Genomic DNA, 72089 nt, shown 5'->3' on the forward strand with positions numbered 1-72089 from the left:
AACGTGATACCTTCAGTCGTTTGGAAATTGCTCCCAAGGATGAACCAGACTCGTGGAGGTCTACAATTTTTTTTCTGAGGTCTTGGCTGATTTCTTTTCATTTTCCCATGATGTCAAACAAAGAGGCACTGAGTTTGAAGGTAGGCCTTGAAATACATCCACAGGTACACCTCAAATTATGTCAATTGGCCTATCAGAAGCTTCTACAGCCATGACATAATTTTCTGGAATTTTCCAAGCTGTTTAAAAGGCACAGTCAACTTAGTGTATGCAAACTTCTGACCCACTGGAATTGTGATACAGTGAATTATAAGTGAAATAATCTGTCTGTAAACAATTGTTGGAAAAATGATTTGTGTTATGCACAAAGTAGATGTCCTAACCGACTTTGAACTACTTTTTGGTACTTTGTTAACATTACAACATGAAATCCATGTCTTAAACATTGCTATGTTTAGGAAATGGCAAAGAACCTGTAATCTGCTTACAGATCACAAAGTCAGCTAATTTCCACTCCATTCATATGCATATCAGTTTGATTCATACACAGGCTTGTCTGGCTGTCATGTTTTTATTTTAACCTACCCTTCCCTACACTGAAATAATATCATTTCAGTAGTCCTCCATGATTTTTTCTCGTATAGCTCATTAGTATAAACCTTGTGGTTGAATATATATGTATCTATTGTAGGTCCTAGGCTACAACAATGAATAATGTGGAACAAGTAAATACCGTCAAAGGATACCATACAACTTACAATAATGAACACCTTGTGAAACAGCTGTGAAATCCAACCTGGCAAAATGTAAGATTTTAATTCAATCTTTGATAGTTTTTGGCACAGTTGTGTCAGATAATGTTTTTTCACAAATTGCTTGTGCACTCACATGGCAATCATAGACTAAAATACAGAATTCTGCTGTGTGGAATATATGGGAGGTGGTTGCTGTGTGGGTGGGAGGTTCTGCTTGTCACTTGTTCTCAACAGGCAGCCAGTCTCAGAAGGGGGACTTGAAGAGGGAGACTGCAATATCCAGGCACTGCTGCTCTCTTTGTTCTGATTATTTGCAGTGCTAGTGTTTTTAGTTAACCTGTGTTCTCACATATTATGTGACCAGTATGATAAAGAAAGAAAACCTTCTTAGCAGATAATGACAACAACAGTAGCTGTAGATTATGTAATGAAAAGTTGGAAGGTGGTTGGTAAATAGAGGACATCAGGTGGATCCACGTCTGGGTGTTGGGCAGAACCCCTAAGTCCTGGAGAACAGGAGCAGAGTTAAAGGGAACAGGGTAGGAGACAGAGATGTAAACAAGGAAACACACAGGTTACAGTAAAGCACATTTGATAGATTAGTGCTGTGTTAAAAATGAGAGACGTACTTTTCAACAGTTTTGGTATAGCCTACCTCAAGCTGGCAGCCCTCTGACTCAGAGCACAGAGCATCAGAGTGATTCGAACTCACTGGTTCTGTTGGATGGGATACGTCCTGGGGGGCTCGGACAGTCGGTGGTCCTAAAGTTATTAGGAGAGGTAAATTGAAGAGGTACATTTTTATAAACTTAGCATAACTACCATTTCTTGCATTCTCAAATGTCAACCAAAGCTTAACATGCTTTGTCCATTGGGCTTCACCGAAGTGTAGGGCATCAGTGCTTCCAGTGGTCGACCGTACAACTGCTCAAGCTGGAGTAGATTGTTGGCTTCCACCGAGGTAACCCTAGGAAGACAAAGAGAAAAATATCAGTGTTAAGGAAACTAAAAGCTTTGGGTTATTTTGTGTGCTAATGCAAATAGTTATTATCGAGATTTTTTATATTCACTTTAACAGATTGTGACCTCAGCTAGGAGCGAAAGAGCTGCGAGATTTCCCAGGTCTTACCTTCCTTTCATCCTTCTTCCAAACCAAGTAATTCGCCCGGATGTCATAGCACTTGGTCCCCTTCTTGATTCTGCTCCGGTAACTCTCCTTCTGTTTCTCCTGCGCCTTGTCCATGTTCAGTCTCAACTTGATTGATGACAGGAATACATGGAATTATATTTCATATTACAAATACATTTCTTACATATCTCTCGGAGCTCAAGAAAATACATTTACAGCGGGCAATCATTTTTACCTGCTCAAAAACCTCCACATCCTTCTCAGTCCGTGCCGGGAGGTGGTCCTCGGAGGGGTTCTGATCCGGTTCGACAACCTCCACCACCAACACTAAGTCAATCACAAATGTATAAGACTACAGTATATGCAATAATTGTATATAAAATTGTATTGTTTGCCTCAGTCAACAGCTGTGGTTCCCGTCCGTACTCGGCCTAGATGCTGCTGTTGTGTGCAAAGAGAATTACCTTCAGGTAGTTCTCCCACCCCTCCTGGTACCAATCAAGGGATTTTCCCACAGCAGTTGTGAGTGTCTGGTTGGTCCATTCACCAAACCTGGAGGAGGGGGCAGGAAAGTGTCATCTATTGACAATGTAAGATATTGAAATATGTCTGATTACGTACCATGGAAAAACAAAAACGATTGTAAAAAATAAATAAAACAAATCATTGGTGACAGAATATAACATCTGTACCTTGTTCCAGCGTTAGAGAGAAGATAACTTTATTCTTACCTGTGTCATACGGTATGTAGATATTCATATTTGTAAGGATACTGACACACACACACACACACATTGTATAATATTGAACTCTGATGTGGTCAAATAAATAAACCATTACAACATTTTAATTAGGACACTTACCTATCATGTGCCATGGTGAAACAACTGATGGACCTAAACTCTGGCAGCACAGTCTTCACCCTCTCAATCTTCTGGCAGGCTAGACAGGGTACTGACCTTTAATCAAACAGTGACAAATTGAAACATTTTGTGCTCTCTGATAAGACATTCATTGAAATATTAATAATTTCAGATACAATAGAATGTGATTGATAAACAAAAGGTTATTTCACTTGCCCAGCTGTCCACCTCCTTGACAATTCCCCATCAGAAGAAGTGTAGGTTGATTTTGGCAATCATGTGCTTCACTCCGAAATGGTCAGCATGCATCTCGGTCAGCATGGCCTCCTTCTCCTCCTTAGTAAAAATCACCCTCCTGTGTGGCTAGCCATCCTTTCCCCTCATTAAGTGCATTTGGAATGACCATAATTGCTTACACCTATCCATTTGATTTATACGGTTTAACTTATAGCAAGCTACCTCAATATAATGGATTGAGTTAGTCTCAGGATTACATTTTTTTTAAATCCTGGCAGTCATTCTGAAATGCAGGTTGTGAGTGATTAACAATTCCACTTGTTGGATATCTTAACTCTGGCTGGATTCCAATAGAAATTACCCATTACTTTGCAAGCCAGCAAAGTTGCAGACCTGATGTGGCCTGCAAACCAGTAGATTCCTAACACCCCTGGGTTAGGGTATAACTAGGCCCTCAAAGAAAAGCTTTGTATATGTAATGTATTGCCATATTGGATTACATTTTTATGGCTAATAAGGCTGGTGGAACTGTTCATAGAGGGTTATAGGATGAACCCTACAAAGATAAAATTGTTCTTGGTAGAACCATATTCAGGGGGTTCTTTGAAGAACCCTACATAAGGGTTCTACCCAGCACCAAAAAGGGTTCCCCTATGGGGACAAACCGAAAAATCCCTGTATGGTTCTACTTAACACCTTTTTTTCTGAGAGTGTACTGTGCCCCAGGTCCATAGAGATGGACTTTCTCTGCTGGTTCTCTCAAGGATGACTAGGCTGCCCAATATTGGCCTTCCCAGCACAGCATCAAAACAGACTGACTATCACGACTCAGGCACAGGCACAGGGAAAAACCCTCTCTCTTCTCTCTGTCTTTGTCTCTCTCACACTCATACTCCCACACACTGAGCCAATATGTGAGAAAGTTGCTTGTTAAAAAGGAACTGTTTTAACTTCTGGTGCCATCAACCTGCCAGAGAGAGTGTTTCCCGGACAATGCTGTCACAGCATGAGATGGCTCCCAACTCTACCTTTCTCTCTCAAACACACACACGTACGCATCCTTGATTAAAGATGAGACTGTAAAAAAATAAATAATACAAATACTGAGCTATATTTTATGCAAAAAATATAAACATACTTTGTTAAGCAAGTAATACTTAACTTTTTCACTTTTTTTGGAACAGCCTTTTTCTCAAAATGTTTTATGGAGTTTGGAGAACACATTGGGAGGGATCTTAGACCATGCTTCCATACAGAATCTTTCCTGGACCTAGATATCCCTCGTTTGCACTTATGGACTGCCTTCTACAATTCAAACGACAGGTTTTCTATTGGGGTCTGGAGACTGAGATGGCCGTTGCAAAATATTGATTTTGTAAGCATTTCTTTGTGGATTTTGATGTGTGCTTGGAAGATCCCATTTCGGCCAGGTTTAAGCCTCCTATTGGGTAAACAATGTGATGTCAGGAAAATACTATTCTTGTAAGTGTTGTCTTGCGTAGTTTATTAGGTACACCACCCCGTTCTAGAAAATTGTTCTCTCCTACAGACATTGAGTCACGTGGCCGTGGTTTGCTATATAAAGCAGGCAGACAGGCATCGGGGAATTCAGTTACTATTCGATTGAGCCTTAGAATATGCAAAGAGTGACCCAAGCAACTTTGAGAGTGGTATGATCGCCGGTGCTAGGTGCGCCGGTTCCAGTATCTCAAACGTCCGGCCTCCTGGGCTGTTCACGTGTCTAGCTAGTTGATGAGCGGTCAAAGGATAATGGCAAGAAATGTTCAAGCCAACAGGTGGGCCACAAACAGGCAGTACAACAGTGGTGTCCCGAACGACATCTCGGAATGCACAACTCGTCAGCCCTTGTCACGGATGGGCCATTGCAGCAGATGACCACCACTCCTATCAGATAAAAACAAGAAGAAGCTGCTCCAGTGGGCATGCTATCACCAACACTGGACAATTGAGGAGCGGAAAATCCTTGCCTGGTCCGAATCCCGGTTACTGTTATGTCATGCTGATGGCAGAATCAGGATTTGTCATAAGCAGCATGAGTCCATGGCCCTATCCTGCCTGGTGTCAACGGTGCAGGCGGGTGGCGGTGGTGTAATGGTGTGGGGAATGTTTTCCTGGCAGAAATTAGGTCCCTTGACACCAATTGCGCAACGTTTCCAAGCCCTGAAGAATTTAGGCTGTTCTGGAGGCAAAGGGGGGTCCGACCCAGTACTAGATGGGTATACCTAATAAACTAGCCACTGAGTGTATGTATATCAACTCAGTGCCTTCCTGAAGACTAACAATGTATACAAAACGCTTCAGTCTGGTTTTAGACCCCATCATTGCACTGAGACTGCACTCGTGAAGATGGTAAATGACCTTTTATTGGTGTCAGACCAATGCTCTGCATTTGTCCTCGTGCTCCGAGACCTTCGTGCTGCTTTTGATACCATCGATGACCATATTCTTTTGGAAAGATTGGAAACCCAAATTAGTCTACATGGACAAGTTCTGACCTGGATCAGATCTTATCTGTCTGAACGATATCAGTTTGTCTCTGTGGATGGTTTGTCCTCTGACAAATCAACTGCAAATTTCGGTGTTCCTCAAGGTTCCGTTTCAGGACCTCTATTGTTTTCACTGTATATTTTACCTCTTGGTGATGTCATTCGGAAACATAATGTTAACTTTCACTGCTATGCGGACAATACACAGCTGTACATTTCGATGCAACATGGTGAAGCCCCAAAATTGCCCTCCCTGGAAGGCTGTGTTTCAGACATAAGGAAGTGGATGGCGGCAATTTTTTTACTTTTAAACTCAGGCCAAAACAGAGATGCTAGTTCTAGGCCCCAAGAAACAAAGAGATCTTCTGTTGGATCTGACAATTAATCTTGGTTGTACAGTCATATCAAATAAAACTGTAAAGGACATCGGCGTTACTCTGGAACCTTATCTCTCTTTTGACAAACATATCAAGACTGTTTCAAGGACAGCTTTTTTCCATCTACGCAACATTGCAAAAATCTAGATACTTTCTGTCCAAAAGTGTGGCAGCAAAATATATCCATGCTTTTGTCAATTCAGATTAGACAACTGCAATGATCAACTTTCCGGCTACCCGTATACTTCAGTAAGTGCTAAACACTGCTGACTTGAACCCAAAAATGTGATCATAATACTCCAGTGCTAGCCTCCTGGCTTACTGTTAAGGCTAGGGCTGATGTCAAGGTTTTACTGCTAACTTACAAAAGCATTACATGGGCTTGCTGCTATCTATCTTTCCTATTTGGTCCTGCCATACATACCTGCACGTACTGTATGCTATGGTCACAAGACACAGGCCTCCTTATTGTCCCTAAAATTTCTAAGCAAACAGCTGGAGGCAGGGCTTTCTCCTATAGAGCTCCATTTTTATGGAATGGTCTGCCTCTCCATGTGAGAGACGCAGACTCTATTACGGGGGCTGCGTCACTGACTTACTGGTGCTCTTCCATGTCATCCATAGGAGGGATGCGTCACTTAAGTGGGTTGAGTCTGTGACGTGATCTTCCTGTCCGGGTTGATGCCACCCTCGGATTCGTGCAGTGGGGGGGTTCTTCGTGGGCTATACTCGGCCTTATCTCAGGGTAGTAAGTTGGAGGTTGAAGATATCCCTCTAGTGGCGTGGGGGCTGTACTTTGGAAAAGTGGGTGGGGTTATATCCTGCCTGGTTGGCCCTGTCTGGAAGTATAGTCGGATGGTGCCACAGTGTCTCCCGACCCCTCCTGTCCAGGCCTCCAATAATTATGCTGCAATAGTTTGTGTCAGGGGGCTAGGGTCAGTCTGTTTTATCTGAAGTATTTCTCCAGTCTTATCCGGTGTCCTGTATGATTTTAAGTATGCACCCTCTAATTCTCTCTCTTTCTCTTCTCTCGGGGGACCTGAGCCCTAGGACCATGCCTCAGGACTACCTGGCCTGTTGACTCCTTGCTGTCCCCAGTCCACCTGTTTGTGCTGATGCTTCAGTTTCAACTGTTCTGCCTGCAGCTATGGAACCCTGACCTGTTCACTGGACGTGCAACCTTGTCCCGGACCTGCTATTTTCAACCCTCTCTCTCTACCGCACCTATATGCTATGTAACATGAGAACATATGAAAGCTGGTGGTTCCTTTTAACATGAGTCTTCAATATTCAGGTAAGAAGTTTTAGATTGTAGTTATTACAGGAATTATAGGACTATTTCCCTCTATACCATTTGTATTTCATTAACCTTTGACTATTAGATGTTCTTATAGGCACTTTAGTATTGCCAGTGTAACAGTATAGCTTCCGCCTCTCTCCTCGCTCCTCTCTGGGTTCGAACCAGCAACACAACGACAACAGCCACCATCGAAGCAGCGTTACCCATGCAGAGCAAGGGGAACAACTAATAGAAGGCTCAGAGCAAGTGACGTTTGAAACGCTATTAGCGCACGCTAACTAGCTAGTCATTTTACTTCGGTTACACCAGCCTCATCTCGGGAGTTGATAGGCTTGAAGTCATAAACAGCGCAATGCTTGAATCACAACAAAGAGCTGCTGGCAAAACTCACGAAAGTGCTTCTGCCTACCACCGCTCAGTCAGATACTTAGATACTTGTATGCTTGTATGCTCAGTCAGATTATATGCAATGCAGGACACGCTAGATAATATCTAGTAATATCATCAACCATGTGTTTATGATTGATTGTTTTTTATAAAGATAAGTTTAATGCTAGCTAACAACTTACCTTGGCTTACTGCATTCGCGTAACAGGCAGTCTCCTTGTGGAGTGCAACGAGAGAGAGGCAGGTCGTTATTGCGTTGGACTAGTTAACTGTAATGTTGCAAGGATGGATCCCCCGAGCTGACAAGGTGAACATCTGTCATTCTTCCCCTGAACGAGGCAGTTAACCCACCGTTCCTAGCCGTCATTGAAAATAAGAATGTGTTCTTAACTGACCTGCCTAGTTAAATAAAGGTATAAAAACATATATTTTTTTTTATTTCATTTTAAAAATCGGCAAATCGGAGCCCAAAAATACCGATTTCCGATTGTTATGAAAACTTTAAATCGTCCATTCCGATTAATCGGTCGACCTCTAGTTTCTGTATAGCACTTTGTGACATCGATTGATGTAAAAAAGGGCTATATAAATTTATTTGATTGATTTAAATAAATTAGATTGAATGTTAGAGAACAGTTTGTGGTGATCTAATGAGGCTTTATCTGATCCATAACTATGTATTCTCTGTGTACACACCCACAGTCATGCATACACGCACATGCACAGACACAAATACAATTGCAGATACAGGTCCCTGGACATTGTCATAACAGCATTATCATCTCTCTGCTCTGGGCAGCTGCGAACACCTAATTAATGCTAGTAGAACTATTCTGGACAAGGTGCACTGTCGGCGTGTGAGTGGCAGTGGTTTAAAGTACTTAAGTAGTTCTTTGGGGTATCTGTACTTTACATATTTTTTACAAGTTTTACTTTTACTTCACTAAATTCCTAAAGAACATGTTGTACTTTTTACTCCATACATTTCCATGACAACCAAACGTACTTGTTACTTAAGTATCAAAGGTTAATGTAATGGCTAAAATATACTTAAGTATATTTAAAACCATGCACTTTTAGCCTTTTACTCAAGTAGTATTTTACTGTTTGACTTGCATATTTAGTTGAGTAACTTTCTATGAAGGTATCTATGCTTTTACTCAAGTATGACAATTGGGTACTTTTCCACCACTGGTGAGTGAGTGAGTGAGTGAGTGAGTGAGTGAGTGAGTGAGTGTGCATGTGGTGTGCGTGTGCGTGTGTGTGTGTGTGTGTGTGTGATGAATTACTCAGAGCACTGCGGGCAGGGGCAATGGCAGTGCGGGTCTGAATGAATGAAGACATAATGCTTATGTTATGTTCTGGCTTGTAGCACTGTACTTAAATGGGCTCATTCTTTATAGATAATCCAGCTACACCGCATACCCATCATCCCTTAGGGACAACACTATTGCACACTGAGCAAAAGCGATAACATTAACCACACCACCTGACAACACACACACACAGTCAGTACCCTCAGGAAATGCCACTGTGCAGGCCAATGCTGTAACACCCTCTAAGGCACATATGTCAGAGTCAAGGCCCGCGGGCCACATCCGGCCCGCAAGAAGGTTTTTTACGGCCCCTGGGATGATCTTGATTTATTATTAGAACCGGCCCGCAGCAAGCCGGCAGCCCGCAGATCTTTTACACGCACCAATACTACATTTCCCACAATGCAAAGGTGACGCACCGAGCAGTAGGCTGCTTCATTTCAATATTTATTGGCACAGCAGTCGTCAGCATCACAGTAAAATTAACTTTCAGATACCCATCAAAAATGGCAAAACGGAAGGTGGATACTGAGAACCGGGGGTTTCAAACAAGGTGGGAGTCGGAGTATATGTTCACGAAGGTAGCTGGAAAACCTGTGTGTCTTCTGTGTGGAGAAAGTGTGGCGGTACTGAAAGAGTATAATCTGAGACGACATTATGAAACGAAACACGCGGACAAAAACAAGAATATGGACATGGAACAAAGGCTACAAAAGGCAGAGGAATTAAAACGAGGCCTCAAATCTCGACAGGCTCTGTTCAAAAAAGCCAAATCACAAGGCCAGGCTGCTGTCAAGGCCAGTTTTATTTTGGCAGAAGAGATCGCTAAATCAGCCCGGCCATTTACGGAGGGGGATTTCATCAAAAACTGCATGATTAAAGTTTGTGACGAAGTTTGCCCAGAAAAAAGGCAACTCTTTTTAAATGTGAGTCTGAGCAGAAACACCATTGCCGAGAGAGTAGACCAGTTGTCCATCAATCTAAAAGAGCAGCTTGTGAAAAAGGGAAAAGATTTTATTGCATATTCCTTGGCTGTGGATGAGAGCACCGACATTTCTGACATTGCCCAGTTGTCAATTTTCATCCGCGGAGTGGACTCCAACCTAAGCGTGACAGAGGAGTTTTTGGCTTTACGTCCTATGCATGGCACAACTACGGGGCATGATTTGTATGAAGAGGTGTCAAGATGTGTAAATGAGATGGAGCTGCCTTGGGAAAAACTCGTGGGTTTGACAACCGACGGAGCACCTGCGATGTGTGGACACAGGAGCGGACTGGTGGCGAAGATACGGGAAAAGATGCAAGAGGAAAACGCGACAGGTGAGCTGACAGCTTATCATTGTATCATACACCAGGAAGCGTTGTGCGGTAAAGCCTTGAAAATGGAGCATGTAATGAGCATCATCACGCGCACAGTTAACTTTATCAGAGCCAAAGGTTTGAATCACCGCCAGTTCAAGGCATTTCTGACGGAGTTAGAAACGGAGCATGGTGATTTGCCTTATCACACAGAGGTGCGATGGCTAAGCCAGGGAAAGGTGCTTCAAAGATGTTTCGAGCTTCGTGAGGAGATTTGTCTGTTCTTGGACAGCAAAGGGAAAGACACAACACAACTCCGAGACGAAATGTTTCTGTGTGAAATGGCTTTTCTGTGTGACATTACGAGTCATCTGAATGCAATAAACTTGCAGCTGCAGGGTCGGGATCGTGTCATCTCTGATATGTACAGTACAGTGAAGGCATTTAAAACCAAACTGACTCTGTGGGAGACGCAGATGCGGAAAGAAAATTTGAGCCACTTTCCCAGCTGCCAGACCATGAAAGAGAAGCTCTCTACCAGTGCGTTCCCGAGCACACAGTTGGCTGATAAAATAGGTATGCTTGCCGCTGACTTTCGACGCCGATTTGCTGACTTTGAAGCACAAAAAAGCAGGTTGGAACTGCTCGGTAACCCATTTGCTGTTGACGTGGAAAGCTCACCACCAAACCTCCAAATGGAGTTGATTGACCTCCAATGCAATGATGCACTGAGGGCAAAATATGCGGCAGTGGGTGCTGCGGAGTTTGCCCGTTTCCTCCCCGGCACAATGTCCCAGCTGCGCATCCAGGCTGCTCAAACGTTGTCTATGTTTGGCAGCACATACCTGTGTGAACAACTGTTTTCTTTGATGAACCTGAACAAAACATCACACAGAAGTCGACTTACTGCTGAACACCTCCACTCAATTCTGAGGATTTCTTCAGCTCAGAGCCTTACCCCGAACATTGATGAACTTGTGGAAAAGATGGGACACCACCAAGTATCACCCTCAACCTCAAACAAGTGAACATTACTGTGCAATCACATATTTAGAGTTTTTACTCAGTTCAAGTTTAAAAGTTAAAATTTAATATTTGTTTTCACTGCATGTTACTTCTCCTTAAACAAAGTGTTGTTTTTGATTAATAGATTTTTGCACTTTATTTTTTTGTATTTCAATCCAATTATATTTTAAAAATATTTCAGTTGAGTGGATGATAGAAAATTGCTATTATTGTTTTTTCTTTGAAGTAAATTTAGCCCACTTTTGCTAAAATAGAAAATATAGTCTACTGATGGTGCCTTGAATACCGGTTTCTTTCATTTAATGTTCATGTTATGGGGATATTTATATAAAGGAAATTTGTCTTTTGTGTCTGTTGAAAATTAAAGATTACTGACAGAGCCATAAGAAAATATTGCTTTATTTATCTGATCATATTGTAATATATTTGTTAGGTTTTCAGTAGGTTCAATTAGGTTCACTAGACTATATGCGTCATTTAAAAAATTTTCAATGAACATTCGAACAGTCCGGCCCTCGTCTTGTAGCTGATTTTTTTATTTGGCCCTCCGTCCATTTGACTTTGACACCCCTGCTCTAAGGTATTCAGTATGAGAAACAACGTTGTTTATCTCAAAGTGAATTTAAACACAGAAACACCATTGACAGCATTTAAGTTGCAAACACTGAACATAAATCCAATCCCTGTTTCCCCAAGTTGAAGCTTAAACTCCTAAACTCCTCTTTTTACCCACTACTAATACTTTCTTTGCAACAGCACTATTTCATCTTCAAGCTACTGCTCATAAATTTTTGGGATTAAATGTAATATTACTGGTAGATTGTTAGATCTGCCTTACCATCCTGTAAATGACCCATGGTGTGAGCTCAGGCTAGATTATGTTTAAAGTATCCACATGAAAAAAATACTACAGTATAATTTACTATAGAATACTACAGTACGTACTATAGAATTCTGTAGTATACTGTTGAATACTACATTACACTGTAGGATCCCTCGATCATGTGTAGTACTTACTATAGAATGTTTTAGTAAATGGTATAGTATTATTAGAAAAAAAACACTGTAGTAAATACTACAGTAATGTTAGCAAAAACACTACAGTCCGCAAAAACACAAAACTTTTTTACTGTAGTAAATACTCCAGTATTTAATTTGCACATACCCTGCCCATTCCCCTCCCCCATATCACAGTTTGTGCCACCCATACGTGAGAAACCTGCATGCCAAGTACATATAATATTGTGTATTCCCTACAGATCATACTAAAGTGAAAAAGTGTTGAAGTATTCATTCAATCCCCAGTTCTACTTTCAAACAACGTATGGAAAATGTGCGGTTTTAGTATTTTTTCTGTAGGTTTTCTGAAGGAGAGAGCCTCCGCTTGTCAAAGATAACAAAAGAAAAACACCACAGGAAATACTACAGTTTGCAAAAACTGCAGTGAGTACTACAGTCTGCAAAAAACACTACAGTAAACACTACAGTATAATAGTCTGCAAAATCACTAATGTAAATACTACAGGCAGCAAAAACACTACATTAATTATTATAGTATATACTGGTTTTCTTTAACTACAGTGTTTATACTATATGTAATTGTAAATACTACAGTATACTACAATGAACACTACAGAAAAAATGACAGTGAATACTACAGTAAAGTCCACAAAAACACAAAACCTCATATAGTATTTATACCATAGTATACTATAGTATTTTTGCATGTGGGTACTTTGATTTCAAAGCTGGCAAAGTGTGAATCTAATAACACACTTTTACACTCCTCTGATCTTCCACACTCATGTAAATACTCTGGATTACAGCCTTCCTGAGCAACACATGCACGCATACACACGCACACACACATATTCCAAGTGGGTGCTTTGACTACATAGCGATTTGTTCAGGTATCTGGGTTCTCTCATGAGTGAGGTAGAGTGGTAAAGTAGGGGAACAGAAGGAGGTCTGGAAGCGGCTGCAAAAGGATGGAGGAGAGAATCAGAGAAGCAGAGATAAGCTAAATAGGAAAGTTAATACATGCAGTAGGCCTTCCCCATGCAATGGAAGAGAGCTTGAGCTGCGTATCATGGGCTTTTACTTGGGCTGAGAGCTTTGGGCCTAGACCATAAGCCATAGACCATACAAACACACACCATAGTGTGGGTAAAAGCTACCTAAGCATGGTTCCCAATCAGTATGGTTCCCAATCAGAGACAACGATAGACAGCTGTCCCTGATTGAGAACCATACCCAGCCAAAACAAAGAAATAGAAAAAATAACATAGAATGCCCACCCAAATCACACCCTGACCAAACCAAAATAGAGACCTAAAAAGCTCTAAGGTCAGGGTGTGACTTATACTGTAAATCAGGTCTACCATTGTTAGGAGACACGAAACAAATCTGTTGACATGAAATATTTGTTAAAACCTCTTAAGTCTACCCCTTCCTTTTTCGAACATTCTGTTAAAAATCGCGCAACTTTTCAGCGTCCTGCTACTCATGCCAGGAATATAGTATATGCATATGATTAGTATGTGTGGATAGAAAACACACTGAAGTTTCTAAAACTGGTTAAATCACGGCTGTGACTATAACAGATCGTGTGTTTCATTGAAAAACGCAAGAAAAACTGCTCTCTGAAAGCTAAAAATAATTTCCATAAGTCACTTTCATGGGTTGTTAACAGGGGACAAAATGTAATATCGACCTGCATGCAATTCATACAAATTCCACACGATGTCGCCATTGTCGTCATTTTCAATTGAATTTTTTGTTGGAAAATCCAACTATCTGGATTCCGTTTCTTCCGGTCTCCACCAGGTTCTTTTCATTGTGGACATTGGCAGCCATTGATTTGCAGACGAGGAGCTATTGAATATACATCGCCCTGTAATCATTTTGATAGATTATAAACGTTTACTAATACCTAAAGTTGGATTACAAAAGGATTTCGAAGTGTTTTGTGAAAGTTTATCGTTGACTTTTTTAATTTTAAAAAATGACGCAGCGTTTAAAAACAATGTTTTTTTCTGAATGACACAGCTTCCATAGAAAGCTATTTTGGGTATATATGGACCGATTTAAACGAAAAAAAGACCCAATAGTGATGTTTATGGGGCATATAGGAGTGCCAAGAAAGAAGCTCGTCAAAGGTAATGAATGTTTTATATTTTATTTCTGCGTTTTGTGTAGCGCCGGCTAAGCTATATCTTTGTTTACATCGCATTCAGGCATTTTGGGGTGTTGCATGCTATCAGATAATAGCTTCTCATGCTTTCGCCGAAAAGCATTTTAAAAATCTGACTTGTTGGCTAGGTTCACAACGAGTGTAGCTTTAATTCAATACCCTGCTTGTGAATTTTGATCAAGGTTTGAGTTTTAACGAGTACATTTAGCATTTAGCGTAGCGCATTTGCATTTCCAGGTGCCTAGTTGAGACATATGCGTCTCAAGTAGAATCAAGAAGTTATTAAGTTATTACACTAAGTTTATGGATCTATACATGGCTTATTCCCCCTGAAATAACAAAATATGACATTTTACAGTCAAGATCACTGATTTAAACACATGTAAAGGCTAATGGATAATGATAAAATCATCTGTAAGAGCATTATGGATATACTTGATCAAATATATCCATAACCCAACTGAACTTCCATTTAAAGAAAAATAAAATCAGCTGTGATTAAATAACAGATTTCTATAATAAGTTAGAGCCATTGTATTTTTACATTGGTCACAAATGTGACAATAAGATATTTCATATACCACGAGCATCATGGATTCAATGTATTGAAAATGAAGGGACATATGTTAACTAGACCCTTTAATTTGTTTTATTTTTATTTCACATTTATTTAACTAGGCTAGTCAGTTAAAAACAAATTCAAATTATTTACAATGACGGCCTACCAAAACGCAAAAGGCCTCCTGCAGGGACGGGGGCCTGGGATTAAATAAATCAATACAATATAAATATAGAAAAAAAACACACATCACAACAAGAGAGACACACAACACTACATAAAGAGAGACCTAAGACAACAACATAACAAGGCAGCAACACATAACACAGCATGGTAGCAACACAACATTGTAGCAGCACAAAAACATGGTAGAAACATTATTGGGCAAAGTCAGCAGCACAAAGGTCAAGAAGGTAGAGACAGCAATAACTCATACAAAGCAGCCATAACTGTCAGAAAGAGTGTCCATGATTGAGTCTTTGAATGAAGAGATTGAGATAAAACTGTCCAGTTTGAGTCTTTGTTGCAGCTCGTTCCAGTCGCTAGCTGCAGTAAACTGAAAAGAGAAGCAACCCAGGGATGTGTGTGCTTTGGGGACCTTTAACAGAATGTGACTGGCAGAACGGGTGTTGTATGTGGAGGATGAGGGCTGCAGTATAAATCTCAGATAGGGGAGAATGAGGCCTAAGAGGATTTTATAAATAAGCATCAACCAGTGGCTCTTGCGATGGGTATACAGAGATTACCAGTTTACAGGGGTGTATAGAGTGCAGTGATGTGTACTATAAGGAGCATTGGTGAAGAATCTGATGGATGAATGGTAAAGAACATCTAGCCGCTCGAGAGTACCCTTACATGCCAAACTATAATTTTTGTCTCTGTAATCTAGCATGGTTAGGATGGTCATCTGAATCAGGGTTAGTTTGGCAGCTGGGGTGAAAGAGGTGCAATTACAATAGCAGAAACCAAATCTAGATTTAACTTTAGCCTGCAGCTTTGATATGTGCTGAGAGAAGGACAGTGCACCGTCTAGCCATACTCCCAAGTACGTGTATGAGGTGATTACCTCAAGCTCTAAACCCTCAGAGGTAGTAATAACACCTGTGGGAAGAGGGGCATTCTTCTTACCAAACCACATGACCTTTGTTTTGGAGGTGTTCAGAACAAGGTTAAGGGTAGAGAAAGCTTGGACACTAAGAAAGCTTTGTTGTAGAGCATTTAACACAAAATCCAGGGAGGGGCCAGCTGAGTAATAGACTGTGTCATCTGCATATAAATGGATGAGAGAGCTTCCTACTGCCTGAGCTATGTTGTTGATGTAAATTGAGAAGAGTGTGTTGCCTAGGATTGAGCCTGGGGTAATCCCTTGGTGACAGTCAGTGGCTGAGACAGCAGATTCTGACTTTATACACTGCACTCTTTGAGAAAGGTAGTTAGCAAACCAGGCCAAAGACCCCTCAGAGACACCAATACTTCTTAGCTGGCCCACGAGAATGGTATGGTCTACCGTATCAAAAGCTTTGGCCAAGTCAATCAAAATAGCAGCACAATATTGCTTAGAATCAAGAGCAATAGTGACATCATTGAGGGCCTTTCAGGTTGCCATCCATAACCTGAGCAGAAACCAGATTGCATACCCAAGAGAATACTATAGACCTCAAGACAGCCAGTGAGTTGATTATTGACAAGTTTTTCAAACACTTTTGATAAACAGGGCAAAATAGAAATAGGCCTATAACAGTTAGGATCAGCTTGATCGACCCCTTTAAATAAAGGACCAACTGTGGCTGCCTTCCAAGCAATGGGAACCTCCCCAGAAAGGAGAGAGGTTAAAAAGGTTGGCAATAGGCTTTTTAATTTCAGCAATGTATTTGTTGCTGTTGAATACAGACTTCTGTTGTCAAATGAATCTGTAAAAGTACACTTGAGAGTTTTTTTTTTGTGGTTTTGTGACTGTAATATTGAGATTATATGAAACTTCTCTGAATCATACTAGACACCATAATAATACATAATATTTGACACATTTTTTTTACAAGTACAACTTTAACTTCTTTAGCCTGTGAAGTACAAAAGTGTTTTTTCTCACTATTGTGACTGATGGGATTAAATGGGTTAACCATCAATTGGTTTATATTGACTTTCATGCTGTGATCCATAGGTTATGTTCAGGAGGCATGGCTTACTAACGGTGAGGCATTAAGATATGTCTTTTTTGTCACCCGAGAGAGTAAACATCAGTCTTGTTCATAATTTTTAGTTGGTACAATGGAAATGTCAATTTTCATTAAATATGTTTGCACATTACATACCAATGTTATTATTATACCAGACTACTACATATTTCAAAGAAACGTACCCAAAACAGCAAATCAAAACACCCCAAAATGTACTTTTAGAAATGGCAAAGCTCTCAGTATAATGATGTAGGTCTTTAGATGTTTTACACATGAAGTGGAGTCATTCCATCATTCCAAACTTAATCATCAATGTCGTATTAACTTTTGCGCAACTCTAGCCATCTCGAGTGGTTCCATTTTCCATGTAGCCTGCTGCTACAATTAACTGCCAAAATAAATGAAACACCAACAAATGGTGTCTGAATAGGGCATTGGGCCACCACAAACCGCCAGAACAGCTTCAATGTGCCTTGGCATAGATTCTACAAGTGTCTGGAACTTCCTGTGTGAAAGCACCCCATGCTTTCAATATATACTTACAAAAATATAAATGCAACATGTAAAGTGTTGGTCCCACGTTTCATTAGCAGAAATAAACGATCCCAGAAATGTTCCATATGCACGTTAAGCTTATTTCTCTCAAATATTTGTTGGCAAATGCGTTAACATTCTTGTTAGTGAGCATTTCTGCTTTGCCAAGTTAATCCATCGACCTGACAGGTGTGGCATATCAATAAGCTGATTAAACAGCATGATCATTACACAAGTGCACCTTTTGCTGGGGACAATAAAAGGCCACTCCAAAATGTGCAGTTTTGTCACACAATACAGTGCCACAGATGTCTCAAGTTGAGGGAGCATGCAATTGGCATTCTGACTGCAGGAATGTCCACTAGAGCTGTTGCCAGAGAATTGAATGTTCATTTATCTACCATAAGGCCTCTCCAACATTGTTTCAGATAATTTGGCAGTACGTCCAACCGGCCTCATAACTGCAGACCATGTTTAACTACACCAGCCCAGGACCTCCTCATCCAACTTCTTCACCTGCAGGAGCGTCTGAAACCATCCACCCCGGACTGCCGATGAAACTGTGGGTTCATAGAACCAAAGAAATTATGCACAACGTGTCAGAAACTGTCTCAGGGAAGCTCATCTGTGTGCTCTTGGTCCTCACGAGGGTCTTGATCTGACTGCAGTTCGGCATCAATACTCACCTTTGATACCCACTGGCAGGCTGGAGAAGTGTCCTCTTCATGGATGAATCCTGGTTTCAACTGTACCGGGCAGATGGCAGATAACGTGTTTGGCTTCATGTGTGTGAGTGGTTTCCTGATGTCAACGTTGTGAACAGAGTTCCCCAGGGTGGCCGTGGGGTTGTGTTATGGGCCGGCATAAGCTAAGGACAATGAACGCAATTGCATTTTATAGATGGCAATTTGAATGCACAAAGATACCGTGACAAGACCTTGAGGCCCATTGTCGTGCCATTCATCCTCCGCCATCACCTCATCTTTCAGCGTGATAAGGATCTGTACACAATTCCTGGAAGCTGAAAATGTCCCAGTTCTTGCATGGCCTGCATACTCACCAGACATGTCACCCATTGACATGTTTGGGATGCTCTGGATTGACGTGTATGACAAGGTGTTCCAGTTCCCGCAAATATCCAGCAGCTTCGCATTGAAGAGGAGTTTGACAACCTTCCACAGGCCACAATCAGCAGCCTGATCAACTCTATGGAAAGGAGATGTGTCGCGCTGCTTGAGGCAAATGGTGTGCACACCAGATACTGAACAGTTTTCTGTTATTTTTTTTTTATGTATCTGCGACCAGCATATCTGTATTCCCAGTCATGTGAAATCCATAGATTAGGGCCTAATGGATTCATTTAATTGACTGATTTCCTTATTTGAACTGTAACTCTTAAATCTTTGATATTGTTGCATGTTGCGTTGATATTTTTGTTCAGTGTACTTTGTAGCCTTCCTTTACTTAAAACTTCTTAGGGCTGAAATCCCGTTAACGGGATCGATATGACAACAGCCAGTGAAAGTGCAGGGCGCCAATTTCAAAACATCAAAAATCTCATAATTAAAATTCCTCAAACAGACTGTACATGTATTTTATACCATTTTAAAGGTTATTGTTGTTAATCCCACCACATTGTCCGATTTCAACTATTCTTTACAGCAAAAGCACCACAAACGATTATGTTAGGTCACCACCAACAATAAACACAGCCATTTTTTCCAGACAAAGAGAGCAGTCACAAAAAGCACAAATAGAGATAAAATGAATCACTAACCTTTGATGATCTTCATCAGATGACACTCATAAGACTTCATGTTACACAACACATGTATGTTTTGTTCGATATAGTTCATATTTATATCAAAATATGAGTTTACATTGGCGCGTTACATTCCCTAGTTCCAAAAACATCTGTGATTTTGCATAGCCACATCATTCAACAGAAATACTCATCATAAATGTAGATGATAATACAAGTTAAACACATGGAATTATAGATATACCTCTCCTTAATGCAAAACTTTACAGAATAAGCTAACCATGCAATAATCTGAGACGGCGCTCAGAAAAATAGTAAAAATAGCCGCCGTGTTGGCGTCAACATAAACAAGAAATTACATGATAAATATTCCCTTACCTTTGATGATCTACATCAGAAAGCACTCCAGGAATCGCAGGTCCACAATAAATGTTAGTTTTGTTCGATAATGTCCGTTATTTATGTCAAAATACCTCCTTTTGTTAGCGCGTTTGGTATACATATCCAAACGCTCATTCTGGTCAGCGTTACGTCGGACAAAAACTTCAAAATGTTTTATTACAGGTCGAAGAAACATTTCAAACTAAGTACAGAATAAATCGTTCGGATGTTTTTAACATATAGCTTCAATAAAGTTCCAACCGGAGTATTCCTTTGTGTCTTGATGAGCAATGGAACGCAAGTGGATACCATGAGGAATGCGCGTGATCAGAAAATGTCTGACTGCCAGTCACCTGATAGATTCCCACAACACAGTAGAAGTGTAATTCAAATTTCTATAGACGGTGGACATCTAGTGGAAGCCCTAGAAAGTGCAACATCATTAATATCTCAAGGGGATTTCAATGGGAACTGTGGTGATTACATACCAAGCTCAGATTTCTCACTTCCTGTTTTGATTTCTCCTCAGGATTTTGCCTGCTATATGAGTTATGTTATACTCACAGACATCATTCAAACAGTTTTAGAAACTTTAGAGTGTTTTCTATCCAATACTAATAATAATATGCATATATTAGCAACTGAGACTGAGGAGCAGGCCTTTTACTTTGGGAAACTTATTAATCCAAGCTACTCAATACTGCCCCCCAGCCATAAGAAGTTAAGTGTTTTCTTTATTTTGGCAATTACCTGTAAAATGGATGGAGAGGTATCGCTCAAGTCACAACGAAATGGAATATAACATTGAGGATAAAGTTTGGAATGACACAATTTCATATGTACAACATCTAAAGACCTGTATCACTATACCTTTGCTGTTTTAAAAATGATCTATTTGGGTGTTTTTGGAGCCTTTGTTCATGTTTTTTCAGGGCCCCCATACAACACAATGAGGATGAGGAAGTGACTTGCTGATTAGGGTAAGTTTATCTAAAACATGAATTCACAAAAAAATGTGTCTGGACCCTTCTATAATATTCTATTTGCAGTACATCACGTTTTTATTTTAGTTGTGCTTCTGATTAAATCTCCATTGGAGCCTACCAGAGATGAGGACATTCCTTTTTTCTCTCATATCTTAATATGAGGGTGGTAGGTTACTAGTGTTGGACTAGTAACCGGAAGGTTGCAAAATCAAATCCCTGAGCTGACAAGGTAAAAAAAACTATGTTGTTCTGCCCCTGAACAAGGCAGTGAACCCACTGTTTGTAGGCTGTCATTGAAAATAATAATTTGTTCTTTATTGATTTGCCTAGTTAAATAAAAAGGTAAAAAATCAACAACCTCATCATCAACAACCCAACCATGCTATTTTTAAAGAAAACAACTCAACTAAGTGACCCAACACCTGCAACCCAGTCTTCTAAATAACCAAGCATTTTTTTGTGTACTCCTTCTCCTTCCCAAATACATACTTCCTTATTCCTTCTCCCCAAGAGAAACCTGAAGAAATGAACCAAACATACAACATATTCAAATGCATGCATACGGTAACAGCCTTTGCCTATAAAGACAGCTTTAAATATGCTAATAGTGTTGGGTCTTAGAAGCATGAAACAGAAAGCCTGGAGAAGAGAAAATAGCAGATTTACTCTCACACTCTACATCCAACCCATACAGTACATAGCTGGATGGGCCTGTGTGTGTGTGTGTGTGTGTGTGTGTGTGTGTGTGTGTGTGTGTGTGTGTGTGTGTGTGTGTGTTTGTGTGTGTGTGTGTGTGTGTGTGTGTGTGTGTGTGTGTGTGTGTGTGTGTGTGTGTGTGTGTGTGTTGACATGTGCGAGTGCTTGTGTATGTGCCTGCAAGCATGTGTTCATGTGTGTTGCTCTTACCCTATGGTATACCAAAGTGGCACGAAGGCAGGATTTGAGCTTCTCCCTGCATGATTATAAATAATCAATTACCACGGGAGTTCAATATTTTCATCTCTGTGAGACCTATAGAATAGTGTAAGTCCCAAATGGCACCCTGTTCCCCATATAGTGCACTACCTTTGACTAGGGCCCATAGGGTGCCGTATGGGGGACACAGCCTTGACTCCTCAACTGATTGAGACGTAGGAGACGTTATTAAACATAGTGATTGGCATTTCCAAATGTTAGCATGCCCTTAATAATGTATAACCTAATATATGTGCTACGTGGGACTGTGAAACGACACTCATATCCAATTATATTAGAGACAGTATTTCCTACGCCTCAAATCAACCTGAATCACAGCTAATAAATGCCTTGACTGATGAGAGCTTAATCTCGTTAATAATGAGAGGTACACTGTAAATCCCAATGTCTTGTTATTAATCAAAACTTTTATGGAAACCCATTGCACTTTATGCGTCTGAGTACAGTTACTTAGTGATTTTGTAGTCATTGCTCAAACCGAGAGTCACTGTGACATTTTTGAGTAGCTCCTCCCACTAAACCACGCCTCCAATATCATTTCTCAGTGTCCCTTGCCTTTGAGTGAATTGTAGAGTTACCACCCACAACTGTATTTGTTAGTGAAAGGATTGTTGAACTTGGTTTCAAGTCAATTCCTACAGAAGGTGAATTTTATAATTCTAATTAAAGTCTTTATAACCTGTAAAGCCCGGGGTGTAGTGGAGGAAGAAGTCAGGCGCAGGAAGCAGAGTTCAGGGTAGCGCTACTTTTAATACACCACGACGCCAACCAAAAACAAACGCCCCAAACACGGGGAACTTAAACAGTTCAGCAAAATACACACACACTGACAACCGTGACCTACAGTCGTATACAACCGTACACTGAAAATAATCCCGCACAACCAGCAGGCGGGCCGGCTGGTAAATAAAGCCCAAACAATTATCCTACCTAAACACAGGTGCAACTAATAAACAGAAAAGGGGGAAAAGGGATCAGTGGCAGCTAGTAGGCCGGGGACGACGACCGCCGAGCGCCACCTGAACAGGAATGGGAGCCACCTTCGGTAGGAGTCGTAACATAACCCTACATTACATATCTCATGAGGCCTTGCTTTAACACTCCTGTTGTGTTCTGGTCAAATTGGACTGATTACAAGTTCTCTCTGAAAAATTGAATTTATTTAATCTGATTGTCATAATATTCCATGGCATTGTCCACACAGGGCATCTGAACACACATTTAGATGATTTTCATTAAATTCATTTTTATTTAACTTTTGTTCACCTGTGGTGTTCCCGGTCAAAAACTACCGGTCATTACAAATTAATGGGGTGAGACTACAATTAGTGTATAAAATTGAGTTCAAGAAAATGCCCATTCATCAGATGGACACACTTCCTCCCCCAGACCCCCACATGCATGTGTGTTTGAGCACACACACACACCTCACTCCCCTTCTTGGCTTCCATGGCAACCCCCACGGGAACCTTTCCCCAATATAATATTTTCCCCACGGGAACCACACCTGTTGGCATTCTCACAAACAATCGCAACAGATAATGCTTATTTGGTTAAAACAGCCTTTCCACAGCAGGGGTATAGTAAGTGATCCTGTAAGAGGCCATTCCATGGGCTCTTTACCTGCTACAGGTTGTTAGTGTATGTTTACAGAGGGTCTTTACCTGCTGGATGTGAGGCAGTCTGGCAGTCAGATGTTTCTTTAAGGACTGCCCGGAAGATAAACAAAGAAGAAAACCTTCTTTCTGGGAACAGAGAATAAATTAAAAGGGCAAATCGCTGGAAACACGCTGCAATTGAATTTTATATTGAAGTGGGGAAACAATTTTTGCCTCGATACCAATGTTACACATTGTGGTGGCACACACGGTGCTCCACGGTAGGTTGGAAGAGTTTTGATTCTGTGTGCTGTGATATTTGATGTAACAAGAGCACTTCTTGGTGAGGGAGATGAGGAAGGAAGCAGAGCAGGGGAGAGAGAATGAGAGAAACATCAATAAACGACAGAGTGAGATTTCACAAAAAAGCACTTTCACTAGGACCAGAACACAGGGTTGACTGTCAGTGACAACAACACACAGCATCAATACTGATGAGCATTCGAAGAGGGGTGGATGCTACTGTGTGTGTGTGTGTGTGTGTGTGTGTGTGTGTGTGTGTGTGTGTGTGTGTGTGTGTGTGTGTTTGTGTTTCTGTTTGTGCAGGGCTGTTGGGGAGGGGTGGTTCTCATGTTTCCTGTAATCGCAATAACTCACTGTAACTTACTGTGACTATATGTCTCTCTCTCTCCGTCTCTCTTTCTCGCTGAATCTCTGACTGTGTATGTGTGTATACAGGGTTGGGTAGGTTACTTTCTAAATGTAGTCCGTTAGAGTTACTAGTTACCTGGCCAACATTGTAATCAGTGATTTAACTTTTGGATTACCCAAATTTAGTTACGCACTTTAGTAACGCACAGGTGTAGGTAGACCTTGTTTGCTTGAATATTGGGTCTGAAATGCAGAAGTACACCTATTTTTGTAACTTTTGGTAACGCACTCGTGAGGCAAACTAAGTAACAAAGTAAAAAATCCCCATTGAAATCTGTCAGTTTAACCTTGTTTTATTGCATGGGCAGCTTCTCAGTCAAATGTTGTTTAGTTACTTGTTCCTCAACTTGTTTTTCTATCTTTATTGCACTTTATAGCTAGCTAGCTAAAAGCCACTGTAGCTAGCAACCTCCACCTAACAAATATCATCAAAAACAAATGTCATTACCATCATAATAAACTTAAACGGCAGGCAACAGTCACATAATATAATTGGCTTAACAGCCAATGTGTATTATTTTGTCACGACTCCTACCGAAGGTGGCTCCCCTTCCTGTTTGAGTGGCGCTCGGCAGTCGTCGTCACCGGCCTACTAGCTGCCACTGATCTTTTTCTCCCCCTCCTTGTCTGTTTATTAGTTACACCTGTGTTTAGTTAGGTTAATTAGTTGGGCTTTATTATCCAGCCGGCCAGCCTGCTGGGTGTGCGGGATTGTTTTATGTGTACACGCCTGTAAGTCACAGTTGTTTGTGCATGTGAGTTATTCGGGACTCTTTAGTTCCCCTGTGTTTTGGGGCATTTGTTTGAGTGGCGTCGTTTTCACCTGTGTGGTGAATAAAGAAGTAGCGCTACTCTGAACTCTCTGTTTCCTGCATCTGACTTCTTCCTCCACTACACCCCGGACATTACATATTTAACATTACCATTGAAATACTACTCACTTACAGGAATGGGTAATTGTTTAAAGTTGCTAGCTATCCCATAAAGCCATCACCGAAAACCATATATTTTCATCTTCTTCTCTGTTTTTGTAACTTCCTGTTCTTTAACGGACGCCGGCTGACTGAAGTTCAACCAAAGTCTGAACACAGTATGCAATATTAGTCTCGCAACAGAGCCTTCAACCACAAGGTGCGTTGCTTTTTCACTCAGTTGTGTACGTCTCCATGAAAGTGTAACATTTGGCGTAACATAACGCAGTGCTTATGGGTAATGTCAACGATTTTGTCAGCCTTCCACATCTGCGGTGGAAGGTGGACGAGCTACAGAGGTGTTTGGCAGACCATCAGAAATCCCGAAAATCAGTCTTCTCATGAAAATGTTTGTAGCGTCCGAACCGTTTGGGTTCAAAATAATATAACCCACTGTGGAAAGGGGAGACTTTCACGAACTCTCAGTTTTGCTCTATGAAGGCTCTCATCTAAAGGTAACCCATACAAATGAATGGAAGTATGGAGGTAGTTTTGTGACAACAAAAATAAGGGGTTAAATATGTGTCCAAAAAAACACATATTTCCTGAGATTTCTAATATCTCCTAGCTATAGGACAGACACTTAAAAACCGTATTTCTTATAATGTATTTTTTGACGGTCCTCTCCTCTTCTATCTCTGCTTTCACCTCATACTGCTCTCTCTCCAGAAATCAATGCAAAGATACTTAATTTCCATCACAAGGTGATTTACAGTGTAAGTCATACATAAAACACGGTATTCCTCCTGAGGTCCATTTAAAATGTTGGATCCAATGTGGTAAATTATTACTCTAAATGATTAACACAGCAGTTCATAAAGCTTCATTTGGAAGGGATATAAATACAGCACTAATTTAGATTTTATTAAAAAAAGGTAAGGAGGCCATCTAATGCTCTCAGTATCACCCCCTATCTTTGATAAGTACCATCTGTTGTCCTGTACGAACACTCACTTACCCAAATTGGAATAACGGACCAAAGCGGGTTTGTTAAAAAACTAATATCCTCAGATAACCTCCATCATCTATTGCACACCTTACATACATCTTAGGGCTAGGCCCCTTTTTTCTCAATTTCCGCTTGAATGACATGCCCAAAGTAATCTGCCTGTAGCTCAGGCCCTGAAGTCAGGATATGCATATAATTGGTACCATTGGAAAGAAAAGCCATTGAAGGTGGTAGGAATGTTAATTCTTATGGATCATTGGGACGCTAGCGTCTCACCTCAACAACATCCGGGGAAATTGCAGTGCGCGAAATTAAAATTACAGAAATCGTAATATGAAACATTCATGAAAATACAAGTACCATTTAACATCTTAACTTCTTGTTAAAACTTCTTAGGGATAGAGGGCAGCATTTCCACTTTTGGATAAATAGCGTGCACAATTTCAACTTCCTGCTACTCATGCCAGGAATATATTATATGCATGTGATTCATAGGTGTGGATAGAAAACACTCTGAAGTTTCTAAAACTGGTTCAATCATGTCTGTGACTATAACAGAACTTACGTAGCAGGCAAAACCCAGAGGAAAAACTGTTCAGAATTTATTTATTTTTTTTCCTCTGACCGTTCCCTCAGTTGTCTTTGCCAAGGGAATTTGATAGCGACCATTCTACAGTTCCTACGACTTCCACAGGATGTCACCAGTCTTTGGAATTGGGTTGAAGTTAATCATTGGTGAAACAAAGAAGAGGCACATCCTGGAACAACGTTACACTGTTGATAGTTACGCAAGAGGGAAAATGGTGCATGTTTTGTTTACTTGCTTTATTGAATACAGATTGCCCCGTCTACAATTTGATCGATTATTAACGTTTAAAAATACCTAAAGTTGCATTACAAAAGTAGTTTGAAATATTTTGGCAAAGTTTATAGGCAACTTTTGAAATGTTTTGTAGTGACGTTGTGTTTTGGAAAGCAGTTTTTTTCCGGATCAAACCTGCTTTATAAATGGACATTTTGGGTATACATGGACGGAATTAATCGAAAAAAAGGACCAATTGTGATGTTTATGGGACATATTGGAGTGCCAACAAAGAAGCTCGTCAAAGCTAATGCATGTTTTATATTTTATTTCAGCGTTTTGTGTAGCGCCTGCTACGCTAGTTCTTTTGTTTACAACTGGTTCAGGTGGTTGGGGTGGGTGCATGCTATCAGATAATAGCTTCTCCTGCTTTCGCCGAAAAGCATTTTTAAAATCTGACATGTTGGCTGGATTCACAACGAGTGTAGCTTTAATTGAGTACCCTGCCATGGAAGCCAAGAAGGGGAGTGAGGTGTGCGTTTTTTTTAAATTTGGCGCTCTGCATTTCCCGAGGCTATTGGCCACTTGAGACGCTAGCGTCTCACTATCCCCAAGAGGTTATTAATCCAGCCGTTTTGTCCGATTTCAAAAAGGCTTTACGGCAAAAGCACACCGTGCAATTATCTGAGGACAGCGCCCCGCACACAAAATCATTACATACATTTTCCAACCAAGCAGCGAAGTCACGAAAGTCAGAAATAGCAATAAAATAAATCACTTACCTTTGAAGATCTTCATCTGGTTGCAATCACAAGGGTCCCAGCTACATAACAAACAGTCCTTTTGTTTGATAAAATCCTTCTTTATATCCCCAAAAAGTCTGTTTCATTGGCGCGCTAGACTCAGTAATCCACCGGTTTCCCTCATTCAAAATGCATACAAATGAATCCCGTAAGTTACCAATAAACTTCTTCCAAACATATCAAACAACGTTTATAATCAATCCTCAGGTACACTAATATGTAAATAAATGATAACATTTTAGACAGAGAATACCGGAGACCATTACCGGAGATAAATAACGAAGTACGCGCACTCACCGGAACGCACTACTGCCAAAATGGGAGCCACTTACTAAAACTACAAATTCTAGCTCATTTTTCAAAAGACAAGCCTGAATATCTTTCTAAAGACTGTTGACATCTAGTGGAAGCCCTAGGAACTGTAATCTGGGAGATTTTCATGTTATATTCCCATTGACAGCCATAGTAATCAAGGGTGAGCTGGAAACAAAAATTCTGGATGGATTGTCCTCGGGTTTTCACCTGCCATATCAGTTGTGTTATACTCACAGACATTATTCAGTTTTGGAAACTTTGGAGTGTTTTCTATCCAATAGTACATTATATGCATATCCTAGCTTCTGGGCCTGAGTAACAGGAAGTTTACTTTGGGCACCTCATTCATCCAAACTTCAGAATACTGCCCCCTAGCCGGAAGAAGTTTACATAATGTAGGAGAATATAACACAGTATATATGGAAGGAGGGAATACAAAGAAAAACCAACCAGAAACCAACCATCCTCTTAGAAAAGCAAGTAAACGGTCATATTGAATATATGCGCCCTGGGTTTAATTCCTATGGCTTCCACAGGGTGTCAGCAGTCTATGTTCAAGATTTCAGGCATGTAACTTCAAAAACTAATAAGAAATATCAGTTTTAGAAATTCGGGTATGCGTGCTCACGCCCTGACGACAGTACACACCTGTTAAAATCAGTTTCCTATTGAACATACTTCTTTCCGTAAGAAATATTATAGTTTGATTACATTTCAGGGTATCTGTGGAGTAAATAGAAACATATTTTGACTTGTTGAAACAAAGTTTAGGGGTATATTTTCGGATTCCTTTCTCTGCATGTTGAATAAGTGGATTACTCAAATTGATGGTGCCAACTGACAGACTAACAAAACGTCCTCCAGTTTCACCGGACGTTGTCCGCTAGCGGGACGCCTATCCCCAAGAAGTCAGAAACCAAAGGTACTTGGGCAGTTCTATCTCTTGACACAGAAAAAGATTTTGATAGACTAGAATGGTCATATCTTTGGTCAGTTTTGGAACATATGGTACCAATTTCATTAATACGATTACAATACTATATGCCAATCCCTTAGCCATAGTAATACCAGGCAATACCTGCTCTGCTCCATTCAGAATAAGTAGAAGTAGCAGGAGAGGTGAACCCATTTCACCCATTGCTAGCTAGCTACATTAGTTGGCTAGCTAGCTACAGTAATTTTATTTAACTAACGTTATCTAGCTAGCCACTGTAACTGTTATTGTAGCTTTCTGTTTGTATGTAGCTTGCACGTCAATGGCATCCCTCTGAGATTTTCTTTTATCTTTTCAAGCAAGCGAGGTACTACGAAGGCACCACTTATCTCAACAAGAGTTGCAACACTCAGAGAAATTCAAAATTCAGGCTAACGTTAAGCAGTTAACTTCTATTAGATAACTGGACGGATTTAGCTACAGTTGAGGTCAGAAGTTTACATTAAAAAAAAACTCAGTTTTTCACAAATCCTGGCATTTAATCCTAGTAAAAATGCCCTGTCTTAAGTCAGTTAGGATCACCACTTTATTTTAAGAATGTGGAATGTCAGAATAATAGTAGAGAGAATGATTTATTTCAGCTTTCATTTCATTCACCACATGCCCAGTGGGTCAGAAGTTTACATACACTCAATTAGTATTTGGTAGCATTGCCTTTAAATTGTTTCACTTGGGTCAAACATTTCAGGAAGCCTTCCACAAGCTTCTTCACAAGGTCCTTTGCTGTTGTGCTGAGATTGATTTGCGCTCTTCGCACCAAAGTACGTTCATCTCTAGTTGACAGAATGCGTCTCCTTCCTGAGCAGTGTGATAGCTGTGTGGTCCCATGGTGTTTATACTTGCATACTATTGTTTGTAAAGATAAATATGGTACCTTCAGGCATTTAGAAATTGCTCCCAAGGATGAACCAGACTTTTGGGGGTCTACAATTCTTTTCCTGTGGTCTTGGCTGATTTCTTTTAATTTTCCCATGATATCAAGCAAAGACGCACTGAGTTTGATGGTTGGCCTTGAAATACATCCACAGGTACACCTCCAATTGACTCAAATTATGTCAATTAGCCTTTCAGAAGCTTCTAAAGCCATGACATCATTTTAAGGGAATTTTCCAAGCTGTTTATAGGCACAGTCAACTTAGTGTATATCATTTATGACCAACTCTTATTGTGATACAGTGAATTATAAGTGAAATAATCTGTCTGAAAAATTACTTGTGTCATGCACAAAACTATAGTTTGTTATTAACAAGACATTTGTGACGTGGTTGAAAAAGGAGTTTGAATGACTCTAATCTAAGTGTATGTAAACTTCTGACTTCAACTGTACCTACAGGGGAAGAATGGCCCTAAGGAGAAGAAAGAGGCAGTGCTGACCGAGATGCATGATGGCCATTTCGGAGTGAAGCGCATGATTGCCAAAATCTACCTACGCTTCTTCTGACGGGAAAATGTCCAGGAGGTGGACAGCTGGGCAAGTGAAATAACCTTTTGTTTATGTTTAAATTAGTTTCTGTGTCTTTACTTTTTCTTCCTTTATTTTTTCTTCCTTCTGAGTACTCTGTTGTCTCTCAGCATGCTTGCAGTGCTGTACCACCGTTGCTAATGGCTCAGTCTCCCAACTGATGCAGGTAGTCCTCACAGCTTTCTCCAGGCCCGGTGTCAGACCCCTCACAAGGGCGTCTTTCAGCATATCCCCATATGCATGTTCGTTTGGTCTGATACCGCTGTGTAGCCTGAAACAGGTCTCAAGTCTCTTTCTGAAAGCCTCCAGGCCCTCATCTTTCTTCATAGTGCATTCTCTGATAGCAGTCCAGTCAGTCTTAGTTGGATACATCTCCACAATCCTGGCCAGCAGCGCCGTTATCTGGTCCTGATATGCGCCATTCTCAGCCCACAGGTAGTTGCAATCAAACTGTCCCTGTACATCCGCCCACCTGAGTCCCAGTTTCTTTTTACAGATATGGGCTATCTAAGCAGCAGATGGTTTGTACTGACCCACTAATACCCTCATCTCTGCTGAATATTTCACAGCGTCCTTACTTGGGTCTGGTAGGTCCGCTACAATGTCTTTGATTTCATCATGTCTCCACGTCCTCTGGACATACACAATGGGGTTCCATGCTGCGGCGGCAGCAGCATTAGCATCATCAGGTCGAGGCTGAGGGTTAGGACAGGCCATCAGAGGGTATTGATGATACATGTCTGATGCTGGGTCGTATTGGAAGGGGGTAGAGACACGCCTCTCCGTCCTGGTCCGTAGACGGTCCTTCAACAGGGGAGTCAGCTGGGGTGCCCCTCCGTCCTCACTTTCCTCACTGGAGCTGAGTGGAGGAGCCTTGAGAAAAGGATTGTTGACTTTTTTTCCCTTCTGGCGTGCTCCCCCCACTGCGCCTCCAGTGAGACTGGCCGGAGTCACTCCAGACCCTGTCAGGTCTTCAGCCAGGCTCCGTGCCAGACGATCAATCACCGTGGTGTTGGGAGAGACAGGGGGTGGGGTTGCAGGTTGTAGTGGTCTTGCATCCAGCGGATCAGCAGGAGGCGCCTGAGGAGGAGGGAGGTCCGGCAACACTGGGTAGAGAGTTTGAGGAGTACAGTAGGGAGGAGGACAGTCTCTGTCATCATCATCCTTCCTATTCCTTCTCACTGTTTCATCTTTCCCCTTCTTTTCTCCTTCATCAGTCTGAACTACCATATTCTGACAGGGTTTTCCCCGAAATGTGTCCTGTCTTTTCTTTCGTTTGTCAGCTACCCTTTCCAATTTCCTGAATTTCACCCAGTCAATTTGATCCTTTTTTCCTAGTTTACCTTCCTTCTCTACCAATCTCTGTCTTATCTCATCTAACAGCGTCACACTTAGTGTCCCTGTCAAAGGAAAACCACCCTCTCTATGCCATAGAAGTACCTGTTCCAGAATATCCCTACCCTATTTATCTACCATAACCTTCAAGGCTCCAGTAGGAGGGTCCGGAATGCCTGGTTCTTTGCACTCACGCGCGCCCATGGCTCCTTAGTCTCACACACACAATCTCACTCCCCCTCTCTCACACACACATACACACACAGGGAGAGAAAAAAAATGTAAACAGGAATTCCTTAAGTACTTCACACAGAATTTTACTGATCACCCACACATGATTGCTCAGATGCTCACACAGAACTGGTCAGATGTCCACACAGAACATCAGAACATAAAAAGGTAACCCACACAGAGTCAACCTACCGCGCCCACACAGAACGCTCCTACAAAATACTCACACAAAGTAACCCAGGGCATACCTGGCTAGCCCATTTAAAATAATTGGAATTCACCACCTCTGAGAGTCACTTAGACAATCACACAGATACACAGAATGAGGTCCTTCTTCCACTAGGGCTTCACCAAGCACTAAGTCCTATCCAACTCAACTTCAAATGTGTTTTGCTCATCTCACCTCTTTTTTTTAAATATTTTTTTACTATGTTTGGGATGTGGTATCCACTCGGCTCACTGCCTCTCCGATCTTAGGTTGGTCCATCTGCTCCGTTCTCGAAGTGTGGTCTCCCTGAGATCCCGAGTTTGAGGGATCCCTTGTGCACGATTACCTAGGTCATCAGGAGCGGTCACCGAGTAAAGATTCACATCCCATCCTCGTCGCCAAATGTTGTGGAAATTTCCTTAATTACCAAATGATGAGAGAGCAAATCACACACGAGTCAGAGTTATGCTTAATCTTCACCTTTAATAATAATTAAGCTTTTGCAATAGCATTTTTACTTTCAACAGTTCAGTATCTCTAATGAAAAGTTGAGAATGCTCAACATAATGGCAAATGGGTTCCTTTATAGCAAAGATCCACCCCCTCTCAAGACGACATGACAAAACACAGGTCTTAGGAACTTACACAAAGAAAATACTTTACAACTGAGAGGAGTATCCCCAAAGAAGACAGAGTTGGCTATAAATTATCGTTCAGTTTGGTCTCCTAAACAAAGCTCTTATCTCGTCCTTGGTACAAAATGGTACCAAGACATTACCCCCACCCTATGATATATATCAAATTGTCATTTAGATACAACCAATCCTAAATACAACCAATCCTGGACAAACTCACGGAGAGGAGAGTGACCCTATAGGTCAACAAAGAGGGAGCATAGAATGATTCCAGACACTGCCATCCTCCTTTCCCCGATGGGAAAAGTAGGGAGTGACTGGCACACAGACACAGTGGAGCAAAAGAACAAAAGATATGTTTACACATGATGACCCCTTGACCCCTCCCCTCTCTGTGGCCCATGCAACTTAGTCTTGACATAGAACAGATAACTGCCAATGGCCACCACTATAGTACAACAAAATACATTCTTATGAGAAATAATTCATAAGCATATCATGAAAATAAAACATCTTATCTATGTTACCCAACTAATTCTGATTATTCCCGAACACCATGTAAGCGGCACGGTTGTTGTCGTCATTTAAAAAATAAAATAAACTGCACGCTCACCATGTTGCACTTTGGTCTACTTCCAACGGCACCCGTGACATGGAAGTTGTCGAACCAGATCACAGTGCTTTCGAGGACCAACTTCAGGCACAGACTGAGAAGGATGTGGAGGTTTTTGACCAGATAAATTATTGTCCTCTGTTCATTTATTTTCTTGCCCTCCAAGAGATATGTAAGAAATGTATTTGTAATATGAAATATAATTGCATGTATTCCTGTTACTAATCAAGGTGAGACTGAACATTGGCAAGAGAAACAGAAGGACAGCTACCGGAGCAGAATCAATAAGGGGAGCAAAAGCTGCGACATCGGGGTGACTTACTTGGTTTGGAAGAAGGACGAAAGAAAGGCGAGACCTGGGAATACCTCACTGCTCTTTCGCTCCTAGTTGGGGACACCATCTGTTAAGGTGAAAATAAGAAATCTCCATAACTATTTGCATTTGCACACAAAATAACCGGAAGCTAGTTTAATTTTCACTAACACTGATATTTTTATTTTTGTCTTCCTAGGGTTACCTCGGTGGAAGCCAACAATCTACTCCAGCTTGAGCAGTTGGACGGTCGACCACTGAATGCACTGACGCCCTTACACTTCAGTGAAGCCCAATGGACAAAGTATGATAATCTTTGGTTGATATTTGAAAAAGCAAGAAAGTGTATATATGCTGAGCATTTAAAAATATCCGCTTCAATTTACCTCTCCAAATAACTTTCCAAATAACTTAAGACCATCAACTGTCCGAGCCTCCCAGGAGGTATCCCATCCAACAGAACCAGTTTGTTCGGCTCAGTCTGATTCTCTGTGCTCTGAGTCGGCGGGGGACCAGCTTGAGGTAGGCTATACCTTCCAAAAATGTTGAAAAGTACATGTCTCCCATTTATAACAGTGCACTAATCCATTACATTATCTGACAGCAAAGTGTAACCTGTTTGCTTGTTTACATCCATGTCTCCTACCCTGTTCCTTTTAACTCTGCTCCTGTTCTCCAGGACCTAGTGGTTCTGTCCAACACCCAGATGTGGATCCACCTGATGTCCTCCATTACCAACCAACTTTTCATTACATGAACTGTACTCCCTATTCACCCACAACTGTGGCCATGCACACCTCCAACTCAATCATCAAGTTTGCAGATGACACAACAGTAGTGGGCTTGATTACAAACAACGACGAGACAGCCTACAGGGAGGAGGTGATGACACTTGGAGTGGGGTGTCAGGAAACTCAACTTCAACAAAGGAGTTGATCGTGGCCCTATGGAAACAGCAGAGGGAGCACCCCCCTACCCACATCGAAGGGACAGCAGTGGAGAAGGTGGAAGGTTTTATGTTCCTTCGCGTACACATCACAGACCAACTGAAATGGTCCACTCACACAGACAGTGTGGTGAAGAAGGCGCAACAGCGCCTCTTCAACCTCAGGTGGCTGAAGAAATTTGGCATGTCACCTAAACCCTGACCATTTTTACAGATGCACTATCGAGAACATCCTGTCAGGCTGTATCACAGCCTGGTATGGCAACTGCACCGCCCCCTCAACCGCAAGGCTCTCCAGAGGGTGGCGCGGTCTGCACAATGCATCATCGGGGGCAAACTACCAGGAAGGCCAAAAAGGAAGGCACAGGAAGGCCAAAAAAATCATCACGGACATCATATTAGGTAGTTGTTGGGGAATTGTTAGATATTACTGTACTGTCGGCACTAGAAGCACAAGCATTTCGCTGCATTCACATTAACATCTGCCAACCATGTATGTGACAAATACAATTTGATTACATCTACAGCTAGTGTTATTGTTATGTCCTTATCTGCTAAGGTATTCTTGCACGATCATACTGTGAACATAATGTGATGCACAGTTGAACTAAACACAAGCACTGCAAACTCTTAGCACAATGAAAGGAGCAGTGCCTGTACTTTGCAGTCTCTCTCTTCAAGGCCCTCTTCTGAGACTGGCTGCCTGTTTAGAACAAGCGACAGGCAGAACCTCTCACCCACACAACAACCATCTCAATAATCCACACACCGATGTTCAGTATTTTAATCTATGATTGCCGTGTGTGTACAAAAAAAATCTGGAAATAAACTGCACCAAAAATATCTACGTTGATGCATTATTAAAATCTGAAATATTTCAGGTTGGGTTTTCACAGCTGTTTTACAAGGTGTTCATTATTGTAAGGGATACTTTGATGATATCCATTGTATCATAGGATCTACAATAGCAACATATGTTCAACCACAAAGGTGTACTAATGAGCTATGAGAAATAATTAATGATAATTTAGGACTACTGACACTATATTATTTCAGTGTAGGGAAGGGCAGGTTAAAATAATATGACAGCCAGACAAGCCTGTGTATGAATCAAACTGATATGCATATGAATGGATTGGAAATGAGCTGACTTTGTGCTCTGTAAGTAACTTTAATGTGTCAAGCTGATTACACGTTTTCTTTGCCATTTCTGCAACGTTTAACCTGTCTGGGATATGTGGGATGCTAGCCCCACCTGGCCAAAAGCCAGTGAAAATTCAGAGCGCCAAAAAATGCAGAGCTCCAAAAATCTAACTTTCATTAAATCACACGTAAGATACCAAATTAAAGCTACACTTGTTGTGAATCCAGCCAACATGTCAGATTTCAAAAAGGCTTTTCGGCAAAAGCAAACGATGCTATTATCTGAGGATAGCACCTCCGCAAACACAGAGAGAAAAGCATATTTCAACCCTGCAAGTGCGACACAACGCAGAAATAAAAATATAATTCATGCCTTTGAGCTTTTGTTGGCACTCCAATATGTCCCATAAACATCACAAATGGTCCTTTTGTTCGATTAATTCTGTCTATATATACAAAATGTCAATTTATTTGGCGCGTTTGATCCAGAAAAACACTGGTTCCAACTTGAGCAATGTGACTACAAAATTTCTCAAAAGTTACCTGTAAACTTTGCCAAAACATTTCAAACAACTTTTGTAATACAACTTTAAGTATTTTTTAACGTAAATAATCTGGTTACGCGCCTCTAACAGTACACTTGAACAAGGGCTACTTCTTCATTACACAAAGAAAAAACCTCAACCAATTTCAAAGACTGGTGACATCCAGTGGAAGCGGTAGGAACTACAAGAAGGTCTCTTAGAAATCTGGATTTCCAATGAAATCCATTGAAAAGAGAGTGACCTAAAAAAAGAACAATCTGAATGGTTTGTCCTCAGGGTTTCACCTGCTGAATAAGTTCTGTTATACTCACAGACATGATTCAAACAGTTTTAGAAACTTCAGAGTGTCTACAAATCTACTAATTATGTGCATATCTTATCTTCTGAGTAGCAGGCAGTTGAATTTGGGCATGCATTTCATCCGGACGTGAAAATACTGCCCCCTGTCACCAAGAAGTTAAGACATGGATTTAATGTTGTAATGTTAACAAGGTACCCAAAAGTAGTTTGAAGTAATGTTTTCATTTTATTAGCTATACAAAACTTATTTAAACAGCAAAATCGTTATGGAAGTTCTTTAGGATAGCCACATTAGCAGCTAATTAGCGTTTAATTTTTGTGGGGTAATTGCATGCAAATATATTGATAAAAGTAACCTTGTCCTAGAGAGATTTACACGGTAGGGTAAGCCTACACGAAACACAGCCCTCCGTATTATTGGCCAATGTGCAATCATTGGAAAACTAGACTATCCTACCAACGGGACATTAAAAACTGTAGCTTGGCTGAACGGATAATATAGAGCTGGCCTGATTCTGTTTTTCGGCAGGACACAGCAGCTACATCTGGTAAGACGAGGGGTAGAGGTGTGTGTCTATTTGTCAATAACTGCTGGTGCGCAATGTATAACATTAAAGAAGTCTCGAGGTATTGCTTTTTTGAGGGAGAATACCTCATGAAAAGCTGTAGACCTCACTATCTACCAAGAGAGTTCACATCTATATTGTTTGTAGCAGTATATTTACCACCTCAAACCGATGCCGGCAGTAAGACCGCACTCAACAAGCTTTATAAGGCCATAAGCAAACAAGAAAATGCTCATTCAGAAGCGGCACTCCTAGTGGCCCGGGACTGGAGGCAAACATAAATCCGTTTTACCTCATTTCTACCATCATGCCACATGTGTAACTAAAGAAAAAAAACTATAGACCACCTTTACTCCACACACATAGATTAATATAAAGTTCTCCCTCACTCTCCATTTGGTAAATCTGACCATAAATGTATCCTCCTGATTCCTGCTTACAAGCATAAACTAAAGCAGGAAGTACCAGTGACTCGCTCAATACAGAAGTGGTCAGATGACGCGGAAGCTACTCTACAGGACTGTTTTGTTAGCACAGACTGGAATATGTTCCGGGACTCATCCAATAGCATTGAGGAGTATATCACCTCAGTCACCGGCTTCATCAACAAGTGCATCGGCAATGTTGTGCCCACAGTGATCGTATGTACATTTCGAAACCAGAAGCCATGGATTACAGGCAACAGTCGCATAGCTAGAGTTTCCGCCTTCAAGGTTCGGGACAATAATCCAAATGCTTATAAGTAATCCCGCTATGCCCTCAGACAAACCATCAAAAAGGCTAAGTGTCAATACAGGACTAAGATTGAATCCTATTATACCAATTATACCGCTCGTCGGATGTGGCAGGGCTTGAAAACTATTACGAACTACAAAGGGAAACCCAGTCTTGAGCTGCCCAGCGATGCGAGACCACGAGACGAGCTAAATGCCTTTTATGCTTGTTTTGAGGCAAGAAACACTGAAACATGCAGGAACGCACCAGCTGTTCCGGACAATCTCACGTCTGTAGCCATGGAGTGCTTTGAAAGGATGTTAATGGCTCAATTCAACACCATCATGCCAGACACCCTAGACCCACTCTAATTCGCATAGCACCCCAACAGATCCACAGATGACATAATCTCTATTGCACTCCACACTGCCCTTTCCCACCTGGACAAAAGGAGCACCTGTATGCGAATGCTGTTCATTGACTACTGGTCAACATTCATCACCATAGTGCCCACAAAGCTCATCACTAAGCTAATGACCCTGGGACTGAACACCTCCCTCTGCAACTGGATCCTGGACTTCCTGACGGGCCGCACCCAGGTGGTAAGCATAGTTAACAACACATCCGCCACACTAATCCTCAACATAGGGGCTCCTCAGGGGTGTGTGCTCAGTCCCCTCCTGTACTCCATGTTCATCCATGACTGCATGGCCAAGCACGACTCCAACACCATCATTAAGTTTTCTGACAACACCACAGTGGTAGGCCTGATCATCGACAATGATGAGACAGCCTATAGGGAGGACGTGAGAGACCTGGCAGTGTGGTGTCAGGACAACAACCTTTCTCTCAATGTGAACAAGACAAAGGAGGTGATTGTGGGCTAATCGAAAATTAGCGAGTCGAGAGTTTCAAATTTGTTGATGTCCACATCACCAACAAATCATCATGGTCCAAACACACCAAGACAGTTGTGAAGAGGGCATAACAACACCTTTTTCCCCCCAGGAGACCAAAAATATTTGGCATGGGTCCCCAGATCCTCAAAAGGTTCACAACAGCTTCACTATCGAGAGCATCCTGCCTGGTGTGGCAACTGCTCGACATTTGACTGGAAGGCGCTACAGAGGGTAATGCGTATGGCCCAGTATATCACTGGGACCAAGCTTCCTGATATCCAGGACCTATATACTAGGCGGTGTCAGAGGAAGGTCCACTTTACAAATGACCTTGATTAACCTGTACCCTCGCACATTTACTCGGTACCGGTACCCACTGTATATAGCCTCGTTGTTGTTATGTACATTTCTTGTTTTACCTATTGATTGATTCGATTTTTTAACTTGAGTTTATTTAGTAAATATTTAATTAACTATATTTCTTGAACTGCATTGTTGGTTAAGGGCTTGTAAGTAAGCATTTCACGGTAAGGTCTACACTGGTTGTATTCAGCGCATGTGACTAATAACATTTGATTTCAAGTGTTTCTAAAGTCCCCTATGGGAAAATGAATGGTGAAAATATTATTGGAACCATTTCCTTCCGCAAAAATATTAATCTATGCAACTGGGAAACTAAATGGCATGCCCAGACTCCAATATTTAACAATAATGCATTGCGATCGGGAGGATGGTCTTTCATATTGCCCCAATGGTCCAAGGGTACGGTGTCCGTACCCTTGGCAATATAATGGATAGTAATGATTTGAGGTCTTCCCAATATCTGATGTGGGAGTCCTCTGCAGTTAAATGCTTTTGGGACAAAGTCACAAAATTAAAGAGCATAAATGTAATTATTCAATGCTTCCATGTGTTTGATGCATTTTATACTATTCCACCAATTCCACTCCAGCCATTACCACGAGCACATCCTCCCCAATGAAGGTGCCACCAACCTCCTGTGCTCTTCACCATATCACCCCCTTCCTGCCCTCTATCTTATCCTCTCCACTCCGCTCTCTCTCCATCTCTCTCTGCTCCCCCTCTACTGTATATACAGTATCTCTCTGCTCTCTCTCTCTCTCTCTATCCCACCCCCTCCTATCTCTCTCTCTACCCCACCCCCTCTCACTGCTATCTTTTTCTCTCTCTCTTTCTCTCTGCACCCCTCACTCTCTGCTGTTTGTAGTTCTCTGAAGTCCCAGCAGACTAGCAGTAGTAGTGCTGTAGCTTAGCCGTTCTGTCTCAACACTCAGCTCTCTGCTTTCTGCTCTCATGCTCTCTCACTTATTCATACTTGGTGTCTATTGAGCCAAAGCGCTGCCCGTGTTCACCCTGCCCTCAAAGTCACCTAGCATTTTGTTCTGCTTTGTACTGGGGAACGGAACTAGAGGCTGTACCTGATCCTCGAACTGCTACTTCTGTGTGTGTGTTTGTGCATGTGTAGTATTGAGGGCCTTAGTACAGAGGAACCACCTAACCCTTGAACTGACCAGCCAGTAATCCTCTGCCTCAGAGGTGGACAGTGAGCAGGCAGATTGCTCAAGATTGACTTTTGGACTTCTGTCCATGTCGTGAGGATGTCGGGAAATGCCTTCAATACCAGCCACTAGGGGCAACAGTGAGTGCTATTACCATCAAGTATGCTTGTGTTTTGCTAGGGCATTGTGGACCAGGGTGGTGATCCCATGACTCTGGATCAGAAAGCCACATGTTCAACAATCCCAGTGGTAGACACTCATTATTTGTTTTATTTAACCTTAACCCTGAACTTAACCATTCGTAATGAATACCTAAACTTAGTGGCCTGATTGCAATAAAGACGCGGAACCTGTGGGTTATCTGCATGTTACCGCTAGATTTCTAAGCACGTTACTAACGGGATATTACATGGAGGTCCCAGCTAAAATAACCCTGGTTGCAACAAAAAAAAACAGCAGAATAAAACTACTAGACCAGCTGACACTGTTATGGTGTCAAACTGGCTTAATTCTAGACAGCGGAAATGGCATGGGAAATGGTCATTGTCTGCCTTCACTACTCCCAACCCAATGAAGAAATTGAAATTTAACAAAGATAATTGGAGGAATGTGACATTACATCTGAGATAAAAACGATTTGACTGGAAATGTAGCCAACTGTATGTCAATGACGATAATTATAATTTTGGGAAAATAAAATGATTGAAGACCAACTTTTTATTGATTAGCCTTCCACATTGTAAATTAAAGTTATATGGATTGCAGCTATGTGTGTGATGATTTAAACATAAATCAAAGCCCTTTGCATCCGCTTCACTTTGCATCTGCATATACCACGCTAACATATGGATTGTTTTAAGATGGTCAAACAGTACCATGGATCAATTAGCTATTTGAGTTTGAATTTTAGTATCCCTTTAGCTATTCCCCCAAAATATAAGAAGCTATTTGATAAAATTTTTAATTTGGCCTTTAAAAAAAAAAATGTATTTCACCTTTATTTAACCAGGTATGCTGGTTGAGAACAAGTTCTCATTTACAATTGCGACCTGGCCAAGATAAAGCAAAGCAGTTCGACACATACAACAACACAGAGTTAGGCTTGGAGTAAAACAAACATACAGTCAATAATATAGTAGAAACAAGTCTATATACGATGTGAGCAAATGAGGTGAGATAAGGGAGGTAAAGGCAAAAAAGGCCATGGTTGCAAAGTAAATACAATATAGCAAGTAAAACACTGGAATGGTAGATTTGCAGTGGAAGAATGTGCAAAGTAGAAATAAAAATAATGGGGTGCAAAGGAGCAAAATAAATAAATAAAATAAAGTAAATACAATAGGGAAAGAGGTAGTTGTTTGGGCTAAATTATAGGTGGGCTATGTACAGATGCAGTAATCTGTGCACTGCTCTGACAGCTGGTGCTTAAAGCTAGTGAGGGAGATAAGTGTTTCCAGTTTGGGGGTGACCAGAGAGATATACCTGCTGGAGCGCGTGCTACAGGTGGGTGATGCTATGGTGACCAGCGAGCTGAGATAAGGGGGGACTTTACCTAGCAGGGTCTTGTAGATGACATGGAGCCATTGGGTTTGGTGACGAGTATGAAGCGAGGGCCAGCCAATGAGAGCGTACAGGTCGCAATGGTGGGTAGTATATGGGGCTTTGGTGACAAAAACGCATGGCACTGTGATAGACTGCATTCAATTTGTTGAGTAGGGTATTGGAGGCTATTTTGTAAATGACATCGCTGAAGTCGAGGATTGGTAGGATGGTCAGTTTTACAAGGGTATGTTTGGCAGCATGAGTGAAGGATGCTTTGTTGCGAAATAGGAAGCCAATTCTAGATTTAACTTTGGATTGGAGTTGTTTGATGTGGGTCTGGAAGGAGAGTTTACAGTCTAAGGTATTTGTAGTTGTCCACGTATGCTTTACTCCTATATCCCATAGAAAAGCACTGAATAACACATTCACAAATGGCAAACAAATGCAGTAAAGAAAGTTAGCATAAGGTTTTGAAGTGTCTGTCCTAGAATATTCAACAACCGTCCATTCACCTGTATCCCAGGTATGAAATTGTCTGAGTTGCTTTCCCTGGACTGAATAACTCACTAGCAGTAACATGTTTGAAATCTTTCAAGAAGGGTAGTTTGCATGTACAGCATTTGTTTCATGTAAGATTGTGTATATGGAGCATTGTCTTAATTCATTTTAAAGTGGATTTAATTGTAATACAACACAATATGTGTAAAAAAATATATACACACATTTTTTAAACATCCTTGTGTCTAGTTAGGAATGACACATGTTGTGTTGAAAAGTGTACACAAATCAAAATGTGCCAACATAGTGATTGTGTTAAAAGTAACACAACATGTCTCATTTTTAACACATCTGTTCTAAGAGTGTAGATGTATGATGATTTATGATGTCACCCCTAACTACACACACGGATGTGTTAAAAAATAAATCATATTTTCTAAGAGTGTAGTTTTATCACAATCACCCCAGAGCGTCCCTCACTCATTTACATCGCTGAGAAAGAGAGGAAGTAAGAGAGGGGGGAGAAAGACAGAGATAGGAAGAGTGATATAGAGAGGGAGAAAGAGTGAGAACCAGAGAGAGAGAAAGATAGGGAGAGAGAGACGGAGATAGTTGGATAGAGGTATAAGGAGTGAAATGGAGATAGAAAGAGAGAGATACTGGAACAAATCACACACTCTGATTATTTAATCACCACGGTAACCCATCACCAGACAGGAGTTAGACTGCTCTATGCAAATGAAGGGGGAGTGTCGGACCATAACAAAGAAGATGAAAATACAAAGCAATGCCCCCCTCCCTGATTTGATGTGCAATGCGCTACAGACAAATAATCTTCGAGAGCCTTACGTTCGGGAGCCGACAGAGAGTATAGTCTACCCCGGGGGGGGGTGGTTCCCGGAAGGAGATCAATACTACAATCATACGACCGGTGTGGAGGAAGAGAGGTGGCCCTGGACCGACTGAACACCGTGCGCAGATCGTGATATTCCTCCGGCACCCCTGTCAAATCACCAGGCTCCTCCTGTGAAGAAGAGACAGAGGAAACAGGAGGGATAGCAGACATTAAACATTTCACATGACAAGAGACGTTCCAGGAGAGGATAGAATTACTAGACCAATTAATGGAAGGATTATGACAAACTAGCCAGGGATGGCCCAAAACAACAGGTGTAAAAGGTGAACGAAAAATTAAAAAAGAAATGGTTTCACTATGATTACCAGAAACAGTGAGGGTTAAAGGTAGCGTCTCACGCTGAATCCTGGGGAGAGGACTACCATCCAGGGCGAACAAGGCCGTGGGCTCCTTTAACTGTCTGAGAGGAATGTCATGTTCCCGAGCCCAGGTCTCGTCCATAAAACAGCCCTCCGCCCCAGAGTCTATTAAGGCACTGCAGGAAGCTGACGAACCGGTCCAGCGTAGATGGACCGACAAGGTAGTGCAGGATCTTGAAGGAGAGACAGGAGTAGTAGCGCTCACCAGTAGCCCTCCGCTTACTGACGAGCTCTGGCCTTTTACTGGACATGAAGTGACAAAATGACCAGCGGAACCGCAATAGAGACAGAGGCGGTTGGTGATTCTCCGTTCCCTCTCCTTAGTCGAGATGCGGATACCTCCCAGCTGCATGGGCTCAGCACCCGAGCCGGCAGAGGAAGATGGTAGTGATGCGGAGAGGGGGGCGACGGAGAGCGCGAGCTCCTTTCCACGAGCTCGGTGACGAAGATCAACCCGTCGCTCAATGCGAATAGCGAGTTCGATCAAGGAATCCACGCTGGAAGGAACCTCCCGGGAGAGAATCTCATCCTTTACCTCTGCGCGGAGACCCTCCAGAAGACGAGCGAGCAAGGCCGGCTCGTTCCAGCCACTGGAGACAGCTTAAAAATAAAGCTGAAAAGCCTAGCGGGAATGTCACTTAGGTTTTGCTCTTTCTCTCTCACTCCTTTACACACATGCGCACAGGCAGGCACGCACACACGCACACACACACAAACACACAAAGATATGCACTTGACAGTCTGTGTTATTACGAATGACGGACAATTTCACCCCCTCTCCCCACCACACACACACAGCTGTGTGGTTTGTGACTGTGTTTCCTACTGCTGTCTTGTTTTCTTTAGTAGAATGATGACAACAGCAGCACTGATGCTAAGCCTCTGTCAGCCTGCCTCTGCCTGGGCTAATCAAAGTCTTTGGAATTACACACAGAAACTCACACACACGCACACACACACACACACACGCACGCACGCACGCACACACACACACACACACTCATAATATGCTGTTGCTACGGTGCTCTTTATTTTACTCTTATTATTATCTATCCTGATGCCTAGTCATTTTGCCCCTGCCTTTATGTACATACACTGCCTTCAGATAGCCCTTCACAGTCTGAACATGTTTTTAGAAATATGTGCAAATGTATTGAAAATGAAATAAAGACATATCTGATTTACACACAGTACCAGTCAAAAGTTTGGACACACCTACTCATTCCATGTTTTTTCTTTATTTGTACTATTTTCTTCATTGTAGAAAAGTAATGAAGACATCAAAACTATGAAATAACATATGGAATCATGTAGTAACCAAAAAAGTATTTAACAAATCAAAATATATTTTATATTTGAGATTCTTCAAAGTAGCCACCCTTTGCCACAGCTTTGTAACCTCTTGGCATTCTCTCAGCAAGCTTCATGAGGTAGTCATCTAGAATGCATTTCAGTTAACAGATGTGCCTTGTTAAAATGCCATCAGATTGCCACCAATGCCCCTTATAGGACACATCACTGCACTCTATACTCCTCTGTAAACTGGTCATCTCCGTATACCCATACCAAGATCCACTGTAGATGCGTATTTATAAAACCCTCTTGGGCCACACTCCCTCCTATCTGAGATATCTACTGCAGCCCTCATCCTCCACATACAACACCCGTTCTGCCAGTCACATTCCGTCAAAGGTCCCCAAAGCACACACATCCCTGGGTCGCTCCTCTTTTCAGTTCGCTGCAGCTAGCGACTGTGGCTGCTTTGTGTGAAGTATTGTTGTCTCTACCTTCTTGCCCTTTGTGTTGTTGTCTGTGTCCAATAATGCATTGCTACCATGTTGTTGTTATGTTGTTTTGCATCCATGCTGTGTTGTCATGTGTTGCTGCCTTGCTATGTTGTTTTCTTAGGTCTTTCTATATGTAGTGTTGTGTTGTCTCTCTTGTTGTGATGTGTGTTTTGTCCTATATTTATATTGTATTTATTTATTTATTTTAGTCCCCCAAGAGGCCTTTTGGCTTTTGGTATGCCGTCATTGTAAATAAGAATTTGTTCTTAACTGACTTGTCTAGTTAAATAAAGGTTAAATAAATAAATAAAAAGTTAATTTCTTTCTTTCTTAATGCGTTTGAGCCAATCAGTTGTGTTGTACGGGTGGTATACAGAAGATATAGCCCTGTTTGGTAAAAGACCAAGTCCATATTATGGCAAGAACAGCTCAAATAAACAAAGAGAAAAGACAAGACATTATTACTTTAAGACATGAAGGTCAGTAAATTTGAAAAGTTTCAAGAACTTTTAGAGTTTCTTGAAGTGCAGTTGCAAAAACCATCAAGCACTATGATGAAACTAGCTTTCATGAGGATAGCCCCAGGAAAGGCAGTCCTCAGGAAAGGCAGCAGAGATGCCTCTGCTGCAGAGGATACATTCATTACAGTTACCAGACTCAGAAATTGCAACCCAAATAAATGCTTCACAGAGTTCAAGAAGCAAATTACATCTACTAAACCACTACTAAAGGACACCAATAGGAAGAAGAGACTTGCTTGGGCCAAGACACATGAGCAATGGACATTAGACCGGTGGAAATCTGTCCTTGGTCTGATGAGTCCAAATTTGAGATGATTGGTTACTACCGCCGTGTCTTTGTGAGACACAGAGTAGGTTAACAGATGTTCTCCACATGTGTGGTTCCCACCGTGAAGCATGGAGGAGGGGGTGTGATGGTGTGGGGGTGCTTTGCTGGCGACACTGTCAGTTTTTTATTTAGAATTCAAGGCCCACAGCATGGCTACCACAGCATTCTGCAGCAATATGCAATCCCATCCGGTTTGCGCTTAGTGGGACTATCATTTGTTTTTTTCAACAGGACAATAACCTAACACACCTCCAGGCTGTGCAAAGGCTATTCAACCAAGAAGGAGAGTGATGGAGTCCTGCATCAGATGACCTGGCCTCCACAATCACCCAACCTCAACCCAATTGTGATGGTTTGGGATAAATTGAACTCAGACTGAAGGAAAAGCAGCCAGCAAGTGCTCCGCATATGTGGGAACTACTTCAAGACTGTTGGAAAAGCATTCCGGGTGAAGCTGGTTGAGAGAATTCCAAGAGTGTTCAAAGCTGTCATCAAGGCAAATTACTCCTTTCAATGGTGTTCTGTACCTAAGCACAAAGCAAGATACAGGTCTTTCCCAAGTTTCCCTCCAATCTGAAGACACACAAAAAAACATCAGTCCACTTCGGGTTACCTTCAATGACTCAACAGCACCCACCATCTTTTCCACCCAACCTGAAACTTCCCATGGATCAGCCAAACTGCCTGGTTCCACCCTCTTCAAAAGTCGCACTCCCATTGGATCAAACTTATTTTTTTTCATAACCATGTCTGTAAATGCAAGGCTTAGACTCTGAGCGCCTCACAATACCATATACCCCTTCCATTTCCCCTCCAGACCTCAAACTGGCATCTGGCTCACTCTGTTTGAATTTGACACCAATCTTCCTTGACATACCCTCTCCCTTGTTATTGCTAGCTTCAACATATTCAATCCTATGCTCTGCCTCCTTCAGTCTTTTCAACCTCCTCTCTCTTACCCTCCAATCCTCCTCCCTTAACCAATTACCCAGCTCCTTCAGAAACTTTTCCGAGCTGAAATTTCATTTCAATCTCATTTCAGCCTCCTTGAGACAAGCCTTGTCCTCCCCCACTTCAAACTCAATAAAGCATCCTACTCCTTCAGGTCTCCACAATCTTGGGAACATTAAGCCATTCAAACTGGAACAACCATTTTAGTAATGAGTGGAAATATCTAACTAATTGATTGGTTTAGTTTAGAAAAAGGTGTGTTCCTTATCTTTGTGTACATTAATGTACACGCAAAAACACACATTGATTAACTGCTGTAGAGCATGCTGGGAAAAATGTGGTTTTGGGTCAAAGTCATGTGTATGAGTTTCAGGCCCCTGTATTGGGTAAAGGGCTTGCAATTGTTTTTAAATTTTACGCATGGATTTCGACCTTCGTCTCTCCTGAGCCCGTACAGGAGTTGTAATGATGAGACAAGATAGCGTCCTCCGAAACACAACCCATCCAAGCCAAGCCGCACTGCTTCTTAACACAGTGTGCATCCAAGCCAGCCGCACCAATGTGTCGGAGGAAACACCGTGCACCTGGCTACCTGGTTAGCACGCACTGCGCCCGGCCCACCACAGGAGTCGCTAGTGCGTGATGAGACAAGGATATCCCTGCCACCCAAGCCCTCCCTAACCCGGACGACGCTAGGTCAATTGTGCATCGCCCCACGAACCTCCCGGTCGCGACAGAGCCTGGGCGCGAACCCAGAGTCTCTGGTGGCACAGCTAGCACTGCAGTGCCCTAGACCACTGCACCGCCCGGAGATCCAAGGGCTTGAAATTTAAGCATTTCACTGTACTTGTGCATGTGACAAATACAACTTGAAACTTTCATGTAAGACTCAGTGTTCTTTTACTCAAAGCAAGCATAAAAGGCAAATTTGGGAGGTCTGCATCACTGCGTATCTCATGGTTGAGTTTCCCTTTATAATCTGCTATCCTCTGCAAACCCTGCCACATCCAATGAGGGCCAGAGGGGCTTTAATAGGATTCCATCTTCCTCCTATAACGTCCCTTTTCATGGTTGATGGCACATTCAAGTTCGTAGCGGGGCTATCTTGTATGCATCCATGTCCGTGTTCCGTTCCATGTAAACTGCAGCTCATGCCTTCAGCGCAGCTTGGATACTGCCTGTAATTCATTGTTTTTAGGTTGGATACATTCATATGGTCACTGTGTGGACAACATCGTCTATGGACTTATTGATGAAGCCAGTGACTGATGTGATCAACTCATCAATGCTATTGGATGAATCCCAGAACATATCCAAGTGTCACAACTTCTGCCAAAGTTGGTGCCTCTTCTTGTTCGGGCGGCGTTCGGCCCTCGTCGTCACCTCACCTATACACCACTGACGCTGACAGAATCACGCACCATATTATGGAGTCAGCAGGTGCACCCAGTCCTCCAGTACAAGTGGAGGAACAAGTCCAGCAGCACGCAACGATGCTTCAACATCTTGGCAGAGCCATAGATCGCGTGCTGATCAACATGGAGCGATGGGAAAGAGGGGGTTTTCCTATAACCTCATCAACTTCTCTCCAACCAACACAACAACCCACACTGCTGTTCACCCCTCCATCATCTGGACCCCAGTGTGATTCGGCTCTCGCTCCCGAGCGCATATGATGGGACGGTTGCCGGGTGCCAGGGGTTCCTGCTCCAGTTGGAACTCTAGCTGGCAACCGTCCACCTGGCTCCCTCGGGATACGAGAGCGTGTCTGCCCTCATCTCCTGTCTGTCTGGGAAGGCGCTTGAGTGGGCAAACGCTGAATGGGGAAGTATCGATGCAGCGTCGGTCTGCTATGAGGATTTCACCCGCCGCTTTCGAGGGTCTTCGATCATCCACCTGAGGGGAGAGCGGTGGGGGGTACGCTTGTTCCATCTCAGACAGGGTATGAGGACCGCACAGGAATTCTCACTGGACTTCAGGACCCTGGCTGCCAGCACGGGATGGAATGAGAGGGTCGACCATTACAGATGTAGTCTACGTGAGGACGTTCGTCGGCAGCTGGCCTGCAGGGATGCCACCCTTACCCTCGACCACCCGCGGACGTCCTGATCGGGGTCCGTCGATTCCATCCCACAACACCTCCGTAGATACACCTATGGAGCTCGGAGGTGCTGCTCTAAGGTTGATCGGAGGGAGGGCTGTCTCCTTCACTACCTGTGGCCGCAGAGGACACACTACTGGTCGGTGCTGGAGAGGTTTCCCAGGAAGTCGAGATAGTAGGCAGGAAACTGGTGGATCATCCCAGGTGAGTATGCACCCAACTCACCCAGAGCCTCCAGTTGCGCACATGTTTATATCTATAGAATTTCCTGAGTTTTCCCCGCATTCTCAGCATAAGGCGCTAGTAGATTCAGGCGCAGCTGGGAACTTTATTGCATTTAGATTGGGATCCCTATTGTTCCTGTTGATGTGCCCTTCCTTGTACATGCCTTAGATATTCGTCCTTTAGGGTCGGGTCATGGCTTTAGGGAGGTCACGGCTCCACTATGTATGATAATGCAGGAGGGTCATGAGGAAAGGATTTGTCTAATCCTTGGCGCTTCCCTGGTTGGCCTATCATGACTCCACTATTTCGTAGCAACAGAGGGCTCTCAAGGGATGGTCACATCAGTGTTCAGGGAGGTGTATAGGTGTTTCCATAGGTGCAACCACGGTGGAATGTCCAAACCAGGTCTCTACCATGCACATCCACCCTGAATATGCCGATTTGGCTCTCGCCTTCTGTAAAAAGAAGGCGACTCAACTACCACCCCATCGACGGGTGGATTGTGCGATAAATCTCCAGGTAGACGCAGCACTTCCCAGGAGTCACGTGTATCCTCTGTCACAAAAGGAGACGGCGGCTATGGAAACAGATGTCACCGAATCTCTGGGACAGGGATACATTCAGCCTTCCACTTCACCTGCCTACTCGAGTTTATTTTTTGTGAAGAAGAAGGATGGTGGTTTACGCCCGTGCATTGACTATAGGGATTTAAATCAGATCACAGTGAAGTATAGTTAACCTCTGCCTCTCATAGCCAGGGTGACCGAGTCATTGCATGGGGCGTGCTTCTTCACCAAATTGGATCTCAGGAGTGCTTACAACCTGGTGCGTATCCGGGAGGGGGATGAGTGGAAGGCTGCGATTAGTACCACCTCTGGGCACTATGAGTACATCGTCATGCCGTACAGGTTAATGAATGCTCTATCTGTCTTCCAATCCTTTGTAGACGAGATTTTCAACACCCTTTTCTCATTTTGACTGACCACTGCAATCTGGAGTACATCCGGGCGGCGAAGAGAATGAATCCTCGCCAGGCAAGGTGGGCCATGTTTTTCACCCGTTTTGTGTTCACTATCATACAGACCAGATTCCCAGAAAGCTAAGCCATATGCACTCTCTCTGATGTATGACACAGAGGAGAGGTCCACAGATGCTACTGCCATACTTCTTCTTGCCTGGTGGCACCGGTGGTATGGGAGGTTGACGCGTACAACCTCCCATACGGGCGTTACGTGCGTAGCCCTCACCCACCCAGTGTCCAGTTGGACGTAAGTATGTTCCGTCGGATGTTTGTGATCGATTGATTTGTTGGGCTCATACGTCACCTTCCTCTGGTCATCCTGGCATTAGTTGGACACTGCGCTGTCTTAGTGGGAAGTACTGTGGGCCCACTTTAGCTAAGGATGTGAGGGTGCATGTTTCCTCCTGCTTGGTGTGTGCTCAGTGCAGGGCACCTAGACACCTACCCCGAGGAAAATTACAACCCCTACCCATTCCACAACGGCCGTGGTCACACCTATCGGTGGATTTCGTGATGGATCTTCCTCAGTCACAAGGGAACACCACGATTCTGGATGTTGTGGATCGGTTTTCTAAGTCCTGCCGTCTCATTCCTTTGCCCGGTCTCCCTACGGCCCTACAGACTGCGAAGACCCTGTTTACACACGTCTTCCAGCACTACGGGGTGCCTGAGGATATAGTGTCTGATCGGTGTCCAAAGTTCACATCAAGGGTCTGGAGTGGTTTCATGGAACGTCTGGGGGTCTCGGTCAGTCTTACCTCAGGTTGTCACCCCGAAAGTAATGGGCAGGTGGAGAGAGTTAACCAGGATGTGGGTAGGTTTCTGTGGTTTTATTGCCAGTACCGGCCGGTCGGTTTTCATTCCCTGGGCAGAGATGGCCCAAAACTCTCTCCGCCACTCCTCTACTAACCTGTCTCCGTTTCAGTGTATACTAGGTTATCAGCCGGTTCTGGCACCATGGCATCAGAGCCAGATCGAGGAACCTGCGGTGGCTGATTGGTTTCGGCACTCGGAGGCAACCTGTGACGCATGTACGCCTTCAACGGGCCATCAGGCGACAGAAGGCGAGCGCCGACCGCCACCGCAGTGATGCTCCGGTGTATGCACCGGGAGACCGGGTCTGGCTCTCGATCCAAAACCTGCCTCTTCACCTGCCCTGCCGGAAGCTGGGTCCGCGGTTTGTGGGGCCATTTAAAGACCTGAGGAGACTGAACGGGGTACGTTATAGGTTACAACTTCCCCCTGATTATCGTATTAACCCCTCGTTCCTCAGGCCGGTGGTGGCTGGTCCGCTCCAGCAGTCCGAGGTGCGGGAGGATCCTCCGCCCCTCTGGACATCGAGGGGGTCCTGGCGTAAACTGTGCGGGCCATCATGGACTCTAGGCGTCGGGCGAGGGGCCTTCAGTACCTTGTAGAGTGGGAGGGGTACGGTCCGGAGGAGAGATGCTGGGTGCCGGTGGAGGACATCCTGGACCCTTCCTTACTACAAGAATTTCATCATCTCCACCCAGATCGCCCTGCACCTCGTCCTCCGGGTCGTCCCCGAGGCTGGTGTCGGTGCGCTGCTGGAGCCGTGCGTGAAGGGGGGGCATTGTCACGTTTTCCGCCGAAGTTGGTGCCTCTCCTTGTTCGGGCGGCGTTCGGCGCTCGTCGTCACCGGCTTTCTAGCTTCCACCAATCCACATTTATTTTTCCATTTGTTATGTCTTGATTGTACACACCTGGTTCCCATTACGTTATTATTATTTCCCTTAACCCTCTGGTTCTCATTATGTTTTGTGCGTGATTGTTCCTGTTTTGTGTTAGTTTTGTGTGTTAGGGTTTGTTATCCCTACGTGGATTTATTGTACTGTTTATTTTTCCCAAGTAAAGTACGTTATTTTTACTCAGTTCTGTTTCCTGCGCTTGACTCAGTCCTCACCTATACACCACTGACGCTGACACCAAGTCCGTACTAGCAAAACGGGCTTGTAGCTTCACATTTGCTAAATCTGACCACTTCCATATTGATAGTTGCAATGGTACATCCTGTTTCAGCTAGAGTCGTGGTCTGATTTGCCAAAGGGAGCGCTAAGGAAATCTGACCACTTCCATATTGATAGTTTCAATGGTACATCCTGTTTCAGCTTTTGTTTGTAAACAGGAAGCAGGAGGATATGAGTCGACTTGGCTGCTGATTTGCAGATGTTTCTGATATACAATGGGAGCGCTAAGGAGGGCCTTGTATATCTTATTATTGATTGATTGGACATTTGCCACTAAAACGTTGGGGAGTGCCAGTCGATTTTCTCTTTGTCTCAGTCTCAGCAGGATGCCAGCCTGTCTTCCGTGTCTATTCCTGCTGGGTTTTGGGTGCCCAAACAAAATAATAGGGTCCAGTATAATCAAGGGAACAGCTGGGTTGCAGTTGAAGTCAGATTTGAAGTCGGAATGAAGGTTAGCAACATCTGGGAGCTCATTAGATGTTGACCTTCTCCTCTGTGCCATCTTGTCAAAAGATTGAACACAGCGCAAAAAATAATAATAAAAAGCAATAGTAAAACACGATGAAAGACCAAAAACAAAAGAATAAACATAGCTTTGACACTGAAAGGCATTGTCAAAATTTGAGCTGATCTCACCACCACTTTACCGGCCACCCTACACCCACTTCAGTTTGCATACCGCCCCAACAGGTCCACAGATAACGCAATCACCATCACACTGCATTATCCCATCTGGACAAAAATAATACCTATGCTGTTCATTGGTCCAAGCTCATCATCAAGCTGGAGGCCCTGGGTCTGAACCCTGCCCTGTGCAACTGAGTCCTGGACTTTCTGTTGGGCTGCCACCAGGTGGTAATGGTAGGAAACATCTCCACTTCGCTGACTGGGGCCCCACAAGGGTGTGTGCTCAGCCCTCTCCTGTACTCCCTGTTCACCCACGACTGTGTGGCCATGCACGTCTCCAACTCAATCATCAAGTTTGCAGACGACACAACAGTAGTGGGCTTGATCACCAAAAATGATGAGACAGCCTACAGGGAGGAGGTGAGGGCCTTCAGAGTGTGGTGTCAGGAAACAACCTCTCAATCAACATCAACATAACAAAGGAAATGAGCGTGGACTTCAGGAAACAGCGGAGGGAGCACCCTCCTATCCACTTCAAAGGGAGAGCAGTAGAGAAGGTGGAAAGTTTTAAGTTCCTGGGCGTACACATCACAGACAAACTGAAAAGGTCAGTAGGGTGAAGAAGGTGCACAGCGCCTCTTTGATGTTTCACTGCAGATGTACTATCAAGAACAAGTCTGCACCTACAAGAAAGGCTGCCTCTGGTTTTGCAATTTCTTGTTTGTTTACAGGCCCATTCAGTTTGAGTGCCAAAGTGACGTTGGCTTGTGGTGTTAATCAGTTAACTTAAATTCACTTCTTATAATTTTAGTACACAATTGTTTTTAATCAAGATTCATTGTATGGTCTGAAAGCATTTGAAATACACTGACAACATACAAAATATATCCAACAAATGTAAATGCCTGGAGTTTGCTAAATGGCATTGGGACTTTGATTGGAACCAGTGCAATGGCAAGACGAAATTAAAATAGAGCTCTTTGGCCACGCACACCAGTGGTCGGTTTGGCGTTGAAAAACAGAAGCATATGTAGAAAATTACTTCCACTGGCCCTGGGGCCCTTGGTAAGGTCAATGGCATCATGAAAGTACCATGTCATTTTAGTCAAAAACATGGTTGCCACATCCAGGAGCAAGATTAATTGTCTTGTAAAGACATGGATATTCAGCTAGCGGGATTTATGCTGCACCGGCAAGATAGAACAGCACACGGGGGGGGGGGGGGGGGGGGGGGGGGGGGGGGGGTCTGTGCATATTTGTAAACAACAGCTGGTGCACAAATCTAAGTCTCTAGATTTTGCTCACCTGAAGTAGAGTACATTGTGATAAATTGCAGGCCACAATACTTGCCTAGAGAATTTTCAGCTACCCTTTTTGTGGCTGTTTATTTTTCACCACAGACAGATGCTGGCACTAAGACTGCACTCAGTCAGCTGTATAAGGAAATAAGCAAACAGGAAACCACTCACCCAGCGGCGGTGCTCCTAGTGGCCGGAGACTTTAATGCAGGAAATCTTAAATCAGTTCTACCAAATTTCTATCAACATGTTAAATGTGCAACCAGAGGGGAACAAATTCTAGATCACCTGTACTCCACACACAGAGACTCTCCCTTGCCCTCCATTTGGTAAATCCAACCACAACTCTATCATCCTATCTTACAAGCAACAATTAAAGCAGGAAGCACCAGTGACACGGTCTACAAAAAAGTAATCAGATGAAGCAGATGCTAAACTACAGGACTGTTTTGCTATCATAGACTGGAACATGTTCCGGGATTCTTCTGATGGCATTGAGGAGTACACCACATCAGTCACTGGCTTTATCAATAAGTGCATCGAGAACGTCGTCCCTACAGTGACTGTACGTACATACCCTAATGAGAAGTTATGGGTTACAGGCAACATTCACGCTGGGCTAAAGGGTAGAGCTGACGCTTTCAAGGTGTGGGACTCGAACCCGGAAGCTTACAAAAAAATCCTGCTATGCCCTGCGACGAACCAACAAACAGGCAAAGCATCAATACAGGGCTAAGATTGAATCATACTGCACCGGCTCTGACACTCGTTTTATGTGGCAGGGCTTGCAAACTATTACAGACTACAAAGAGAAGGACAGCTGCGAGCTGCCCAGTGACATGAGCCTACCAGACAAGCTAAATAACTTCTATGCTCGCTTCAAGGCAAGCAACACTGAGGCAGAGCGTCAATACAGGGCTAAGATTGAATCATACTGCACCGGCTCTGACACTCGTTTTATGTGGCAGGGCTTGCAAACTATTACAGACTACAAAGGGAAGGACAGCTGCAAGCTGCCCAGGACATGAGCCGACCAGACAAGCTAAATAACTTCTAAGCTCGCTTCGAGGCAAGCAACACTGAGGCATGCATGAGAGCATCAGCTGTTCCAGACGACTGTGTGATCACGCTCTCCATAGCCGACGTGAGTAAGACCTTTAAACAGGTCAACATACACAAGGCTGCGGGGCCAGACGGATTACCAGGACGTGTGATCCGGGCACGTGCTGACCAACTGGCAGGTGTCTTCACTGACATTTTCAGCATGTCCCTGATTGAGTCTGTAATACCAACATGTTTCAAGCAGACCACCATAGTCCCTGTGCCCAAGAACACAATGGCATCCTGCCTAAATGACTACAGACAAGTAGCACTCACGTCCGTAATTGCTCACATCAACACCATTTTCCCAGAAACCCTAGACCAACTCCAATTTGCATACAGCCCAAACTGATCCACATATGATGCAATCTCTATTGCACTCCACCCTGCGCTTTCCCACCTGGACAAAATGAACACTTGAACAGAATGCTATTCATTGACAACAGCTCAGCGTTCAACACCATAGTGCCCTCAAAGCTCATCACTATGCTAAGGATCCTGGGACTAACACCTCCCTCTGCAACTGGATCCTGGACTTCCTGACGGGTCGCCCCCAGGTGGTGAGGGTAGGTAGCAACACATCTGCCACGCTGATCCTCAACACTGGAGCTCCCTAGGGGTGTGTGCTCAGTCCTCTCTTGTACTCCCTGTTCACCCACGACTGCATGGCCAGGCATGACTCCAACACTATCATTAAGTTTGCAGATGACACAACAGTGCTATGCCTGATCACCAACAATGACGAGACAGCCTATAGGGAGGAAATCAGAGACCTGGCCGGGTGGTGCCAGAATAACAGCCTATCCCTGAACATAGCCAAGACTAAGGAGATGATTGTTGACTACAGGAAAAGGAGGACCGAGCACGCCCCCATTCTCATCGACGGGGCTGTAGTGGAGCAGGTTGAGAGCTTCAAGTTCCTTGGTGTCCACATCAACAACAAACTAGAATGGTCCAAACACACGAAGACAGTCATGAAGAGGGAACGACAAAGCCTATTCCCCCTCAGGAAACTAAAAGGATTTGGCGTGGGTCCTGAGATCCTTAAAAGGTTCTACAGCTGCAACATCGAGAGCATCCTGACTGGTTGCATCACTGCCTGGTACAGCAATTGCTTGACCTCTGACCGCAAGGCACTACAGAGGGTAATGCGTACAGCCCAGTACATCACTGGGGCTAAGCTGCCTGCCATCCAGGACCTCTACACCAGGCGGTGTCAGAGGAAGGCCCTAAAAATTGTCAAAGACCCCAGCCACCCCAGTCATAGACTGTTCTCTCTACTACAGCATGGCAAGCGTTACCGGAGTGCCAAGTCTAGGACAAAAGGCTTCTCAACAGTTTTTACCCTCAAGCCATAAGACTCCTGAACAGGTAATCAAATAACTACCCAGACTATTTGCATTGTGTGCCCTCCCCCAACCCCTCTTTTACGCTGCTGCTACTCTGTTTATCAAATATGCATAGTCACTTTAACCATACACACATGTACATACTACCTCAATTGGGCCGACCAACCAGTGCTCCCGCACATTGGCTAACCGGGCTATCTACATTGTGTCCCGCCACCCGCAACCCACCACTTACGCTACTGCTATTTTCTGTTCATCATATATGCATAGTCACTTTAACCATATCTACATGTACATACTACCTCAATCAGAATGATTAACCGGTGTCTGAATGTAGCCTCACTACTTTTGTAGCCTCGCTACTGTATATAGCCTGTCTGTTTACTCTTGTTTTATTTCTTTACTTACCTATTGTTCACGTAATACCTTTTTATGCATTATTAGTCAGAGCCTTTAACTAAGCATTTCACTGTACCTGTTGTATTTGGCGTATGTGACAAATAAACTTTATTTTAATTTCATTTGACGTCACCCGATCTTCACCGGGGATCACCGGAAGGGTCTTCCCTGTTCTGACTTGTCTCTTTTCCAACTGACGCAGGTACTTGAACAGATGTGTATACTAGAACATGGTACATTGTGGAAGGCAACCCATCTTTCTAGACTCTAGAGGGACGAAATAGCTGCTCATAGGGATGCACAAGCTAGGCCTGTTTGAAACATTGCCATCTCCTGGCAGCATTTACTTCCAAATTCAGAAGCTTGAAAACCTCTTTAGAGAAATAAGTTTGAAAACCCCATTTGTTTCATGCCCAAAGTTTAGAAGAGAACATTTTTTAACTGAACATGAACATTTGTTATTACATTTTTATTTTATTTTGATTTTGAGTCAATTATAATAGTTTCAGTGTAGTTTGTGTTTTTCAGACGGGTTTCTTAATTTTATTTCCGTTTACTAAATTGTTTTAGTTTCAGTTTTTGTTTATTAAAAAACCTTGGCCGGGAGGCTGACAATTGGCCTCAAGTGGATCTTCCAGCAAGACAATAACCCCAATAACTATTCAAAATCCACAAAGAAGTGATTAATTTACCACAAGGTAAATGTTTTGCAATGACCATCTCTGTCTCCGGAATTGAACCCCATTGAAAACCTGTGGTTTAAATTGATGAGAGCAGTCCATAACATCAGATGAAGGATCTGGAAAGATTCTAAGGTCTAAGATCCCTCCCAACGTGTTCACTCTGCCTCAGTTGGAAATGGCAAGGAGCGTTGCACTCCAGACCGGGACTCATCAACGCAAACAGCAGGGCCAGGAGGGGTGAAATGGCTGGTTCCAGCTACCACAGAACCCCTGTACTTCATCCTCTGTCGGTCTGCCTCCATCACCACCAGCATCTTCAAAGGGACCTGGGACTTTGTCAGTGGACAAGGGATCCTTAGATTCAGGGTTATCAATGGCTACAAGGTTGAGGGGCAGCTCCTCACTGTCAGAATCTGATTCCTGACTTTCATACTCAGACTCATTGTCAGAATTTTAAAAAATCTCCAGAATTTCCACATTTGTGAGTTGTCTCCTTTTGAAAGACATTGCTAATGCTACAGCTTAGCTCACTAGCTACATACATAAACAACAACACTGAATGGCTCAGAGTGGGAGTGAGCGAATACGTGATTGACTTCCGGCACGCACCACTTGTATCAATAAATCACTATCAGAAAATGTTTTGTGTGGTAATTATTTATATATTTAGTGTTTTAGTCATATGTTTTCAATTAGGATGACAAATCATGCATTCCGATTCTTGCATAGATTGAAATGGGCACTTAATATGTGTGTAAAATACTTTTTTGAAGGTTGTACTGATTATGAGCTAAGCTAATTCCAGCTGTGTGTAGCCATGTTTGTTGACATACAATGCATTCTGGGTATCACGTGAGGTGAGTAAGGGTTCACTCATTTTTTGAGGGAAATTAATGATGGGATGTTAACGATGGAAGACGACACCCCCTATGAACATGCATACTATAAACAGACCAAACTCATCTTGTCTCCTATTATTATCTTTGGTTTTTGTGAGGGGAAAAAAAGCATGGCAGAGCACTGAAACTACCCATAGTCGGATTACTTTCAATTTCTAGAGAGTTTTTTACTCAATTATTTCGATCAATGGTGAGTTCACCCGTGATGTGATTAATTCTACATTTCTATTAGCTAATTCATATTGTAGTTTGACAGCAAGAGTTATTGAAAAATGTCAGCTTGTGTCACGTCAATCTTTCCTCAGTTAGCGCTAGGATAAATGTAGCCAAATATTTCCAGTTTGGATGATCATGTTATGCTGTAGCTACTTCTGTGAATGTCTAAACATTGCATCCAAAAATCTTGATCTTTGCGTCATTCGAAACAGACCGTTCTATATAAGCGTTCTAAATCACACCGGTTTGATCATATGCTACAGGGACCACTGAAATGTTTACTTTTTCAAATTACAAAAGTATTGCACTATTAGGGGGCTATCTGAAGGCACAACTATTACCATTGGTCTCATATCGGTTTCTAGGACTCTCTTCCCAATAGAAATACCCTCTCAATCACTACTGCTAATACACACAAATCACTCTCAAACAATGTTCTGGTTGAACCCCTGTTGTAAAGTTTAAAAACAAAAAAAGACAATAACTTTGTTTTTATTTTAGTCTGCCCTAACAATGTTACTCTTAATATTTATTACCAATTTCTGTTGGATATTCACTTTCTGCTTCACACTTATTAAATGTATATTATTCAAAGATTAACATGAAATTCGCAGAATTTATAAAAATTCAGAAAATATAAACTTTCTGGGCTCTACGTGTATTGTAACTGTGCTGGCACTCTCTCGGCAATGGTGTTTCTGCTCAGACTCACATTTAAAAAGAGTTGCCTTTTTTCTGGGCAAACTTCGTCACAAACTTTAATCATGCAGTTTTTGATGAAATCCCCCTCCGTAAATGGCCGGGCTATCGGGTACACTGTAGATGGAGTTCACTGTCCATAATAAGTCTGGCACCTGAGACAGGATAGACTGTGAAACAGAGCCAGTTTCCAACTCTGTCTCGGGGAGTGGTTAAATTTTCCTACTCACGAATGGTTTAGAATGTCATAATTTGGGATATCAATGAAAACGCCACTGGGAGTACAATAACTTGTAGCCTTAAGTTTAGTTAACAAGTCTCTATATGTTCCACATTCATTGGTTCTATTTAACAGTGCGTGGGTTTTGTTTCAAAATGTATTACCGGGGTGGAAGAAATCTCAGAAGCATTTATAATTTTATTGGTTAGGGGTAAATCAAGTCCTGTACATTTACCATATGTGGATATGTGGCAGTCTATGTCTGAGACTTTATTTCCCCCCACCATTTAGACAATCATACAACGCTTTAACCTTATCTTTATCAAATGATCCATAAAGGGACAACCCTGAATGTCTCAAAATACTTTTTACACCACTTCCATATGTCTACGTGTGGGTGTGCAAGTTGTTATTTTGTTCTCCCATTGTTACTTTATCAAATCTTTAGTAACCCATTATACTCATCTTCAAATTCCTTCTTTACACTAGTGTTCTACACATACAGGGGTTGAAATATTTACACGGGTGTTCAATTTAACAGTATAGTCTGTAATAGTACTCTCTGCTTTCATATGTTCAAATCACACAGAATTCCTATATAACATTATGAATCAACTTAGGTATTTACATCCACACCACCAGCAATGATCACAGCGCAGCCAGCCCAAGAGGTACAGTGGTTCCTCCTTTAAAAGTTGGGAGTTTACATTGCGAACTTAGAGGTACCCAGAGTCACGGCTTCATTGCTCCAGGCCACCACAAGGGGGAGTTAGAGCACTCATTATGCATTTGTGGTTTTTATTTGACCAATCACATCGAGTGGTTCCAATGATGTAATTGACGCGGAGCCACCCTTCCCTGGTGGCTTTCTTCAGCAAAGATGGCTGACAAAACATTACGAGGAGGCCAATGTAAGTAGTTATAATGTCATAACAAGTCAAGCAAAAAATGTACAATTGAGAGGAATATGTAGTTAATGTAGAGACGAAAGATTGTGCATATTTTTTTTGTCATAAAGTTAATTTACGAAAATCGCTATTTTGCAAGTTTTTTTTCTGTCATACCAGGTGTATCAAACTCCATTCTGTGAATGGTGCATGGTGTCTGCATGTATGTATTACAATTATACACTTCAACAGAGTTTACCACTCCTGCTCCTGGGACATTAATGATTACACATTGTAACTATGCAATAGACTAGAAACATGATTTTGTAATTCATACATACAGAATAAAAAACAGTACATCCTGCCAGCACGTCCACAAGCGTGCTGAATGATGCGTGGAAGAGTGCGAGGAATGAGATGGGAGTAACAATCCAGGCTATTTGCTCGGAGACCTGCATAACAATGTAAGGAAACAAGCAGGGAGCAGGTTTTGAACCCTCAACATTCAAGGACGAGTGCAGGGAGGAGGCACAGGACATACTGGACTGGGGAGACGCACCCCAGGGCGAGTGCGAGGAGCAGGTACAGGACGTACTGGACTGGACTGGGGACACGCACTTGAAGGAGAGTGCGAGGAGCAGGAACAGGACGCACCTGACTGGGAAAGCACACTTGAGGGAGAGTGCGAGGAGCAGGCACAGGACGTACCGGACTGTGGAGGCGTACTGGAGACCTGGTGCGTATAGCCGGCATCAATTGTTCAGGACGGGTACGGGGAGCTGACTCAGGTGGCACCAAACTGACAACAGGTTCCTTTAGTCCAAATCCGTGCATCCTCCACCAACTCAACAACTCTCCCATTTCTCTCTCCTCCAAATTCTCCTTCTTCTCCCAGACTGGCTCTGGTTCACACTTCGGCTCCACCGACTGCTCCATGTGCCTCTTCCCAAAAAATGTACTTGGGGTTTCTGTGGCCTTTCTCCCCAACTTCGTCACTGTCCCTCCTTCGCTGCTTCCGCCTGCTACCATGGCAGGCTCTTCTCTCCTGCCATTATGTCGTCCCAAGTCCAGGATATTCTCTCCCCAATCTCCTCCACAGACCAGGATGCCTTTACCTCCCGGGCACGCTGCTTGGTCCTTTGTATATGGGATATTCTGTCACGATGTTCGTAATAATGATGGTCGGACCAAGGCACAGCGTGCTTTGAGTTCTACATACTTTTAATGAATAAAGTGAAACTTAAGTAAATTCAAAACAAATAAAGAATAAATGAACCCTGACGACAATGCAGTGTGATCAGGCAACTAAACATAAACAATGTTTATTAACCCACAGGTGGAAAACAAGGATTACCAGTTGCCTCTAATTGGGAATCATACACAAACACCAATATAGAAAAATAAACCTAGAACCCCACATAGAAATAATAAACTAGACTAAACACCCCTAGTCACGCCCTGACCTACTCTACCATAGAAAATACAGGCTTTCTATGGTCAGGACGTGACAATTAATTGTATTAATTGCGGTTGGGGACGATTGTGGCTAAAAACACCTACACACGTATCCACCTACACACGGTTAATGTTCAGATTTTTATATATATATATATACAAATGATTGGGAGCGCCACCCTATGGCACTCCCAATCACATTAAGATGTGATACAGCCTGAATTCGAACCACACATTGCGCACAATTGGCCCAGCGGGTTTAGCCGGGGTAGGCCTTCATTGGCCTGGGTAGGCTGGTGCTGAAAATATAGCTAGCTTGTTAAACAAGTGTTGCACACCAACAGATGGAGAAAACCTACACCAGTCAAGCAATTCATTTCAACAATAATCTTCATTTAAATGTTACTTTACAAACAACGAGGGCTTAATTGGAGTTTATTTCTTCGGAGTCGAGACCTATATAAAATTACTTAACTGGCTGAGGTAGGCTATGAGGCTTTATTAGGTCTACTTACAATTGCAACTGGTCAAAAATGTAGCATCCTACAAAAAAACAATAATTTAAAGAAAAGAAGTCTGCACATTCAATCTTAGCAATGTAACTAATAATTAAAAACCTTTTGATGCACCCATCCCGTTAGCGGGATCATTTTCGTCAACATCCGCTGAATTGCAGAGTGCCAAATTCAAATTGAATTACTAAAAAGATGTAATTTTCATGAAATCACAAGTGCAAAATAGCAAAACACAGCTTAGCTTGTTGTTAATCCACCTGACGTGTCAGATTTCAATAAAGCTTTTCGACGAAAGCATACCAAGCGTTTATGTAAGGACACCTCTCTCAGTAGATAAAATATTACAAACAGCTAGCAGCCAAGTAGATTGGTCACGAAAGTCAGAAAAGCAATAAAATGAATCTCTTACCTTTGATGATCTTCGGATGTTTGCTCTCACGAGACTCCCATTTACACAATAAATATTCCTTTTGTTCTATAAAGATTATTTTATATCCAAAATATCTCCATTTGGTTGGCGCATTATGTTCAGAAATCGACAGGATCGAGCGGTCAAGACATCGCAGACGAAAATTCCAAATAGTATCCGTAATGTTCGTAGAAACATGTCAAACGTTTTTTATAATCAATCCTCCAGGTTGTTTTTACAATATATAATCAATAATATTTCAACCGGGACTGTAGCTTCGTCAATAGGAGAGAGAGAGAAATATCTGCTCCACTCTGTTGGCGCATGCAAAACGCTGCTGGCACCCAGCCATACATTGACGCAATGTGATCTTTCTCGCTCCTTTTTTAAAATAAAAGCCTGAAACTATGTCTAAAGACTGTTTATGCCATGGGGAAGCCATAGGAAAAGCAATCTGGTTGATATCCCTTTAAATGGAGCGAAGACAAGCTATGGAACAGAGAGCTTTCAGGAAAAACAACACTTCCGGGTTGGATTTTCCTCAGGTTTTAATGGACAACAAGAGGCATTTTGAAAACAGGTTTTCAAACGTTTGTTTTTCACAACTGTAGCAGGTGTAGCCCATCATGCAAATGTTTCCTATTAACAGGACAATGTAGTTTTTATAACCATTCTACTGCTGTGACAATCCCCCAACTTACAATGTTTGATGCTTAAATACTATCTTTATGCCATCTTTATGCTTTTGTTAATAAAATAAAATAATGAGAAATAAGACATTCAAATGCCGATGTTGACAAAAAATACATTTTTGTCGCACTTCCACCCAGCTTCACGACCACAGGTAAAACCTTAATGAGATGATCAATTTGTTGCATTGTTGTATTGTCAATTCCTCTAGCCGAAACATCTTGATGGCCTTGACAAGTTAATCTTTGCTTGTCGGCTTGGCAGAGTTACGGATACATTTTTTCAGTTGATGCCAAACAAGTTTGATCGGGTTTAAATCAGGAGACCTACATGTAGAGACAAACAAAAATATTTTAGATATACAGTAGGCCTACCGAAAGTGTTGTAGGTCTTTTATTTATTTAACCTTTATTTTACTACATAAAGGTCTACTGACCCAGTTTCTGCCCTCATTTGCAATGCAAACCCGGGCGGCATTGTGTTTAGGGTCCATGTCTGCATTTGGAGTAGAAAAAAATACATTTAGACTGACAGCCAAAATTGGGTACAATAATAGAAATAAACTTGTAAATATGCCTAAATGTAACAAAATATTGCTATAATCCTACCTTGAAAGAAACAATGTGTTCCCAGAAACACCTGTCCAACATAGGGTCCAGCATATCTCTTGATGATTTCTTCCCCAAAGAAATCCCGAGCCATAATACCTGAAAAAGGAGGGAAGGATGAATTATTGTGGAACACATAACAGTCCATGAGGTGTAGGCTACAATATTTTATGTACCTTTTGCTTTGTAAATAGCCAAACTTACCATCAAAAATCAAATTTGGGCCTGGTCCCTGGCGAAAAATTGCCCCCAACACATGGAGTTTGAGTGGATGCTTGGGACTCGGCTTGCTTGATCTTCTTCCTTTTTTGTAGCAATTTTGAGCAAATTGGTCCACGGTTGTTTTGTATGTCAAGATTACATTATTGAATGTCTCGCCAGCTTTGATCCATACCTGGGCCTGCAGGACAGAAAGTTATTTGTTTGTCAGAATCATTGGGTCGAAACTACAAAACAGCACAAAACAAGTGAACATACATGGTAATTGTTCTGATCATTTAAAAATATAGACATTATATATATATATATATATATATATATATATATATATATATATATATATATATATATATATATATATATATATACACATACAGTTGAAGTGAAAGTTTACATACACTTAGGTTGTAGTCATTAAAACTTGAAAGCATAAAGAGCATAAAAGCATATAGATTAAAAGCATATACGGTACAGTACTGTATTTCTTCATCAGAATCTTTATGCTTTCATTAATAAAATAATGATAAATATACACTTTCAAAATGCTGATGTTTATTTAGTTATGGGTCCATAATGAATTACTTGTTCAAATATGTCATGATATTCTTGAGCTATGTCTTGACTGAATATAAACAAGTGATTTTGCCTAATTCTCGCTCACTCTGGTTAAATGAAAACGAAATCTCCAAAATATTGTTACTTTTTAAACAAAGTGCTTACTTTTATTAATTCATTTAGAATTATATAAAAGCCCCTTGTGATCTGTGAGGACATCTAAACGGAAAATGCCCCTTATATTATCTATTAATTTAGAGTCCTCCAATCTTCTAAATGTAATTATTGTCAGAGAGCCACGTCCACGAAAAAATATTTTTCGATATACTGTAGGCCTACCATAGGCGAAATGAGTCTCACTAGTGTTGAGTAATGTCTAATGAAGGCAAACAATTTAGAATCTTCCAATCCTGTAGCCTACTCCTGACGTCGTGTTGTACTGGCTTTATTTACAAATGAGTGAGGAATGTCTCACCTCATGTTCAAGAATTGCCTTATTCTCGCTCACTCTAGGTTAAATGAAAACAAAATCTCCAAAATATTGTTATTTTTAAACAAAGTGATTATTATTATTAATTCATTTAGAATTATATAAAAGCCCCTTAGAAATTCTTAGATATCCTCACATATCCTAACAAAAAATGTCCCATAGATATTGATTTAGAGTCCTCCAGTCCTATAAATGTAATTATTGGCAGAGTCGCGTCATAAAAAAAGAAAGAATCAATATACTGTAGGCCTACCATAGGCAAAATGAGTCTCACTAGTGTTGCGTAATGTCTAATGTTTAATTATGTAGTATGAAAAATGAAATAACACATATGGAATCACATTGTACATCGCCATATTTTCCGTTCCATTCTAACAGAAACCCAGAGGGTTTTTTGTTTTTCATGGAAAAGAAACACCGTAATATTAATCAAATTAATTAAGCAAGTAGCAGTCAAAAGTTTGGACACACCTACACATTCCAGGATGTTTCTTTGTTTTTACTATTTTCTACATTGTAGAATAATAACGAAGACATCAAAATTATGAAATTACACACATGGAATCATGTAGTAACCAAAAAAGTGTTAAAAACAAATCAAAATATATTTTAGATTTTAGATTCTTCAAAGTAGCCAACCTTTGCCTTGATGACAGCTTTGCACACGCTTGGCATTCTCTCAACCTGCTTCACCTGGAATACTTTAATAAAAGTCTTGAAGGAGTTCCCACATATGCTGAGCACTTGTGTGCTGCTTTTCCTGGTCCAACTCATCCCAAATAATCTCAATTGGGTTGAGGTCAGGTGATTGTGGAAGCCAGGTGATCTGTTGCATCACTCCATCACTCTCCTTCTTGATCAAATAGCCCTTATAAAGCCTGGAGGTGTGTTGGGTCATTGCCCTGTTGAAATACAAATTATAGTCCCACTAATTGCAAACCAGCTGGGATGGCATATCGCTGCAGAATGCTGTGGTAGCCATGCTGGTTAATTTTGCCTTGAATTAAAAAACAATCGCCGACAGTGTCACCAGCAAAGCACCCCAACACCATCCCACCTCCTCTTCCATGCTTCACAGTGGGAACTACACATGTGGAGATCATCCGTTCACGTACTCTGTGTCTCAAAGAGACACGGAGGTTGGAACCAAAAATCTAAAATTTGGACTCATCAGACTAAAAGATAGATTTACACCAGTCTCCATTATTTCATAGTTCTGATGTCTTCACTATTATTCTACAATGAAGACAATTGTAAAAATAAAGAAAAACCCTGGAATGAGTAGTTCAAGGCTCTACAGTTGCTATAGTCTCTACAGTATCTACAGTCCCGAGCATCTATAGTCCCTACAGCATCTATAGTCCCTCAGCATGTAGTCTCAATGGTTTGTATAGTCATAAATGCTATAGTCACTATAGGCTCTATAGTCTTTCCACCTCCCATACATATAGAATAACACCTTGTGCTATTATTTCAGATTAGTGGTGCCCTCCTTCATTTTTATGTTCAGCTTTATAGGTTTTATTATTGCTATTGTTATTATTATTATGTGGAAACAGAGACTAGGGGCAAAAGTGAGAGCTTTTACCTTCAAGTAGATTTTGGTTTTGCTAGGGTGCAAGCATCTGCCTTTGATTCCAAAGGTTGCAAGTTTGTATCCAGCAATGTAACATTTGTTTTTTAAATATTTTTTTAAGCATCCCAAACCTTAACCCTTACCTTAACCATTCAGAGTTAATGACTAACCTACAAATTTGGAGTTCATGCCTACACTTAACCATAAAGACTTTGAAATTTGTTGTTTGAGAAACATGGATGAACGTCTAATTCTGACGTGAGACTGTGAGAGCTAGTAGTGGATGTTGATAGACAGACTGGTGTTATCATTATATTATTCTCTCCTATTACTCTCCAAATCTCCTCCAATAACAGGCTATGGTCCTCTGTCTATGTGTCAGTCTGTCTGTCTGTCTCCATGTGTCCTTTGTGTCACAAACATCCCACATGATGATTGACAGCTATTATTCTTCCCTTGCTCTCCACCTCTCCTCCACTAACTGGCTGAGTTATTTTGCTCAATGCTCTGTCTCTGCACAGTCAGTATGAAACCATAGTTACCATATTAATCATATATATAGAAGGAATATTTCTCTAAGACTCTCTAAGAGTTTGTGAGTTTCTTTATTGATTAATTTCAGCAAAGTTTGAATAATCTTGATCCAATGAGTTAATGTGCGCAGTGTCTATGTGTACTTTTACTTCTGCACCTGGGTTGGACTTGTTCTATGTGTGTGTGTGTGTGTGTGTGTGTGTGTGTGTGTGTGTGTGTGTGTGTGCTTGCATGTGTGCGTGTTTGTCCTAATACAATAGCTGTGTTGGTCTATTACTTCAAACAATGTGTATGCAGGTTGCACAGGATTCACAACTTCTCAAACAGCCTGATTCATACTCTTAGAGGAGATGCTCCCACAATAATGTGATTTGTACCGCAAACAAGTATTGGATTCTTCTAACACCACACTAATCCAATTCCATCCTATTCCACTACCTTTATTTATTTATATGAAAAAATGCTTTGCTTTTATACTTACAAGACCATCATGCTTAATTGAGCAAGCTGTTTTGTCTTTGTCACGCCCTGACCATAGAGAGCTGTTTATTCTCTGTTGGTTGGGGCGTGATAGTGACTAGGGTGGGTCATCTAGGTGATTAATGGTTTATGTTGGCCTGGTATGGTTCCCAATCAGAGACAGCTGTTTATCGTTGTCTCTGATTGGGGATCATATTTAGGCAGCCATTTTCCTCATTGTGCTGTGTTGGATCTTTTCTACAGATTTTATTGATTTTATTGATTTTATTGATTATTTTTACCAAAATAGCACACCATGCAATAATCTGAGTACAGCGCTCAGACAACAAAACAAGCCATACATGTTGTGGAGTCAACAGAAGTCAGAAAGAGCGTTATAAATATTCACTTACCTTTGATGATCTTCATCAGAATGCACTCCCAGGAATCCCAATTCTACAAAAAATGTTTGATTTGTTCGATAAAGTCCATCATTTATGTCCAAATACCTCCTTTTTGTTCACGCATTTAGCCCAGTAATCCAAATTCATGTCGCGCGATCACTAGGAGCAGACGAAAAGTCAAAAAGTTCCATTACAGTTCGTAGAAACATGTCAAACGAAGTATAGAATCAATCTTTAGGATGTTTTTAACGTAAATCTTCCATAATGTTCCAACTGGAGAATTCCTTTGTCTGTAGAAATGCAATGGAACGCAAGCTAACTCTCACGTGAGCGCGCGTGATCAGCTCGTGGCACTCTGCCAGACCCATGACTCAATCAGCTCTCATTCCCCCCTCCTTCACAGTAGAAGCCTCAAACAAGGTTCTAAGGACTGTGGAAGCCTTAGGAAGTGCAATATAACCCCATAGACACTGTATTTTCGATAGGCAATGACTTGAAAAACTACAAACCTTAGATTTCCCACTTTCTGGTTGCATTCTTTCTCAGGTTTTTGCCTGCCATATGAGTTATGTTATACTCACAGACATCATTAACTTGGAACTACCCATCCCGGATCCAGGAGAATTGACAGCAATGGTCAAATAATCTTACTAGAAAATATTCATATTCATGAAATCACAAGTGAAATATAACGAAACACAGCTTAGCCTTTTGTTAATCACCCTGTTGTCTCAGATTTTGAAATGATGCTTTACAGTGATAGCAAGACAAGCGTTTGTGTAAGTTTATCGATAGCCTAGCATAGTATTATGTCCAGCTATTAGCAGGAAGCTTGGTCACAAAAATCTGAAAAGCAATCAAATTAACAGTTTACCTTTGATGATCTTCGGATGTTTTCACTGACGAGACTCCCAGTTAGACAGCAAATGTTCCTTTTGTTCCATGAAGATTATTTTTATACCCAAAATACCTCAGTTTGTTTGTCACGTTATGTTCAGAAATCCACCAGAAATAGCGGTCACGACAACGCCGAGAGCATACTTAAATTCACACAGGACACCGGATAAGACAGGAGAAGTACTCCAGATATAACAAACTGACCCTAGCCCCCCGACACATAAACTACTGCAGCATAAATACTGGAGGCTGAGACAGGAAGCGTCAGGAGACACTGTGGCCCCATCCGATGATACCCCCGGACAGGGCCAAACAGGAAGGATATAACCCCACCCACTTTGCCAAAGCACACACCACTAGAAGGATATCTTCAACCACCAAATTACCATCCTGAGACAAGGTCAAGTATAGCCCACAAAGATCTCCGCCAAGGCACAACCCAAGGGGGGGCGCCAACCCAGACAGGAAGATCATGTCAGTGACTCAACCCACTCAAGTGACGCACCCCTCCTAGGGACGGCATGAAAGAGCACCAGTAAGCCAGTGACTCAGCCGCTGTAATAGGGTTAGAGACAGAGAATCCCAGTGGAAAGAGGGGAACCGGCCAGGCAGAGACAGCAAGGGTGGTTCGTTGTTCCAGAGCCTTTCCGTTCACCTTCACACTCCTGGGCCAGACTACACTCAATCATATGACCCAATGAAGAGATGAGTCTTCAGTAAAGACTTAAAGGTTGAGACCGAGTCTGCGTGTCTCGTATGGGTAGGCAGACTGTTCCATAAAAATGGAGCTCTATAGGAGAAAGCCCTGCCTCCAGCTGTTTGCTTAGAAATTCTAGGGACAATTAGGGGGCCTGCGTCTTGTGACCGTAGCGTACGTGTAGGTATGTATGGCGGCACAATATCAGAGAGATAGATAGGAGCAAGCCCATGTAATGCTTGCAATGTTTTGCAGTAAAACCTTGATATCAGCCCTTGCCTTAACAGGAAGCCAGTGTAGGGAGGCTAGCACTGGAGTAATATGATCACATTTTTTGGTTCTCGTCAGGATTCTAGCAGCCGTATTTAGCACTAACTGAAGTTTATTTTGTGCTTTATCCGGGTAGCCGTAAAGTAGAGCATTGCAGTAGTCTAACCTAGAAGTATCAAAAGCATGGATTAATTTTTCTGCATCATTTTTGGACAGAAAGTTTTGGATTTTCGCAATGTTACAAAGATGGAAAAAAGCTTTCCTTGAAACAGTCTTGAAATGTTCATCAAAAGAGAGATCAGGGTCCAGAGTAACGCCGAGGTCCTTCACAGTTTTATTTGAGACGACTGTACAACCATTAAGATTAATTGTCAGATTCAACAGAAGATCTCTTTGTTTCTTGGGACCTAGAACAAGCGTCTCTGTTTTGTCCGAGTTTAAAAGTAGAAAGTTTGCAGCCTTCCACTTCCTTATGTCTGAAACACAGACTTCTAGCGAGGGCAATTTTGGGGCTTCACCATGTTTCATTGAAATGTACAGAATGTGTTCTCAGTCAACTTACCTGGTAAAGTAAGGGATAAATAAATAGTTAACTTGCTAAATAAGACTTTGGTACAAAGCAGGCGGTAAGAGTGTCCATGATTGAGCCTCTGAATGAAGAAAGAAAACTGTCCAGTTTCAGTGTTTTATGCAGCTCGTTCCAGTCGCTAGATGCAGTGAACTGAAAAGAGGAGCGACCTAGGGATATGTATGCTTTGGGGAACTTTAACAGAATGTGACTGGCAGAATGGGTATTGCATGTGGAGGATGAGGGCTGCAGTAGGGGAAGTGAGGCCTAAGAGTGTTTTATAAATAAACATCAACCAGTGGGTCTTGCGACGGGTATACAGAGATGACCAGTTTCCAGGTGAGTCTTGAGTACAGTGATGTGTCCTGTAAGGAGCATTGGTGGCAAATCTGATGACCGAATGGTAAAGAACATCTAGCCGCTCGAGAGCACTATTACCTGCCGATCTATAAATGACGTCTGCGTAATCTAGCATGGGTAGGGTGGTCATCTAAATCAGGGTTAGTTTGGTAGCTGGGGTGAAAGAGGAGCAATTACAATAGAGCAGTGGTTCCCAAACTTTTTATAGTCACGTATCCCTTCAAACATTCAACCTCCAGCTGCGTTGCCCCTATAGCACCAGGGTCATCGTACTCTCAAATGCTGCTTTTTGCCATCCTTGTAAGCCTGCCACACACTTTAAGATACATTTATTAAACATAAGAATGAGTGTGAGTTTTTGTAACAACTTGGCTCGTGGGAAGTGACAAAGAGCTCTTATAGGACCAGGGCACAAATAATAATATAATAATAATC

The sequence above is a fragment of the Oncorhynchus clarkii genome, chromosome 4 (assembly GCF_045791955.1).
Source record: "Oncorhynchus clarkii lewisi isolate Uvic-CL-2024 chromosome 4, UVic_Ocla_1.0, whole genome shotgun sequence".
Lineage (NCBI taxonomy): Eukaryota > Metazoa > Chordata > Actinopteri > Salmoniformes > Salmonidae > Oncorhynchus > Oncorhynchus clarkii.